Source organism: Micropterus salmoides, unplaced genomic scaffold (assembly GCF_014851395.1).
Source record: "Micropterus salmoides isolate LMB-PRFRI ecotype aquatic unplaced genomic scaffold, ASM1485139v1 Ms_hic_scaffold_2, whole genome shotgun sequence".
NCBI classification, from domain to species: Eukaryota; Metazoa; Chordata; class Actinopteri; order Centrarchiformes; family Centrarchidae; genus Micropterus; species Micropterus salmoides.
The window spans coordinates 50,135,971-50,208,059 of record NW_024041150.1 but is presented as its reverse complement, the minus strand read 5'-3'; the positions used below and the strand labels follow the sequence as shown (position 1 = coordinate 50,208,059).

The 72,089-nt window shown below is 43.4% G+C and overlaps 3 protein-coding genes across 3 annotated transcripts in view; all 3 read right to left on the bottom strand.

Moving 5' to 3' along the window:
• Positions 1-1,357, bottom strand: part of LOC119912723 (CD5 antigen-like) — a 5,485-nt gene extending 4,128 nt beyond the window's left edge. The window contains exon 1 of the mRNA XM_038732018.1: positions 1,121-1,357. Coding sequence (XP_038587946.1) covers positions 1,121-1,220 — 100 coding nt within the window. The 5' untranslated portion in view covers positions 1,221-1,357. The remainder of the gene's footprint in view (positions 1-1,120) is intronic.
• A 15,545-nt stretch (positions 1,358-16,902) lies between these two features.
• On the bottom strand, positions 16,903-42,264 carry LOC119912739 (zinc finger protein 721-like). Its single transcript, XM_038732034.1, has 3 exons — positions 41,938-42,264; positions 30,789-32,110; positions 16,903-18,166 (listed from the first exon to the last, which is right to left on the bottom strand). The coding sequence occupies exons 1-3, from the start codon at positions 42,004-42,006 to the stop codon at positions 17,437-17,439; spliced, it is 2,121 nt and encodes a 706-aa protein (XP_038587962.1). The 5' UTR covers positions 42,007-42,264; the 3' UTR covers positions 16,903-17,436.
• Positions 42,265-56,057: 13,793 nt separating this feature from the next.
• Positions 56,058-63,275, bottom strand: LOC119912676 (zinc finger protein 239-like). The gene is made up of 2 exons (XM_038731965.1): positions 63,043-63,275; positions 56,058-58,071 (listed from the first exon to the last, which is right to left on the bottom strand). The coding sequence occupies exons 1-2, from the start codon at positions 63,109-63,111 to the stop codon at positions 57,202-57,204; spliced, it is 939 nt and encodes a 312-aa protein (XP_038587893.1). The 5' UTR covers positions 63,112-63,275; the 3' UTR covers positions 56,058-57,201.
• Positions 63,276-72,089: the final 8,814 nt, after the last annotated feature.

Here is a 72,089-nt window from a genome sequence, read left to right as displayed (position 1 = left end):
ATATTGGGGTCCAGCCCTACTGAACACCTGACACTTCATCAGCATGATACAAAACCTGCGTGAGATTGGAAATGTGTTTTCTTCTGACTGGAACATCAAAATGAGCGCACTAGTGTCAGAAGGTATTTGATATACCTGAAACCTGGATAAAGTACATGTTGCTGCTAATACTGCAGTCCTTGATATTAGTGCATGCAGCCACGTTACTTCTGAATTACAGGTACAACTTTACTTATTCCCAATAAAAGTGGCCACGATTATTTTAGTAATATAGAGAAATTATTAAATATTGATAACATTAAAGTTCAATAATCCATTTGTTAAAGAAACTCTCCTCAGCTGAAAGAGTGGGGACAGACAGACTGAACTCTAAACTGGACTGGTAACCAGTGAAGTGATGGTGAAACAGCTGTGATGTGCGCTCTTTTGTTCATGTGAGTTAGAAGCCTTGCAGCAGAGTTCTGAACAGCCTTAAGAGACGGTGAAGCTCCTTCTTATTCAAACAAGTGAAAAGACAGTTACAGTGATCTAAAGGAGACCAAATAAAAGCATGAATGATCCTCTCAAATTCAACCTCTGACACCAGAGCTCTTAGTTTGGATGTACAGTGTTTCTCAGTTGGAAGAAGCAGTTTCTAATTAGAGAGTCCAAAAAACTCTTTTTGTGAGCAGTTTGTTCTGTGAGAGGCCGTTTAGGGGGAAAATACTGAAAATGTTCACACTTCATAAACTGGGTCAGATAAGGTCTTAGTGCCTTAAATGTAGCTGTACGTCAGCTCTTTGACAGGAAGAAACATTTTTAATCAGTGAGTTTATCATCAGCAACGATCTAATATCCTGTTTTTAGCTGAGACTTGGTTAGACCCAGATACTTCAGCTTTATGAGTGAAGCTAGCGAGCATCAGAAAGGACGGGGAGCTGCCATTTAGTTTCCTGTTCTTTTGAATATGTGGCTCTTCAGCTGAATTCCTCTCCTCCAGCTAGATCTCTAAATATCTCCAGGCCACCTAAATACTGTGCAGGTCTTTCAGTGTTTTCACCCTGAACAGCCTTTCATACTGGTTTTCTCCCTGATCCAGTAAAGAGATCTGAATTCTAACACGTGCTGTTTAAAGTCCTACCTGAGCTCCACAGCAGCAGCAGCAGCAGCAGCAGCAACAGGTGATCCATGTCCAGGTAGACCGTCTCTCTGGCCGTCCGCCTGCTCTCTGCTCTGATCATCACGTGCTGTCCTCAGTGTAGATCTGTGTACAGGAAGAGGTGGAGCTTTACTGGAACACAGCTCATTCAGCTGGCTTTAGTTTCACAGGGAGGAGAGTCCTCGTCTGACTGAGTCTCTGTCACAGGAGACAGTGAGACCAGAACACCAGGGCAGACCAGAACACAGACAATGAGACCAGACCAGAACACCAGGGCAGACCACCCGTCTTGGCTCCTCCCATAAATGACTTTGCAAATGAGCATAAACACGCCAGCGTCACCTGCTGAGGTCCAAATGACAACAGGTGAAAATAAGGGAACTTCACTGAGTGTGAGATCGAGGTGCTGATCACTGAAGTGGAGGAGAGGAGAAATGTTTCATTTGATGGTTTGAACGCAAAACGACGGAGTGGCGTTAGTGTTACAATAAGAGTCAGTGCAGCTCAGAGACTCATACTGGCTGAAATAAAGAAAACACGGTCTGACATAAAGTGGAGGACAAAAAAGAGGAAGAGAGTTTTTCTGATTCAGAAATCGAGGCGCTTGTGAGGTGGAAGTTAGAAAGTAGCCTACAGATTGTTTGATGCAGCTGGTTCAGAAACAAAAGAAAATCCAGAGTTTTATATATTATTCTAAACAAAGAGTGTAGGTAGAAAGGTAAACATTATATATTGTTGATCCCATCAGACACACACCTGTCGGCTCCCGCTGCCAACAGCTGGCTGCCACAAACACTATTTGTATTTGTACGGGATGGCACGGTTCCGCCAGGTTGGTCTCTCTAATGCTGGACCCAGTTCAGCACACAGGTCCAAGAGCACGACTCTTGGGGATCTAAATCGAAGTATTAGCCAGTCATCATCACGGGCCAGGAAGTCTTCACGGACACTCTCTAATCCTTCCACTGGCGTTTTCCTCTGCAGAGCCAGAGCAGCCGTGCAGCACTACGCACGAGTGTCACGCAGTGTTTACAGCGGTCATACGGACTATGCTTCACACCTCACCAGAATGGTGGCTTCAGTCAGCGGTGAGAATGCAGATCTGCGTCTCAGTGCGCTCTGTGCGCCTGACAGTCTGTTCACTGCAGCGTGTTTACACACCAAAGCTAAATATGCACAGAGGATGTTATTAGAAACTACTGACGCTCTCTGCTGCAACTCTTTAATGCTGTTTGATGTTATCTCAGATTTTTATGATGATGACAATTCCATCAGTTAGCCGAGTCTGAAGAGGACTCAGGTGCTAAATTCACGTCTAACATCGGGGAAAGGCAGCCGGGATCCTGCCGCCTGACATCATCCTGGCTTTAGGCTGGCAGGTCCATAACTGACCATGAGTGTCCGTGACCACACTCAGGTCCTCTCTGCTGCGCTCCGGGGGCTGATGGAATATTTAGCGGACATTGATTTAAGATTCGCCACTAATTTGGCTTATTTTATTTCTTTTACACTTGAAAGGTGCAGTATGGAATAGTTCTGGCTCACTAGCAGCAGCACAAATAACACCGCTGGTTTGAATGTTTAGATGATAAAGTGATAACAGTTTTGTCACTTTGGAGTTCACTGACAGAGCCAGACAAAAGTTGGTGGAGGGTCCGCACATATTTTTATACATCCCACGTGTGCGTGAAAACCAGCGTATGTAACCTTTTTGTGCGTAGGAAGCGTTTATACATGAGGCCCCAGAAGTCCAGGTCAGAGCAGAAGTTTTGAGGCGAGAAATCAAATATGTAGATGGAAGGAAGCTAAAGAGGCGGCCTGCCGATCACGCTCACAGAGGTCCTACGGTAAGACAGCTGCAGCCTGTCTGTTATTCTGTCATTACATTTTGAGTTATTTAAATCAAATCAAAGAACATTCTTGCTTGTGAAACTTTAAAAAAATAAGTCTGTCGTTACTTTATTTTATTATTATTCTATCAGACATTACATTGTTAGTGTACAGTTGTGGTTGCAGTTCTTGCTTTCTATTGCTTTTATTTTATAGAATTCATATTTATGCACCAATAGACCAAAGCAAATTACTTGGAAGTTAAAACTTCTCAGTAAACCAGATTCTGATCTTTTCAGTTTGGGTGATAAAGCCTGGCTGTTTTTGGAGCTCTGCTCCCTCTGTGCTGGGGGGATTGTGCAATATTGCAACAGTCATTTCCTGTTAGAGCCCAACCGCAGTCTTTGATCTGAGATAACACTAACCTGTCAAAAATAATGCACTAAGCAAGTAAGTACACAGTGTACGCAGTGTACTGCATGTTAGTGTACTCAGACCAGAACACGTCCAATGATGTGTTGCAGTAATCCAGTCTGGAGGAGACAAAGGCCTGGACCAGCTTTTCAGCAGTACAATGATGATTACTGTGATTATTGATTATTGGTTACTGTGATTTTCACAATAACTCTTTCATTACTGTAATTATATGTTATATACACAATGTGTTACTGTGTATTAGTATTTTATTAAACCCCAAACAGAAAATCCTCCCCCACAACCAGTGTTGGGAAAGTTACTCAGAAATTGTACATAATAAATTACTCCTTAAAAAAGTAATATTATTACTTTACTTCTTACTGGGTGATAAAAGAGGGGGGGTGTTCAAAAAAATTTCAAAATCAACGTGTGGTCAGCATTAATTATAAATATAAGTATCCAAATAGGCTAATTTTGGAAGATGATAAGATTAACAAAATTAACAAAGTTTAAGATTTTATGTTTACTTAGAATGTAACAGTGATGGAATCGAATGGGCTTTTTATCTAACATTTTTAGGGCACGGTTATAAAGCCTAAAAATGTTCAAACAGTGGGACGACAGGTGGGACAGGATCATAGTGTTCAGAAAGACAGAGCACATTCAAATGTCAGACAGCTTCTGATCATTCTGAAACAGTTCATACTGGCCTTCATTTTTCTTGAGATGTTTTTGATATGACTTTTAAAGTTTAGCTGAGAATCTAAAATCACTCCTAAATATTTTTCTTGTTCTACCTGATCAATAAGTTCGCCATTCATTTTGATGTTAAGGTCATTTGTTGTCCGAGTTCTTTTTATAGAAAAACACACAGATTTAGTTTTCTTCAGATTAATTGTTAAACAGGATTTGTTTAGCCAATTAAACACTTTCTTTTCACAAGACGTTTGGATAGTGTACTGCCGATAACAGCAAGGCCAGACACATAAACCACAGTGTCATCGGCATACATCTGAAGGCCAGATGTATTCAGGACACACTTCAGGCAGCTCGTTCACATACAGGCTGAAGAGAATAGGCCCCAGTATTGTTCCCTGAGGGATTCCGGTCTTAATTTTACATGGGGCAGATTTTACATGATCAATAACTACACATTGTTCTCGGCCCTGTAAGTATGACTCGAATCATGATAATGCCTGGTGTGACATGTTAAAGGATGATAGTTTTGAGATAAGACGGCTATGGTTTACTGTGTCGAATGCCCTCTTTAAGTCCAGGAATACTGCACCCACGATGTTTCTAAATATTGAGTTGAGCTGTTCTGAAACTACTAACTAACTAGACTTATTGGTCTATAGTTACTGAGATCTGTGGTATTCCCGGACTTAAAGATGGGTTTAACCAGTGCCTTTTTCCAAGCAGTAGTAGTAATAGAGACATTTATAATGTGGGTCAAAGTTTGGATGATAATTTGAGCATATTTTATATTTTTATTCATTTAGCTGACGCTTTTATCCAAAGCGACTTATAATTGCTATACATGTCAGAGGTCGCATGCCTCTGGAGCATCTATCTATGCACCACCACCCCCAGGAATGCTATGTTATTGTTGCCTTTGGATAAATTGGTATTCAGGTCTGAAATAGCTTTCAATACCACTGCCTGATCCATTCTCATTTGCTGATGACAATATGTTGGGGGGCTCTTTATCTGAAAATTTAGAAGCAAGATCTTGTACGGATTTAATAAAAAATTGATTAAATGCATTAGCAACTTGGACAGGGTCTGAAATGTTTTTTCCTTCACATTTTAGTTCAATTGAATTATTTGTATTTACATTAGGTTCACTTAAACTGTTTATTTGTTTCCACATTGCTTTATAATTTCCTTTAGCTTCAGTTAGAATTTTCATATAATAGTTTGCTTTTGAGCTTTTACTACTTGATTTCATAACCTTTAAATATACATCAGGTCTGTGTCATATCTGGTTTTAAGATTTTTAGAGCAAAATCTCTTTTTTTAATAAGCTGTCGCACTGCATCATTTACCCATGGAAGCTGTACTTTTCTTTGTGGCCTTTTGCATTGTTTTAAGAATGTATTTAAAATGTTACTCATTGTAGAAGTAAATACGTGGCAACACTTGTGAGACTTCATCCCAATTAGTGTTAGTTAACTCATTCTCAAATTTATTAAGATCCTTGTGGGGAATTATTAACTTTGTTGCCTTTTGGTCATTTTTATATACAGTTAGCCGCTTCTTTGAGAGTTTCTGGAAATTAATATCATGTTATGATCTGATAAGCCACACACTAGATTGTATGTTTTTAAGACTCTTTCATGCTTATTTGAGAAAACTAAATCTATAGCTGTCTGTGATGTTTTTGTCAGGCGAGTGGGTCCATTTATAAATTGATGAAAGTCATATTTTGATGTTAGTTCTTTCAATTGTTTCCTGCTGGATTTATTTAACCAATTAACATTAGTATCTCCATAAATAAGGACCTCACTGTTACTCACTGTCACTGTTACACCACAAGGATGTTAAACATGCGTGGGGACAAAGCAACATTTACACACAGACTTTCAATTGATAGATATTCATCTAATTGGACTTCCTTGGTCTTAAAGGAGTCTTTAATGTAAACCAGAACTTCTCCTCCTCTACCAGTAACCCTGTCCTCTCTATAGCACTTGTATCCAGGCACATCTATCATTGAGGTGGGGATTTTATCATACAGCCATGTTTCACCTATGCACAAATCAAGACTGGAACCAAGAAGCAGAATTCTAATTTCATCACATTTTGGATACAGGCTTCTAATATTTAAATGCCCTCCCAAAATACCCGTAGGCTTTACTGTAGGATTATTTTCGCATGATTTACTGTCTGAAAAAAAAAATGTCTCTGCTTTATTATTGCTTGTGACTGCAAAGTGTTTATATTGTCAGTAGTGTCCGTGTCTGTTCGCTTAAACTTGGCTTTATGAGTTGTATTGACTTTACTCTTAATGTAGTCAGTCTTAGGGTTAGGAGCTCCTCTGGATCCTTGCGCCAGGCCATCTGTGGGTGCAGTACACGCTGCAGCCTGGTCGACGAGGGCACACGGAGATACTCCCTCTGGGTCCTCCGGTGCCGGTGTCCGAACACTCGTCCGCACAGAGCGCCCACAGCTATTTCTTGCTGGAAATCCGCCAACCATCCCCTGGTCCGCCAGCTGTTGCAGATGACGCACCAGCTCCGCCCAGGCTCCTGCCTGCTCACCAATCCAGCCCACTGTTCCCCACTCACCTGCGACGTACATACGTTTACATTTACATTTATTCATTTAGCTGACGCTTTTATCCAAAGCGACTTACAATTGCTATACATCTCAGAGGTCGCACACCTTTGGAGCAACTAGGGGTTAAGTGTCTTGCTCAGGGACACAATGGTGGATGTCTCACAGTGGGAATTGAACCCAGGTCTCCCACACCAAAGGCAAGCATCTTATCTATGCTACGCCACCACCACCCCCCCTTACGTACAGTTAAAACGTACAGTCAGTGTTTGGGCCGTGATTAAGCTGGATGTCTCCCGCTAACAGGACCAGGAAGGAGAGATATAGCATCTTTTTTCCTGCTACCCAGCTCCAATTTTGTGCGTAATAAACCTACTACGCGTGCGTTTCCAAACTTCAGGATTGAATAGCAGATGGTAAAACGGCCATATCCAAAGTTGTTCAAGTATGGCGTGTGACACAGAGGACTGTCAGGCTCGTTTTGTGGAATCCTTAGGAGTAATCCAAATGTTAGCAGCAAAAGAAGCCACACCAAACAGGTGAGTAGCAGGACTGCATGCTGATGCTGTTTGTCTGCTCCACGCCGGAGCTCAGAGGTCAGTGCTGTAGATACAGGTCACAGGTCAGAGCTGTAGATACAGGTCAGAGGTCAGTGCTGTAGATACAGGTCAGAGGTCAGTGCTGTAGATACAGGTCAGAGGTCAGTGCTGTAGATACAGGTCAGAGGTCAGTGCTGTAGATACAGGTCACAGGTCAGTGCTGTAGATACAGGTCACAGGTCAGTGCTGTAGATACAGGTCAGAGGTCAGTGCTGTAGATACAGGTCAAAGGTCAGAGCTGTAGATACAGGTCAGAGGTCAGAGCTGTAGATACAGGTCAGAGGTCAGTGCTGTAGATACAGGTCAAAGGTCAGAGCTGTAGATACAGATCAGAGGTCAGTGCTGTAGATACAGGTCAGAGGTCAGAGCTGTAGATACAGGTCAGACGTCAGAGCTGTAGATACAGGTCAGAGGTCAGTGCTGTAGATACAGGTCAGAGGTCAGTGCTGTAGATACAGGTCAGAGGTCAGAGCTGTAGATACAGGTCAGAGGTCAGTGCTGTAGATACAGGTCAGAGGTCAGTGCTGTAGATACAGGTCAAAGGTCAGAGCTGTAGATACAGATCAGAGGTCAGTGCTGTAGATAGAGGTCAGAGGTCAGTGCTGTAGATACAGGTCACAGGTCAGAGCTGTAGATACAGGTCACAGGTCAGTGCTGTAGATACAGGTCAAAGGTCAGAGCTGTAGATACAGGTCAGAGGTCAGAGCTGTAGATACAGGTCAGAGGTCAGTGCTGTAGATACAGGTCAGAGGTCAGTGCTGTAGATACAGGTCAAAGGTCAGAGCTGTAGATACAGATCAGAGGTCAGTGCTGTAGATAGAGGTCAGAGGTCAGTGCTGTAGATACAGGTCACAGGTCAGAGCTGTAGATACAGGTCACAGGTCAGTGCTGTAGATACAGGTCAAAGGTCAGAGCTGTAGATACAGATCAGAGGTCAGTGCTGTAGATACAGGTCAAAGGTCAGAGCTGTAGATACAGGTCACAGGTCAGTGCTGTAGATACAGGTCACAGGTTAGAGTTGTAGATACAGGTCAAAGGTCAGAGTTGTAGATATAGGTCAGAGGTCAGAGCTGTAGATACAGACCAAAGGTTAGAGTTGTAGATACAGGTCAAAGGTCAGAGTTGTAGATACAGGTCAGAGGTCAGTGCTGTAGATACAGATCAAAGGTCAGAGCTGTAGATACAGGTCAGTGGTCAGTGCTATAGATATAGGTCAAAGGTCAGTGCTGTAGATACAGGTCAGAGCTGTAGATACAGGTCAAAGGTCAGAGCTGTAGATACAGGTCAGAGGTCAGTGCTATAGATATAGGTCAAAGGTCAGTGCTGTAGATACAGGTCAGAGCTGTAGATACAGGTCAGAGGTCAGAGCTGTAGATACAGGTCAGAGGTCAGTGCTGTAGATACAGGTCAGAGGTCAGTGCTGAAGATACAGATCAAAGGTCAGAGCTGTGGATACAGGTCAGAGGTCAGTGCTGAAGATACAGATCAAAGGTCAGAGCTGTGGATACAGGTCAGAGGTCAGTGCTGTAGATACAGGTCAAAGGTCAGAGCTGTAGATACAGGTCAAATGTCAGAACTGTAGATACAGATCAGAGGTCAGTGCTATAGATACAGGTCAGAGGTCAGTGCTGTAGATACAGGTCAGAGGTCGGTGCTGTAGATACAGGTCAAAGGTCAGAGCTGTAGATACAGGTCAGAGGTCAGTGCTGTAGATACAGGTCAAAGGTCAGTGCTGTAGATACAGGTCAGAGCTGTAGATACAGGTCAGAGGTCAGTGCTATAGATACAGGTCAAAGGTCAGTGCTGTAGATACAGGTCAGAGGTCGGTGCTGTAGATACAGGTCAAAGGTCAGAGCTGTAGATACAGGTCAGAGGTCAGTGCTGTAGATACAGGTCAGAGGTCAGAGCTGTAGATACAGGTCAAAGGTCAGAGCTGTAGATACAGGTCAGAGGTCAGTGCTGTAGATACAGGTCAAAGGTCAGAGCTGTAGATACAGATCAGAGGTCAGTGCTGTAGATACAGGTCAAAGGTCAGTGCTGTAGATACAGGTCAGAGGTCAGTGCTGTAGATACAGGTCAGAGGTCAGTGCTGTAGATACAGGTCAAAGGTCAGAGCTGTAGATACAGGTCAAAGGTCAGTGCTGTAGATACAGGTCAGAGGTCAGTGCTGTAGATACAGGTCAAAGGTCAGAGCTGTAGATACAGATCAAAGGTCAGAGCTGTAGATACAGGTCAGAGGTCAGTGCTGTAGATACAGGTCAGAGGTCAGTGCTGTAGATACAGGTCAAAGGTCAGAGCTGTAGATACAGGTCAAAGGTCCGAGCTGTAGATACAGGTCAGAGGTCAGAGCTGTAGATACAGGTCAAAGGTCAGAGCTGTAGATACAGGTCAAAGGTCAGTGCTGTAGATACAGGTCAAAGGTCAGAGCTGTAGATACAGGTCAAAGGTCAGAGCTGTAGATACAGATCAGAGGTCAGTGCTGTAGATACAGGTCAAAGGTCAGAGCTGTAGATACAGGTCAAAGGTCAGTGCTGTAGATACAGGTCAAAGGTCAGTGCTGTAGATACAGGTCAAAGGTCAGTGCTGTAGATACAGGTCAAAGGTCAGAGCTGTAGATACAGGTCAAAGGTCAGTGCTGTAGATACAGGTCAGAGGTCAGTGCTGTAGATACAGGTCAGAGGTCAGTGCTGTAGATACAGGTCAGAGGTCAGAGTTGTAGATACAGGTCAGAGGTCAGTGCTGTAGATACAGGTCAAAGGTCAGAGCTGTAGATACAGGTCAAAGGTCAGAGTTGTAGATACAGGTCAGAGGTCAGTGCTGTAGATACAGGTCAAAGGTCAGAGCTGTAGATACAGGTCAGAGGTCAGTGCTGTAGATACAGGTCAAAGGTCAGTGCTGTAGATACAGGTCAGAGGTCAGTGCTGTAGATACAGGTTAGAGGTCAGTGCTGTAGATACAGGTCAAAGGTCAGTGCTGTAGATACAGGTCAGAGGTCAGAGTTGTAGATACAGGTCAGAGGTCAGTGCTGTAGATACAGGTCAAAGGTCAGAGCTGTAGATACAGGTCAGAGGTCAGAGCTGTAGATACAGGTCAGAGGTCAGTGCTGTAGATACAGGTCAGAGGTCAGAGCTGTAGATACAGGTCAGAGGTCAGTGCTGTAGATACAGGTCAGAGGTCAGAGCTGTAGATACAGGTCAGAGGTCAGTGCTGTAGATACAGGTCAGTGCTGTAGATACAGATCAAAGGTCAGAGCTGTAGATACAGGTCAGAGGTCAGTGCTGTAGATACAGGTCAGAGGTCAGTGCTGTAGATACAGGTCAAAGGTCAGTGCTGTAGATACAGGTCAGAGGTCAGTGCTGTAGATACAGGTCAAAGGTCAGTGCTGTAGATACAGGTCAGAGGTCAGAGCTGTAGATACAGGTCAGTGCTGTAGATACAGGTCAGAGGTCAGAGCTGTAGATACAGGTCAGAGGTCAGTGCTGTAGATACAGGTCAGAGGTCAGTGCTGTAGATACAGGTCAGAGGTCAGAGCTGTAGATACAGGTCAAAGGTCAGAGCTGTAGATACAGGTCAAAGGTCAGAGCTGCAGATAAAGGTCAAAGGTCAGAGCTGCAGATACAGGTCAGTGCTGTAGATACAGATCAGAGGTCAGTGCTGTAGATACAGATCAGAGGTCAGTGCTGTAGATACAGGTCAGAGGTCAGAGTTGTAGATACAGGTCAGAGGTCAGTGCTGTAGATACAGGTCAAAGGTCAGAGCTGTAGATACAGGTCAGAGGTCAGAGCTGTAGATACAGGTCAGAGGTCAGTGCTGTAGATACAGGTCAGAGGTCAGAGCTGTAGATACAGGTCAGAGGTCAGTGCTGTAGATACAGGTCAGAGGTCAGAGCTGTAGATACAGGTCAGAGGTCAGTGCTGTAGATACAGGTCAGTGCTGTAGATACAGATCAAAGGTCAGAGCTGTAGATACAGGTCAGAGGTCAGTGCTGTAGATACAGGTCAGAGGTCAGTGCTGTAGATACAGGTCAAAGGTCAGTGCTGTAGATACAGGTCAGAGGTCAGTGCTGTAGATACAGGTCAAAGGTCAGTGCTGTAGATACAGGTCAGAGGTCAGAGCTGTAGATACAGGTCAGTGCTGTAGATACAGGTCAGAGGTCAGAGCTGTAGATACAGGTCAGAGGTCAGTGCTGTAGATACAGGTCAGAGGTCAGTGCTGTAGATACAGGTCAGAGGTCAGAGCTGTAGATACAGGTCAAAGGTCAGAGCTGTAGATACAGGTCAGAGGTCAGTGCTGTAGATACAGGTCAGAGGTCAGTGCTGTAGATACAGGTCAAAGGTCAGAGCTGTAGATACAGGTCAGAGGTCAGAGCTGTAGATACAGATCAAAGGTCAGAGCTGTAGCTACAGGTCAGAGGTCAGAGCTGTAGATACAGGTCAGAGGTCAGTGCTGTAGATACAGATCAGAGGTCAGTGGTGTAGATACAGGTCAGAGGTCAGTGCTGTAGATACAGGTCAAAGGTCAGAGCTGTAGATACAGATCAGAGGTCAGTGGTGTAGATACAGATCAGAGGTCAGTGGTGTAGATACAGGTCAAAGGTCCGAGCTGTAGATACAGGTCAAAGGTCAGAGCTGTAGATACAGATCAGAGGTCAGTGGTGTAGATACAGGTCAGAGGTCAGTGCTGTAGATACAGGTCAAAGGTCAGTGCTGTAGATACAGATCAGAGGTCAGTGCTGTAGATACAGGTCAAAGGTCAGAGCTGTAGATACAGATCAGAGGTCAGAGCTGTAGATACAGGTCAGAGGTCAGTGCTGTAGATACAGGTCAAAGGTCAGAGCTGTAGATACAGGTCAAAGGTCAGTGCTGTAGATACAGGTCAAAGGTCAGAGCTGTAGATACAGGTCAGAGGTCAGTGCTGTAGATACAGGTCAAAGGTCAGAGCTGTAGATACAGATCAGAGGTCAGTGCTGTAGATACAGGTCAGAGGTCAGTGCTGTAGATACAGGTCAAAGGTCAGAGCTGTAGATACAGATCAGAGGTCAGTGCTGTAGATACAGGTCAGAGGTCAGTGCTGTAGATACAGATCAGAGGTCCGAGCTGTAGATACAGGTCAGAGGTCAGAGCTGTAGATACAGATCAGAGGTCAGTGCTGTAGATACAGGTCAGAGGTCAGTGCTGTAGATACAGGTCAGAGGTCAGTGCTGTAGATACAGGTCAAAGGTCAGAGCTGTAGATACAGGTCAGAGGTCAGAGCTGTAGATACAGATCAGAGGTCAGTGCTGTAGATACAGGTCAGAGGTCAGTGCTGTAGATACAGGTCAGAGGTCAGTGCTGTAGATACAGGTCAGAGGTCAGAGCTGTAGATACAGATCAGAGGTCAGTGCTGTAGATACAGATCAGAGGTCAGTGCTGTAGATACAGGTTAGAGGTCAGTGCTGTAGATACAGGTCAGAGGTCAGTGCTGTAGATACAGGTCAAAGGTCAGAGCTGCAGATAAAGGTCAGAGGTCAGTGCTGTAGATACAGATCAGAGGTCAGGTGGAGGTGGAGGAGGGGGTGGAGTCTGTCCTGCTGCCCTTCAAGACCACAGCTCCCCTGTCTGGAGACTCTAAAATGGAGTGGAACCGCTATGAACCCAAACCCTCAAAGACAGTCTGCGTGTGTCAGAAGAACGGCTCTGACCAGCCTGACCAACAGGACCAGTTTTACAGAGACCGAACAAAAACTAAGGAAGACCTGCTGAGAACTGGAGACCTCAGTCTGACCCTGAAATCACCCACAGACAAAGACGTAGGACAATACTGGGTCTACGTCTCCAACAGTAACATCTGGAGAGTGAAAACAGTTGTTCTCAGGGTCAAAGGTCAGTATGCAGACTGAGGTCAGAGTTTGTTTGTCTCCTCTGCAGAGAGAAGCAGGAACAGAAGCAGCTCCACTGATCCAACTCCTCTGATGGTGGAGAACCGGGGTAGATATACTGGTGGAGATGGAGCTGATTGCAGGCAGGTGTGGCAGGCAGAGGAGGCGGCTGATGAGGTGAAGGTGTGGGCGGTCAGCTGGGCTCAGGAGCAGAGAGAGAGGGAGAGCACACACAGGGAGGCAGGCAAGGTACAGGGAAACAGAACGGTGGAAGAAACAAAATGAGCAAAAAAACTCACCGTCAGCCGGGCGTCAGATATTTGATTAAAGCAGACTCACAAGAACAAAGGTTTGTTCAGACTGAACACAAATTTCATCTGTAGTGTTTTTGTAGTCCCAGCGCCTCTTCCTCCTCACTATACACTGGATCAAACCAAGGCAGTTAAACCCAGAGGCCTCCAGTGGACCTGGTTCAGGCCTTTTAAACATTTGGACTGAGTGATTTTTGCCCTGTCTTCCAGTGTTGCCATTTACAGCAGGTATAAACAGATTTGCATGATCTAGTTTGTTTGAAGCATACAGAGTCCTTCAGATGTTGATCACCTCTTTAGTCTCTTACCTCCAGTTTCTGTTTTTTTCTTGTCTGTTCATTTGTCAAAGATAGAGAAGGATTTTTCATTTAAGCTGAAACATTTCAGTAAGTATGCCAGATTTAGCCAGAGGGCTGTTTTTCATCCGTCAGCAGTGTCGGGCAATAACGCGTTACTGTAATAATATTACTTTTCCCAGGAACTGGTAGTGTAACTAATTACTTTACCAAAACAGTAATATTATTACTAGTTACTAAGACTTAAAGTAACGCTGCCGGACTTTGTTGTTTATGTCTGCTCTTAGCCAAAAACTAAAGGAAGAATGGAGAATGAGGGAGAGAGTCGTTCTGTCCACAGTTGTAAGTAGCTACTGCCATTATTGTGTCACAGTCTAAGATGTCGTCTATTGTAAACTACCAGCAAAAGGCTTTCAACCACGAGCAGTCCTAGATCTGATTTATTGAAGCGTCTGCTGAAGCAGCAACGTGAAACTTACAGAAAGCTGGCAGTGAAAGCAGTGTTTCCCATAATTAACTAGTAATTGGATAATTATCAATGCTGACTGCCACATATTGATTTTCAATATTTTTACTAGGCATATTTAAAATAATTTTTGATTAAAGGAACTGTATTGAGGAGCATAAATTCGAGCAGCACCTCCTCTCTCGCTCCCTCTTTCTCTCTCTCGTGAACACCGCGGCACAAAGCGCCCCCCCCATTGCTGTCATTCTGTGGGAAACACTGGAAAGTTATATAGTAACGTAACTATTTATTTTTATTACCCAGTAATAAGTGAAGCAATAATATTACTTTTTAAATTAGTAATTACTAGTTAGTTACTAGTAATATATTACAATTTCTGAGTAACTTGCCCAACACTGGTAGTCAGTACAAGTCAACACAAAACAGACAACGTAGTAAAAACAATCAAGGGACAGTCATTTTGTTAAAGTATACAGTTCATGAACTGTTACCAAAGTAAATCATAAGGTTACAGTAATCTGTTGTAGAGTTAAATATGTTATGCTTATGTTATGTTATTAAAGTGCTGTTGAATCTAATTTAATAATCTGGTTCACTACAGCGGTTTGAACCCCAAATAAACATTTTGCTGTGCATTGCAATGAACTGAACAAAAGAGAAATCATCATTTTAATCATGCATTCTTCAGATAAATAAACTTGTTAAAGCAACTGACGATTTAACACATACAGGAAGGCATGCAGGTTTCACTCTGGGCTGAGGGTGAATAATGAAGATGATAACTAGGCTGCAAATAAGACTTTAAGAATTTAAATTGATCTCATTTAAATCCTGCCACCTGCTGGTAGAAAGGGTGAACAGCTTGGTTCATTATGGTGGAAACCACATTAAATATTTATTTAATATTAAAAACATAGCACTGACAGTAACAACTCTGCACACACAATCATTTCTTAGGTTAACCTGTTCTAACCTGGTTCTAACACTGCTGTCTGCTTCTAGCAGCTCGGACAACAAACTCACATTAGAAATGTCCTAATGTAGGCCATCTGGCCAAAAGAATGATTTACTAGTGTGCTATATACTGTGTGAATCTTTCTACTCCATACACATTTCAGTGTGTATATACATACAATACTCACAATTGCATCATGCAAATGAAAAGAATCCATCCAAGTCTTTCCACACAACATTTATCCAACATATATAGCACATACATACTTTCAAAAGCATTCAATGTACAATCTATGGCTGCAGAACATTGACTGTGAAGCCATAATGTAAGAACATTTTACGAGGTCCTCAAAAGAAAGTCCAAAAACTTCATTACATTACTAAAAACAGGCAGTCAATGCTGAGTACGTCAGCAATGACTGCAGCAAAACGTTTCTTGAAACTTTTGAACAGTCCTGTTCATTGACTTGGAGACTTTTACATTCTCAGCGTTTGGCAGCCTTTTATTTTATAATTTAATCATGTTGTTGGACTTTCGACTGGCTTCCTGTCTCACTCAGGATTGAGTACAAGATGTCCCTCCTTACCCACTGGTGCATCCATGGTGAAGCCCCCCTCAATACCCCAAGGAACTCCTCACCCCACAAACCTCCACTCGTACCCTCCGATCTGCCTCAGCATTATGTGCACCTACATTAATGATGCTTGGTGCTCAACCACAGCCAAAGGGATGGACAATGTTTATTAGATGTGGATTTTTTTATTTTTAATGTTGAGATGTTGGCCATCTGCCCAGAGAATTCACAAGTGTTTTTGTCGTTGCTGTTTACATTCCTTCAGATGCAAATTCAAAAAGTCTTCAAGTCAATCAAGTCTGTGTATTGAACCTCCCAGGAAACACACCTGCACAGGTGAGTGTGAATGTCTCCTGATTACGTCAGGTTTTGGTTGTGAGCAGACAGTCAGGTGGTACCGTCCTTTTCACATCCAATAACAATCCGCTGGACCCGACTTCAAGAAATCTGAAAGTCTTTCTCCACATCTCTCTGTGCAACAGTGAGTATTTCATTCACAAAATGTCCTCATATCATCTTTAACTTGTTAACAGATGTCCTAAAGTGACGACCTCTCCACGTAGAACAATTACTTTTACTCATTTCTTCATCTTTATGATCTCTGAAGGCTCCTGCTACACACGTCTTCATATTTCTATTGAAGTTATTATGTTAGTTGAGGATATTTCGCAGCAAAATGTGTAAACAAAATACTTAAAAGGAAAGTGAAATTCTTATAAAATAAGCAACTTACTAAATGATTCAACATGATTATGAAATCAGTTAAAACCTTAATTTAAAAAAATTCAGTAAATTCCTAAGTTACAAAATTATTATGAAATACACAAAATGTTTTACAAAAACGTATTCTTACTCCCATTTCTGTAATTCTGATGATTTTTAGTCAGATCTGAGCTAAATGTGCTCCTGCTGCCAAACCATCGAGGGAACAAATGTTTTCAGAGCAAAGAACATAAGGTAATGACATATAGAGGATTATTAAAAGTACATGCAGGTAAAATCTATTTGTTTCTATTACAGCTCCACTTTTGGCCATGGTCACATTAAGTTTATAACAAACTGTCAGTTCATCAATGAATGCTCTCATCTTACTGTTTAAGCAGACACATCATTAGGAGACAGAAGAAATGAGCTTTAGCTGTTTTGTAGAACAGAGACATTCTTGAGTAGTGAGAAAGCTGGGGATCAAAACATATTTAATTTAAGCAGTTTGGTCGAAATCATTAATGTTGTCATTGTCACAATCAGGTGGATTATTCAACATTTTCTCAGGAAGGAGGCAGAACAGGACTGGGTCGGCGACAATATATTTACACTGAACAATATTATAAATGCAACACTGAGTTCAGCTTATGATGAACGGAGGCAAAAACACAGGCCTATTTCTCTGAAATATTGTTCACAAATCTGTGTTAGTGAGCACTTTTCCTTTGCCCAGATAATCCATCCACCTCACAGGTGTCGCATATCAAGATGCTGATCAGACAGCATGGGGATTGCACAGGTGTGCCTTATACTGGCCACAATAAAAGGCCACTTGAAAAGCACTTGCTATTGGCTGATACAACCTCCGGACTGACGCTTTCCAGCTCTTTCCAAATAATCTTTCTCAGCTGTCAACACATGGCGTTAATCCAGCACAGTCACATGATAACAGGTGGGTGTATTCAGGGCAGGAGAAACAGCTAGCTCGGCTCTGGAAAGACTGTCACACTCATGTTTTGTGAGTGCATTTGTGTTCTCTAAGGTTTCTTCTGCTGGTATAAGATTTCCCACACTGTTCACACCCATACGGTTTCTTTCCAGTGTGAACATGTTGGTGAATTTTTAGTTGACCTGGTCGAGTGAAAGTTTTCCCACACTGCTCACACCTGTACGGTTTCTCTCCAGTGTGAACACGTTTGTGCATTTTTAGTTGGGCTGAATGAGCAAAAGTTTTTCCACACTGTTCACACCAGTGAGGTTTCTCTCCAGTGTGAACACGTTGGTGCTGCTTTAGGTTATCTGATCGAGTGAAGGTTTTCCCACACTGTTCACACCCGTACGGTTTCTCTCCAGTGTGAACACGTTTGTGGGATTTTAGGAGAGCTGAATGCGCAAAAGTTTTTCCACACTGTTCACACCAATGAGGTTTCTCTCCAGTGTGAACACGTAGGTGGATTTTTAGGTGAGCTGACTGAGTGAATGTTTTTCCACACTGGTCACAGCAGTGAGGTTTCTCTCCAGTGTGAACCCGTTGGTGGATTTCTAGGTGAACTGAATTAGTGAAAGCTTTTCCACACTGTTCACACCAGTACGGTTTCTCTCCAGTGTGAACACGTTGGTGGATTTTTAGGGCACTTGATGTAATACAAGTTTTCCCACATTGGTCACACCAGTATGGTTTCTCTCCAGTGTGAACTCTCTGATGAATCTTCAAATATCCAGATGTTGTGAAGGATTTGTCACAGTGCTGACAGCGATGACGTTTGAGTCCATCTCCTCCTCTCTTTCTCTATATCAAAAGAAAGAAACAGTAAGTGAGATGTCATGGTGGAGTGAGCCATCTAAAAGCATGAATGACAGTATTTGAAACATTGATTTTAGTGATTACAGATCATAAACTTTGTTGGAAGAATATCTCAAATGGATATTATCTAAATCTATAGATGTTATTTACAAAAGAAGGGATCACTTATAATACATTTGTCATTATGTTGAGGTGTGGGGAAATGCATATAAAACAAATAGACCCTATAATTAAACTACAAAAAAAGACCTATTAGAATAATAAATAAAGTGTTTCTGTGAATCTACTAACCATTTATAGAAGTGTGCACATTGAAATTTGTAGACATTGTGTATTGAAAAACATTCGAAGTACTTTTTCGAGCTTCCTGTTTGTATTCAAAAACGTTTTAAATTAAGAAAAAGGAAAGCATAACATAAGCGGATTGTGTATATTTGAAACATGTAAAGTGAAAACTAATAAATACAGATGTGTTTCAGTTTTGGGAGTTAAATTGTGGAATGGACTTAAAAAGCAAAATAATTAAAGCTTAAAGTTTAGATTTATTTCATTTTGTTTCCTTTCTTTCTTTCCTTCTTTTTGCTGGTATTCTGTATTTTAGTGCATAGGATAGGCAAATATAAGCCTTGGTCTTCAGCCTGTCCTTTTGCGGTTGTAAATGTTGCACGTTATTTTGAGTGAATGGATTGGTGTAACCATATGTAAGATTTCTGTAAAATGCATATTCACACAAATTGTCATTCTTTGTATTTTGTAAACAGAAATAAACCATTCATTCAGTAATGGTTTAACATTTGGGTCCAGACCCAAGTTATGAGGAAAATATTCAATGTGCGATGACATTGTTATATATTGAGATGATATATAACTGTATAAACTAAGAAAGAAAAAGAAGTTCAGTCTGTACGAGACCTTCCCTCCTCTCTGCTGTTATTCAGTGCCTGCAGGTAACGTTACCAGGTAGAAGGAGGAGCGGCTGGTTTGTCTCAGCCAGCAACTGACTTTTTAAGACTACAGAGCAGTCTATGCTCCAGACAGACAGCTTTCTATTTAGCTTGTTTTTAACATTTGGCTAATTGCCAAGCTAACGTTAGCTGTGCTTGTATAAAACTGAGACTGAGGATAGAGATGATTAAATAAACCCTTTCTACAGGTTTGCCCTACATGCAGGTGTATTTATGCAGTATTGTCTTTGGTCTTCTTGGTGTGAGGTCTCAGGGTTGATGTTGTGTTAGTATTGCACTAGGTGTTTGCTAACTCAGTGACTTCTAGGGAGTAGCCTACGCTGTTTTGTCCTCCCTATTTTTCCATGGCATCGATACCGGTGTTCATTCTGAAGAGTAAACCTTACTTAAACCACTTAATGGTTAGTTAGGCTGTGTGTTAATTCACTTACATTTATTCATTTAGCTGAAACTTTTATCCAAAGCCACTTACAGCTGCTATACATGTCAGAGGTCACACATCTCTGGAGCAACAAGGGTCTTGCTCAGGGACACAGTGGTGTCTCACAGTGGATTCAAACCAGGGTCTCTCACACCAAAGGCATGTGTCTTATACACTGCGCCATCACAAGATCTAATTCACTTAAAAGACATTTAATAAGTTTAATTAGGGCACATGTGACAAACTCAAGGCCCGTCATTTTATGTGGCCCACGAAAGCTTAAAAGATTCATGATTGTCCTAAAATACAAGTTTATGCTGCTTTAAAGTGTTCATGAACACAATGGCCACAATGCATGGCAATTTTGTGATTTTGTAAATTGATAGCATCCCGCCACTAGATTGCGGTCTTTCCACACACGCATTTTTTTAACGACAAGTGGAGATGAGAAATGTATACAAACGATCCCAAAATGTCCAATAAAAAATTATGCAGAAGGAAGCCATTTCATGGGAAAGTCAACACGTTTGTGTTTCAAGGAGATAAAGCGATAGCTGCCAGTCCTGTGTTAAGGAAGATTTTATGCAGTAAAGTATGTTTATACAGTCTTACAGTTCCAACTGGCCCTTTGAGGGTAACCATAATGCTTATGTGGCCGGTGGTGAAAATGAGTTTGACACCCCTGGGTTACTTGGTAACAAATGATTGTGACTAGTCAACTAATCGAATAAACCATTAACAGATTGGTCAACTACCGTAATATTTTGCGAGGGGACAGCGCTTTCCACCACCAGTAGGCGTCTCATGCACAATAATGGCGCAGCTGCATAATAGCGTCACAACTTGTTGATTATTATATCATGCCAGTCAGAGTTACCTTTACAGTTGCAGATTTTAACCTTCACACCTCAGTGGGGGTGTGACGAGATCTTGCGCCGCAACATTAAACTGTGACAAGAATTCTTGTCAGGTAAAAAGCTCAGATTATGATTCTGTGGGAGAGATTCTGAATGCGCACAAAAGCTTTGACCTTAAGCAGACAATCTGCTGAAGCACAGGAGCTATTAAAGTCCAGGAGTTTAAAACTCAATTAAAAATAAGCAATATCATAATGGTGAGACGGTGCTACAGTCATTTAAAGAGGTTACCCAGGGCGTTAAAAAGTGACGCCAAAGGGCCTTGACCAAGCGTCAATATGTTCAGAGTTTGAAGACAGAATGTGATGACTGCTGAAATTTTCATCAGAATAAGGAAACAATCTGTGTTAGTGAGCACTTCTCCTTTGCCAAGATAATCCATCCACCTCACAGGTGCGGCATCTCAACATGCTGAGCAGACACCAACAGTCGTATCTAGAATGATTCTGAGGTCATATTAACAGGGTTTTAGGGCTGATGCCCAAAACATGTTGTGTCCTCACTAAAATCACTGTGGAGCAACAGAATCAACCAAATGACTTTCTCCAGATCTAAAGCTTGTAGTTCCTCCAGCAGGCTGATCTTTGGCTGTTGGTTATTTATTATCTGCTCCAGCTTTTCCAACTATTTGTTCAGAGATGTGGTGAAAATAATAATGTGAAATGTAAAATTGTCTTGCCTGAAACACTGAATACTATTGAATACTACAAATATAATTTGTATTTACTGGCTTAAAATAATCCACATAATGTTGTCAGTGAAAACCAAATGTCAGAGGGCCTTTCTGAAACTAGACCCTCGCCACTTGACACAGAGTGAACTCTGGTCGTAGTCACCCTCACAGCCAAATCGAGCTCCGCAACCCACGTAGGGTTTAAATACAGCAGACAGCTTTCGGACGAACTCTCCCCCCAGCGTAAACGGGATCTGACGTTATCGCTGCACTCGCTGCTATAATATGTGTATTAAATAAACAACCGTTGTGTTAAGATTCAGGACTGATGTTGAGGGAAAGTTTGTTTTTTGCAATAACGAAACTGAAAGCATTTGTCATTCATTTTGTGTTTGTGTCAAATATTTCTTTAAGAACGTGACGTCATAGATATTTACGAAAAACAAATATTATATTCTTATACTCTTATTATGAAAAGATTGCTATTCATTGTAAAGAAAAGCCTATATTACATTCCCAAATACAACATTTCTAAATAAATCAAACATTGAGGCATTATATAGTCTAACAGTAACAGTTAAAATGTATAAAGACTTAACTGTTTTTCTTTAATGCCTTTGTTGCTTGTTACATGATCCCCCTGTGTATCTAGAGGCGCTTTTCGACCAACAGTACCCGGGACTTTTAAGTCCCCAGATCTCTTTTCAAGGAACTAAAAGGTTCGTTCAGCCCTGTGTTGTGTGCGTTTCCACCACGGTCTAAAGACCTACGAAGGCAAATGAACCAGCTGTCGTAGGCTGTAGGCCTGCACGCGGTACACAGCGATGCACAGGAATCATTATTTGTAACCACTATCCACGAGCAACATTTATAAAAAAAACCATAAGATTTGACTGGAATATAATGAAAAACTACAGGCTGTGTTTGACCATTAAAGCAGTTTCTTGTGTGGGAGTATAATGAAGAGACAGGCGATGAAGTTTGTTACACATTTAATACCAAACTGTTAAAAATAACTGCAGCACAAAAATAAAATGGCGACAGTTTGGAAGGTTAAAACATTTCCAGCAACAAGAGCTGCAGATCAGCTGCAGCATCATGTCGAGCTTTGTTACCTGCTGTGATCAGCTGGTTTTGAAGAAGAGGAGACCGACACCTTCAACAAGCCAGCATAGGGGCTCACTCAGCATTTGAGGGTTTAACAAGCCACCAGCCCTCATTGGTTGCAGATGGCGCTCGATGTGGCGGACCCTCTGCATGAACGCGCAAGTGGAGTGGAAGTAGCCAGGGAGTAGGGCTGAACGATTAAAGGCATGTGCGATGTAATAAAACGAGATTTTCTAATAGCAAAGGCTGCGATTACACTCTGGTCACATGACACCTGAGACTAAAGCAGTCTGACCAAGTTGATGCTTCGTCTGCACGTTACGCTGCACACCTTGCCTTCTTGTTGTACAACGGCCCCGACAAATGCACAACAGACACGTGTAGTAAGGTAAGCGTATTGTAGCGATCGCCGCCAGCATCACACACACAGCCACCAGGAGGAGGAGGAACCCGGTGTCGTCGGGGAATTACTAAGCTTGTCTATTAAAACGGAGTATTTTCTGTTTGCTTACTGGGACACAAAAAGATGGACTCCTAGGAGGTTTGAACTGGGATAAGGACATTAATTGGTGGTTGAACTGTGTGTTTTGTATCACTGGGGCCAGCCAAGCAATCTATTCACCATACTACAAATTGACTCCGCAACCATCACTCCAACCAAGGTGGTGAGAAACTTGGGTGTCATGACTGATGACCAGCTGTCCTTTTCAGACCATGTTGCTGCTGTCGCTCGGTCGTGCTGCTTTGCTCTATACAACATAAGGAAAATCAGGCCCTACCTCACTCAGTACGCCACCCAGCTTCTGGTACAGGCCATGGTTATCTCTCGCATCGACTATTGCAACGCCCTCCTAGCAGCTCTTCCAGCTTGTGCGGTGAAACCCGTACAAATGGTTCAGAACGCAGCAGCGCGTCTGGTTTTTGATCAGCCCAAAAGGACTCATGTCACTCCATTACTCAGTGACCTCCACTGGCTCCCCGGGGCCTCCAGAATCAAATTCAAGTCACTAATGCTGCATACAGTGACTACTGGGTCACACTTTGTTTTCTTCTAACATCAGACATTTGTTGGCAGGTAGCCAAAGCCTAAACTAAATCATTTCATGAAATGTATTATATTTGCTATATTCTCCATTTATTTGGTGTAATAAATTAAATATGTAGATATTGCCTAGATGGCTAGGCTAGCATATACCCACACACAGGAAAATATAATAAAAGCAATCAGACATACTACATGTATCCATACATATAGTAATCATTACTCCAAATCTTTTAATCCTGCCACCATCAGCAATTCAGACAGTAGCCACTTTAAATAGGATCCTAATCAACAGCGTGTTGATATGCAAGCCAAGCTACAGCGCAAAATCACACTCTGACTGAACCAATCTACAGTGCAGTAACTTCTTTGGACCTGCAACTTATCTAATAGAGAGAGGAATTACATACGCTATTACTTTATCACACATTTACACGAGCAGCTGGGGAGCATTTAAGTCACAGCGGCGTTGTGTCTAAAAGCTAAAGCGTTATGCCTGCTGCACTGCCGCGACACAACGAGGTAAACAAAGCTGGGACTAAAAGGGCACTTTTAAGTGAATGTTCATCATTTGTTTACATGATGCTTTTAAAGGCATCATGTAGTCTGTGTTGCAGCACTGAATTACAGTTACGCAATCTGAACTTTTTGCTAGGCTAGCTAGCTACAGTAATGTTAACATTAATTAACCAGAGTCAGCAGCTCCTGGTCATTGAGAGAAGCTACCTGTGGTACCAGTGCCAAATCTGACCCCCAACATTACCATTACAGTAACTTTTGTTCAACAGACGAGAAATGGAAGAACACAGTGTGTTTTACTTATTTGTTATCATCTTTGATAATTTACTGGTTGGTGACATAAGTGTGGTTCTAATACAGTAACAAAGAAACAAGTGCAAGTTACGCATAGCCTGGGGGCTAAGCCCCCCTGTCCTTCAATCCTAGTGACGGCCCTGACAGACAGTGAACGCTAACATCAGAAGAGGAAAACTAAACTCCAGACTGACTCTGATCTCTACAAAGAGTCTCCACAGATACTATTTAGAGCTGAAACCTGCACGACGATCATTCAGAGAACAATAATGCAGGCAGACTGTTTGTCACTGAGAGAAACTCACCAACACACGAGCAAATATAATGACTCTGCTTCATTTTCACCATCATTGTTTGTTCTGCGCGCTCCCGACACAACACGGGCCGCACCGCGCATGCGCCGCGCGGGAAAACCCACAGAACAAAGAAAAGAGAAACGCCATCTTGAAGATGAAAACAGGAACCACGGAGACACTTTGGAAATCAAACCACGTCAACACAAACCCTGGAGCGGGTTTTCAGGCTCTGATCTCTAACAACAGAATGAACGGATGATACACGGACCCTCGAGACTCTTCCTCGTGTCTTTAGTCTCGTGATGAAGTCATGAACACTGACCTGAACATCGCTGCTATCAGAGCACGAGGCTGCTGTTTGGCTCCTGCGGTCCGGGTTCTGGTTCTCCATCGTCCTGCAGGTCTCCGCTGTGACTGGTGGACCGTGTTGTCCTGGACTGAGTCTGGATTCTGGTCTCGGAGCTCTTCAGGCTGAGATACAGGAACGCTGCGGGATCCCGTGGAGTGTTCTCGCGATGTCACGGCGTCTCGCCCCGCCCCTTAGTTACTGTCGCTAAGGCCGTTTAGAAACATGGCTCCTTGATTTCAGGCAGAAGATGAAGTTTAGTTAGTTGGTTTCCTGAAACCAGCTGATCATATTTGATGTGTATGAGGGAGTGTGCTTCACACAGAGCAGAGTTTTAATGAAGCGCTTGTTATTATCACATCAGAGGCTCATGAAAATATCCTGCTGAAGCTTTTTGTACAACAAAGACAGAAATAACTTCATGTGTTACATTTAATGATGAATTTACAAGAAGGCAGAATCATTAAGAATTAAAAACTGGCTGCCTCTGCCTCTGCAAAGGAAGTGGTTTGGTTGGCTACATGTCCATAATAAAAGAGACCAGCAACAATAGTGTCTAGGCAGCAAGCTGATATTTTAAAGTGATCTTATCAAAACCTTCATGGAGATTTAAAAAGGAAAATAATTTTATTAAACAGAAATAGGTAAAGATAATCAACCAGCAAAGCAAATACCATGCCCTAGAAATAACCTGATGCACAGCAGATGAAATACATATTTAAATATATAGTAGATAGAGAAGACTAATTGTACTTTTTCTTGAGTAAAGATTTTGAGTTCTCTACCCGCCACTGACCAGCAGCACCAGTACTAGTGCTACATGGTGAACATGAGACAGACAGCAGAGACGATGGCGAGCAGAACAGAGTCAAAGCAGCAGTTTATGGTAAGATTGATGATGACATGGCTTATTTAGTTATCTAGTCAAGGGCTCAGCTGAAGTGATTTCTTTACTTTAGGAGATTTAGAGGGATGTTTCTGGTTTTAGTATTTTAATGGCTCATTTATTGATGTACTCAACTTGCATAAAATTCTCAAGAATGCAGGAATAAAGGTCTCTAAAGACCCAGAGCCAACAAATGCTTTGTCCGGAGAGTGGGCTGACCAGGGACAAACTCCTGGGCCACTTTTTAAGAAACTTGTGTCCTGAGGTGTGCATGTGTCAATGTTCACACAGAGAGACGAGCATCCTGCAGTATTTTAAGAGGAAGAGGACGGATGTCGCAGGAGCAGGAGTAGAACAAAGTGAGGAGGACGAGCTTGTAAGTTGTATGGATAGCTAGTAGACGTAGTAAATTCTAAAACTCACATAGTAAAAGACTTTGTTAGACCAACAGCATGTCATCAGAGTTTGCAGCGAAGACAGTTCTGTGTTCACAAACAGGTGCTGCAGGGAGAGTCAGGGCCAAGTGAGACACAGCAAACATCACAGACAGCTCACAACTCTAACATTAGGATAACTAAATACATTTGTACTGTGGCAGCTACATGACTAGCAGCTGTTCCACGGTTTTTGTTCTAGTTATATTATACTCTGTCTCTCTGACCCTCTCCCTCTCTAGTCTATTCTCCTTCTTCTGTCTCTGCAAAGACCCTCTTTCAGCCACACTTAAAAGTACAGTCTGTTTTCAAAAGTCATTAGAAATGAGCATTTATGAGCTTTATTAAAAAGTGGCCATGCCATTCAAAGTCGCTCCTACACCCCTCATTTGCTAATATTTGGGGAGGATCTCTTCTCTGTGGCAGCGGCAGGTATTAAAAGCACAGAGGACAAACACACAAACAGAGCAACACAAACCTGATAGGCCTATAAATGTTGACATGTTTTCCCCTCATCTAGAAAAAAGAGTCAGCCATCATGTTGGTTTAATTTGACCTGACAGTCACATGTCTGTGATCATATTCAGGCCACAGACAGTCTGATCTTATAGCAGCCACAGACCTTCTGCTGCTTCCAGACTTTATTCTGGGGAAGTTTGTCTGAATAATATTTCCATTTGATGGAACGTAGCAGCCAGAAAAACATGGAGGATCTGGTTTAAATATCTCACTCAGTGACAACACCATATAGCCGAACTTCACTGAAGAGCTGGAACAAGTTGAACACAATAAATATGAGACGCTGTCAGACGAGTGTTTGTTTCTTCAGCTTCAAAGTCATTAAGGTGAAATGTAAAATCAGTGTTACTGCTGTTGAAATCTGTGAATTACTGAAGCTCCAGCAGCTGCTGGGAGTCTGGGAAACCAAACCATGGCCTAAGCCAAGGGCCTCACTTTGTGCTGAAAAGTGGTGGGGACATAAGAACAAGATGAGAAGACTGTTAACACTATTTAGCAGAAATATGAAATGCTGACATATTGGCCCTCATTTATGAAAAGTGCGTACACCAAATTTCCAGCATACACCCAAAACCACGGTGACTTTGAGATTTATCAATATGGACGTTGGCGTATGGCACGCTCAAATCCTACGCCAGCTCAGGAGGTGGTGTACATGTACGCAAGTTTTGAGTTAGTGCGGAAATGCGCAAGAAAACAATTCCTAACACCACAAAACGCACTGACAAACTAAAAGATACATTTGAAACATTAATTTTGGTGTTTATATTTGAGCAACACAGACGTTATACAGCCTACATAATATTTGAGCAGTCAAAACATGCTTTGATTTGTATTTGGACTAGGATAAGTAGCTTTAGGTGCCTTTTATTTGGGTTTGCTTTTAATAAAATGTCTACCTTCAAATGAAAAGGCTATAAGCAAAAAATGTTGTAAGGTAAATAAATACTGCATACAAACAACGAAGAGCATGAGCGGATGGCTTGAAGCACTGAGACTGGCTGCCCAAATGGACACAGCCCCACGCCCTTTAGGTGAGGCTGGCACAGACATGTCGCGCACAAAGCCCTGCATTTATTATAAGACAAACTTTATATTATGACAGCAACAGCGAGCACCGACACCCCCGCTAAAGGCCCCGCGTCCCCGGACTCTGGTGCACGCTGATCCCGGTTCATGTGAGAGTCCTGGGTCAGTGCGTAAAGCCCAGTCCCGGACGTGATGGAGCAGCTTTTTATCAGAGCAACATGCTTTCATTTGGAGCATATTAGGGACTTAACTTTGATGGGCGTTTTAGCAGTGCTAAATCCATCTCTTGGAGCACCACAAGTAGCCAATTTATAATTAATATATAAAATATATTCTAGTTTGCACGGAACGCGCTCCACAAACGGGTGGTACAGACGTGGTGCAGTTCATCATTGTGTTTGGACAATGTTTCACTCTGAACATAAAAGAAAAGTTACAGTGAGCAAGTCCGTGCTCGTCCAGACCCGTGTCCGTGCATAATAGTCCCAGGACAGCACAGAGCATTGTTTCCCAAAGCCACAAAACATTATGAAGGCTTGCTTTGCACGCTGGGGGTCCACCGCGCCCTATCTGTCCATATGTCCTCCGTTCATCAAAGTTATTGAACTTTTATGAACCTTTCTTCTCTCTTCAATACTTGCGCAAGGGGAAGTCATTCCATCAATTGAGGATAACCCTATCAAATGACTTGAAAAGTGGTACAACAAGTCCCTATCAGGCTGGAATAACATGAAAAACAAGCAGAGGACTGGTTGAGGAGATGACTTTTAATGACTAAGAGACAGCAGCTGAGGTTGTTGCCTGTTTAAGACCTGGTGGCCTGACTGACCAGTTACACAGAAGCCATTGCCATGGATACCTCGCGGAGCGCCTGTCTGTTGATCAGGAGTGCAGAGCGCCCCCGCAGATCCAAGCCATCTGAAAAGGCCTTATATGAACCCCGTCACAACTATTTACAAGAAATTAATTTATAACGTTCCAAAAACCTTTAACATAATGACGCCTTAAAAAGCGACCAACCATTCACACAGTAAAGTGTATACAGGCTATATGAGTGATCAATCGACAACAAAGTCAAAGTAAACATTAGACACAGCCTGTAACAAGCAACAATATGACGCACGTGGGTCAGATTTTCAGGTTGGGAAATCCGGAATTCCGGATTAATCCGGGAAAATCCCATCCCTGATTATTTGGTGACTGGTAACCTTTAGGGTTTTTTGCTACCTTAGTTATGGAGTAATAGCCTGTTTTCCATCATATTGTCCACCTTTAGATGGCCTGCATTAAAACACAGGGCGCATTGTCACAGATGCGCTTTTTGTAGTCCATCTTCAGAACATTGTAGTTTCATAACGTTGGGCCACATCAGTAACAGTTAAGTCGCCTAGAAAAGAGCAGCCGGATTCTCTCAGACGCACGGTTGTCTTTTCCTAAGTCCTTATGGATTCTCCTTCAGGAGATCTTTTTGACTTTTCAGATGCAGCCCAGGTCTCAACCCAGTTCACACCTGTGGAAGATTTTGGAGCAACGTGTGAGACAAAGCTCTGCGCCACCATCTCTATAAGACCAGATGATGGAACAGAAACTCATCTTCAGATCCAACGAAGGTTAAAGTCAAGGGCAACTGCACTTGGTTGAAGATACTAGATCTCTGTAGTGACTCTGATGCTGTATGTCCTTTTGTTCTGTCTGCCTGCGTTTGTGTTTCTTTGTCTTTGCTGTTCTCAGGTCTCCCTAAATATACTGTATACAAATACACATACCAAAATTAGAGAAACAGAGAAGACATTTAATGTTAAGTCCAACAGAAAAGCCTTTCTCAGCCTTGAGCCACAGTGGAAACTCCTTTCTCACAGGAAAGCATGACACAAAACAATCTCACAGAAGGTCATTATATCAAAACACTGGTACACTTAGTGGAAATTATAACACCACATAAGATGAGCAAAGAACAAAGTAATGACATATAGAGGATTATTAAAAGTACATACAGGTAAAATCTATTAGTTTCTATTACAGTTTCCCCTTTGGCCGTCACGTGGTCACATTAAGTTTATAACTGTCAGTTCATCAATGAATGCTCTCATCTCACTGTGTAAGCAGACACATCATTAGCAGACAAAGAAATTAGCGTTAGCTGTTTTTGTGGAACTGTTTTGTCAAACACTTTAGTTTTTGCCCCCATTCATCAGGAGCTGAACTCAAAGATCTAAGACTTTCTCTTTGTACACAAAAGGCCTATTTCCCTCAAATATTGCTCACAAATCTGTTTTAATTACAAGGACACATTAACTGTTGCAAACAGTACAAACATCCCACAGAGGAGATGGTGCAGGAGCAACGTTGAGAGCTTCAGTCTTCTTCAAAGAAGACCAACTGAGTGAATCTGCGTCTCTTTACATCGACTAGATTTGGATTTGGTTTCAGTCTGAACAAAACCACATTCAGTAATAGAAAATAAATCAATGAATATAGATGTAAAAGTAAATAATAGATGTAGAATACAGATTATTTAATGTAAACACGTTTAACCTACAGCTCAACAACAATAATATATGTATGAAGCACACAGGAACAATATTTCATCAAGTGCGGAGGTTCATTCTTGACCTTGGAGAACTCATCTGTAATCAATGAGTCTGAACTCAAGCCTCACACACCACTTATTTGTGGGAGCTTTTGACCACATCCCATGGCCTTCTTAAAGAGTCACTAAACCCCCACACCTCTTGTTTCAGCTGATTACCTATGTGTATGGGTATTAAGTAGTGTTGGTGATGGATTCAGGTCCAAATCTGGACACTGTCTCAAACTAATTGAATTCTACATATAGTGGTATAAAAATTGCAGAGACTGCCCACTACTGGGTGAAACCTGACTAATGCAGTTAATTTTGCTAATGGCTAGAAACGTCCGGACTGATGCTTTCCAGCTGTTTCCAAATCAAATTTCCTCAGCTGTCATCACATGACGTTAGTCCAGCACAGTCACACGATGACAGGTAGTTGTATTCAGGGCAGAAGGAAACAGCTCGCTCGGCTCTGTGAAAACCGTCATACTGAGGCATTTGTGTCGTCTAAGGGTTCTCCTGTCGGCATACGATTTGCCACATTGGTCACACCAGTACGGTTTCTCTCCAGTGTGAACACGTTGGTGGATTTTTAGTGAATCTGATGCAGTGAAGGTTTTTCCACACTGTTCACACCTGTATGGTTTCTCTCCAGTGTGAACACGTTGGTGTTTTTTTAGGTCACCTGACCGAGTGAAAAATTTCCCACACTGTTCACACCAGTACGGTTTCTCTCCAGTGTGAACACGTTTGTGGATTTTTAGCTCACCTGATGTAGTGAAAGTTTTTCCACACTGTTCACACCAGTACGGTTTCTCTCCAGTGTGAACACGTTGGTGGATTTTTAGGTCACTTGATGTAGTGAAAGATTTTCCACACTCTTCACACCAGTACGGTTTCTCTCCAGTGTGAACACGTTGGTGAATTTTTAGAGTACCTGATCTACTGAAAGTTTTCCCACACTCTTCACACCAGTACGGTTTCTCTCCAGTGTGAACACGTTTGTGAATTTTTAGATTACATGATTTAGCAAAAGTTTTCCCACACAGTTCACACCCGTGAGTTTTTTCTCCAGTGTGAACACGTTCGTGGATTTTTAGGGAATCTGATTTAGTGAAAGTTTTTCCACACTGTTCACACCAGTAAGGTTCATCTCCCCTGTGAACACGTTCGTGGATTTTTAGGGAATCTGATTTAGCGAAAGATTTCCCACACTGTTCACACCTGTGAGGTTTTTCCCCAGTGTGAACACGTTTGTGAATTTTTAGATTAGATGATTTAGCAAAAGTTTTCCCACACAGTTCACACCCGTGAGGTTTCTCTCCAGTGTGAACACGTTCGTGGATTTTTAGGGAATCTGATTTAGTGAAAGTTTTTCCACACTGTTCACACCAGTAAGGTTTATCTCCCCTGTGAACACGTTGGTGAATTTCTAGAGTACCCGATTTAGCGAAAGATTTCCCACACTGTTCACACCTGTACGGTTTCTCTCCAGTGTGAACACGTTGGTGAATTTTTAGATTACCTGATTTAGCAAAGGTTTTTCCACACTGTTCACACCTGTACGGTTTCTCTCCAGTGTGAACACGTTGGTGGAATTTTAGGGAATCTGATCTACTGAAAGTTGTTCCACACTGTTCACACCTGTGAGGTTTCACTCCAGTGTGAAATATCTGATGAACACGTTGGTGGATTTTTAGTTTATCTGATCTACTGAAAGTTTTCCCACACTGGTCACAGCTGTACGGTTTCTCTCCAGTGTGAACTCTCTGATGATTCTTCAAATATCCAGATGTTGTGAAGGATTTGTCACAGTGTTGACAGCGGTGATGTTTGGGTCCATCTCTTCCTCTCTTTCTCTATATCAACAGAGAGAAACACAGTAAGTGAGATGTCATCACCACATAATGAGTATGTACTGTCTATTACATAGTCATCTAATTTAAAGACTGACCACTGAATTTGTGACCACTTTGACTTCAAGTGCAGGAGAAGAGCGTTATGGTGTAAGTGTAAGCTGTGAAAAATGCTGGATTAAGTTACTGCTGATGCAAACTTATTTCCTGCTGCTGCAGCTTAAAAGCTTTTAACTGGCAAAACACCATTCAATTCAAGTTTACTTATCTAGCGCCGATTCAAAGCACTTTTCATAAAAGAGCAGGTCTAGACCATAGGCAAGGGAAAACTTCCTTTAAGAGGCAGAAACCTCGATTAGAACCATGGCTCAGGGTGGGCGGCCATCTGCCTCGACTGCTTGGGGGTGAGAGAGAGATGGCCATAAAAGAGGGAGAGAGGGTTGGGGGCGTGGGGGGGTGTAGCCTTCACACAATATCCACACAGAAGTACAGACTGTAATGTTGGTACAGACTGAATGAATTATGGTACAGATATTTATGGTAATGTTAAGGATACCATTGTTTGATAATAATCATAATAATCATAATAATAATAATAAGAGGACTAGTAACATCACGCATTGACATGAGAACCGTTTTCTCTTCTTTAGAAAGTATGAAATTGTCCGGTGTTGTCTTCCGCACTCGGCAGCATCACGTTCTCCATCTGGGAACGTCGCCATGAGCGATTCATCGTTTGATTGTAAAGTCAGGGCACATCTGGAATGTGAACGTGGCTGTTGTGCATCGTAAATGTGCTAGTCACAGCGCCATTAAAAATGAAATTGTCCAAAGCAAACTGTATAGAAGACGTTAACGCTCATAGTGTTAAGTTTAATGGGAAGCTAGCTTGCAAAGTAGCTTACCGAGACAAGTCTTCATCATCCACAGAGCAACAACGTTAGGCGCATCCTCTTCAGATCCTCCGGTGTTTCCAGGAAAGCTCAGCTTTGCAGATGCTGCAGTTAACCTTTTTGGCTGAGTGAATAGTGAAGTGCTCCCACACTGAAGGTTTTAGGTGGTAAAGTTACTGCAGCACTGATTTTGTTTTAGTAACTTTACTGTTCACATCACTTTAGTCCGTTAAGCTGCCTGTGTCGTTACGGCCCGATGACGTCATGAAACGATTTTTGTTGACTGTGTCGATTAGTTGTTTCACCCCTAATAGCTAGGCTCCTTACATGCTTGCTAATAACTTTTAAGCTTGGTCTCCAACATTGACTGCGCTGTGTTGACAGATTTGTGCAGCGGTGATCATGAGGGAGAGTGAGAGAGTGTTTTTTTTTTTTTAGATCTAATAAAACCAGTACAGAGACGAGTCCTTTGTCTGATGCAGTTAGGAGGTCATTAGTAATTTTCACCAGTGCCTTTATAAACTATTGCTCTGTAGAAAGTCACAGTTTGGCAACTGCTTTAGATATAGGTCTATAGTTGGCTAAAACATCCTCAACTCATGTCATGGGTGTTACATAGGGCGATCAGGTGCAGATCCACTGATAAAAAACAAACAAACAGAAGAACACAATGAGCTAACTGGAGTTTACCGGAGCCAAAGGGCTCCGCCCGCAGCTTACTGCAGCATGTAGAAACTAAACACGCAGAGGGCTGTGTTAGTGGTGAGTCGGTCTTTTGTCACATTAATTACATGACTTAAAAGGGTAATTATGTAGTTTCCAGCAGCCACTAGCGGGGCGGTTCTAAGATTGCAACCAGGCGTGTGCTCGTACACGTGCTCGCTTTAACTCATGAGCGAGCATTATCCAAAACACAACCTTTTTCATACAGAAATCCTGCAATAAACATAGAAAGACCTGCATGCAGGCCGTGGCTTTTCACTCCGTCATGTTCAGACTCCGTTACTTCAACGTTCCCGTCTCAGAGGCAGATCAACTCCGGCTCCGTACCTTTCATTATGCGCAGCAAGCCGCATATCGACAGACAGGGAGAACAGACAGAGCTGGAAACTGCAAAGTTACATTAATAGTTTTATCAGCTGCTCGTTACATGATCACGGTACATTTACTGCATGGCGTGCTACATCGTTAGCTCGCCTGCTGCTTTCACTAACTATCTTTACTATCAGTGTATCTTTTGCTGGAGGCACAGCAATGTGAGCACAGCTACATGTACTGGATGATAACGAAACGGGCAGTGAGCTGGAATGAATATTATAACAAGATTTATAACAGTTAGACCGCAGTAAGTAACTTTACTGTAAGTTAGTGCACGGTTCTTCCTCTGGGTTGTTGTCGCAGTTTTGCTGCGTCCATGAGCAATAAATCTAAATTGAACATTACGAAGCAAACAGCGGCAGGTCCGAGCTACTGTAGCGTTAGCTGGCTGCTCCTGCCAGAATCATTATAGGCCAACTTAGTAAACAAATCGCTCCACATTTGCTTTTCTCAGTTACATCCTTTCTTGCAGGCTAAATCAACACTTATACATAATACCGGTGTTATGCAGGAAAGTAACATGGATCGCGTTTTTGGTGAAGTTAAATGGAGAGCGATACAACTTTGCACCAGATAACATTAGCAACTGCTCGGCGAGCTAACGTGACTTTCTCCGTTTCTCTCCAGCTTTTCTGACGTTCACTGTGTTCTTACTTGACATCATCTGAACCTGTTTGGTCTGATGGGCATCAGCACGTAAACCTTTGTTGTTGTTTTGGATCCTTACGTGGAGCCTGTGTTTTGCTGCGAGCTGGTTGTCTGATGCAAGCAACGGAGAAAACAGGCGTGTGCTTCATTAGGGCCCGAGCACAAACCATGCGAGGTCCCTATTGAAACTGCAAGGATTTTTCCCCCCTGCAAACTAAGCTCAATTTAGGGGCCTAAACAAGCTCAAAACCAAAATTCGCACAGACGTAAGAAGTGGTGAAAAATGACGATTAAAAGTTGTGCTATCTGAGTTTTTGTCAATTCGCCATGAAACAGGAAGTTATTATAACTTCAGTGTACATGCTCACATCTGCACCAAACTGTACATGTAGGATGAGAGTCCCGCCCTGATCACATGTACATGCCGACATTCACCCACAGTCATAGCGCCACCTGCTGGCAACAGGAAGTGACCTTTAATGAACGTTAATGCGTTTGACCTACATGTATGAAATTTCTGTGGCACATGTCTTATATCCAGACATACCAAAAAGCCTCTTGGAGCGATGCCCTAAACCCAACAGGAAGTTGGCCGTTTTGAATTATTTACCGAATTGACAGGCTCCGTACTTTAACGAACTCCTCCTAGAGTTTTAACCCGATCGATTTCAAATGTGGGTAGCACCATCTTACGAACCTTGTGATGTCAAATTGCGAAGCTTTGATTGCTCAAACGGCATGGCCATGGCGTGGCGTAGAATTTTGATGCTTAGCCATGAAAAAGGAAGCAACATGTAAATGGGCTAGACATGATCAGTTCTGTTCCAAATTTCACATTTCAACCCTTTAGAGTCTTAAATGTCAATATCCAGTCATAGTGACAGCGACACCTTCTGGCACCAGGAAAGGACATGTTTCAAACTTTACCCCTTATTTTTATAACACATAGCTTTAGGGACAAAATTGTCCATTTGTGAGACTTTTAGCCTTCACATGGCTTGGGATGCTAAAAACCTCACAAAACTTGGCAGGCATATCAGAAACGGCGTTCTTTGTTGTCTAATATGGTTGTGCAGGGTGGTTGTGGTAAAATGGCTCCACAACGCCCCCTACAAAATTTCAAAGAAGCAGCCCCCGCCGTACGTTTTACTTAACTGTACAAAATGTGAGGGTCTGATGTAACATCTCTACACTTAAAATTAACCCTCTTGGAGCCATACCCTAAACCCAACAGAAAGTCTGCCATTTGGAATTATTTACAAAATTTCAACCGGTTTACACTCTCCATACTTTAGCAAACTCCTCCTAGAGCTTTAACCCGATCACCCTCAAATGTGGGTAGTGCCATCTTAAGGGCCATGCGATGTGTTTGATTGATCCAACGGTGTGTCCATGGCGTGCCATTTAATTGATGTCTCGCCATGAAAAAGTTGCATGTAAATGGACTAAACATGGTCAGATTTGTCCCAAAATTCACAAGTAAACCTCTTCGAGACCTATGTGTCAATATCCAGTCATAGTGATAGCGCCACTTACTGGCATCTGGAAAGGACACATTTTAAAATGTATTTCTTATGCCTAATTCATATTTTTATCTAGCACCTTAGCGGACAAAAATGCCCACAGTGAGGCATTAATGCTCCTCATAACAGGTTGAGTCCACATTTAATTTTCTGATTCTTTTGCACTTTTTAATTTTTATGACGTTTTTATGCACAGCTCCTCTTCTGTTTAGCTTTGATTTAAATAATTTCAATGGTCGGGGGACAGACACCGTCACTGTAGGGTTTTCACTAAGTAACTCCTGAAATGGAGGAACAGAGAAGTGTGTTAGACTGCGACTCTGCCTCCTGGTCTCAACTCTGGGTTGTCATGGATTTGGTCCACTAATAAACTTGGCCAGATTTCTAGAAATGAGAGCTGCTCCTTCCCAAGTGGGATGGATGCCGTCTCTCCGGATCAGACTAGGTCTTCCCCAGAAAGTTTGCCAATGATCTACAAAGCCCACATCGTTTTCTGGACACCACCTATACATGTTATCACTGGTCAGATTTGGCAGGGGTCCAGAGAAAACTACGGTGTCCGACATTGTTTTTGCATATGTACACACCGACTCAACATTAATCTTAGTGACCTCCGATTGGCGTAACCGGGAGTCATTACCGCCAACGTGAATAACAATCTTACTGTATTTGCATTTATCCTTAGCTTTCTGGCTTGATTTGTGGTTCTTAACATTAACATATTTTATTGTTTTTCATAATCTGAGCCAGTGGAAGCATGTAAATGTTAAACAAAAGAGGTCCCAGAATGGAGCCTTGGGGAACTCCACATGTCATTTTTGTTAGCTCAGATGTGTGATTACCTATAGACACAAAGTAGTCCCTTCCTTTAAGTAGGATTCAAACCAGTATAGTACTGTGCCAGAAAGTCCAACCCAGTTTTCAAGTCTGTCTAGTAATATGTTGTGGTCGACCGTGTCGAATGCAGCACTGAGATAATACTAGGAATGAAATTCTTCCACTGTCAGTGTTTAAATGGATGTCATTGAAGACCTTAACAAGAGCCGTCTCAGTGCTATGGTGTGGTCGAAAACCTGACTGGAAGACATCAAAACAGTTATTTAGTGCCAAGAAAGTGCACGCAGACAGCACTCTCAAAGAAAACACAGGAATGATCAGAGAGAGCAACATCAGTCACCACAACCTTGGAAATGTCCAGACCCTTGGAGATGACCGAGTCCAAAATGTGCCCCTTATTGTGTTTGGGCCTCGTCACATGTTGAGTCAGTCCATAATTATCAAGAACACAACACAGTTCTTTAGTCCCTCTGTCCTGGGGGTTGTCAACATGGATGTTAAAATCACCAACAGTAACCACACAGTCAAAGTCAATACAGATTATAGACAGCAGTTCACCAAAGTCATCAAAAAAGTTTGCACTGTATTTAGGGGACCTGTAGATATTTAGAAAAATAGCTCGAGAAGAAGAATTCAGCTGAAGAGCCACATATTCAAAAGAAGCAAAATTCCCATAAGACATCTTTTTGCATTGGAGGGAGTCATTAAACAAAATGGCAGCTCCACCTCCTCTCTTATGCACTCTAGCTTCACTCAAACTGAAGCTGGGAGGGGTAGACTCGATAAGGACAGCTGCACTGTTATCTTGGTCCAACCAAGTTTCAGTTAAACATGAAATTAAGATTGTGAGTGATTATAAAATCATTGATTAAAAATGTTTTTTTCCTGCCAAAGACCTAACGTTTAACAAAGCTAATTTTAGTGTGTTAAAAACATTATCTGGCCCACCTTCTTCGACAGGCTGCGGCTTCACACAGAGCTCAGGAAATATATGCATTTGCACAGTATGTCACGCAAACAATACATGTTTATGAAGGCATTGTCCGGTGAGGATCAAGGCCTTTTAATTTTTTTTAAATACAACAGAAACACAAAGTAGTACAGACGGGCATAATTTCAGCTTGTGGCAAAACGGTGCGATGTTTTGAATGGGAATTTAGCGTGTGAAAGTACAAATTTGTGTGCACAGTGGCATATATCACCATTAGCAGTAAAAAGAAATGCATGTTTTCCACCAGGGCAGTAAAATGTTCAGCTGCTGATCTGAGCTTCCCTGCTGTTACCATTTCATTACTAATAATATTCACCATCCGTTTAGCTGGCTGATCTGAGATTCATCACTGGAAGCTGCCGTTTTATTGCTAATTAGTCTTAGCTTCATCAGCTTATTGTTTCACAAATGTAACCGACAAAACCAAAACAGAGTGCTGAGAGAAACTACATAAGTTTACACCACAAGCCAAAGCACAGTGCTGGAGAACAACGATATTGTAACGTTAGTTTCCAACAGCACCAATTGACAGCACCTGTCACCTTTTTAGGTTCAATCTTTTCTTCACCCCTGGCTGAGAGCCCGGGATTAATAGGGTAAGTTTAAGTATTTTTTTCCGGCTTTGATTTGATCTTGGCTATAGTTAGCATAACTTTATAAAGTTATGATAGGTAAGTTAAGTGTTTAAAAAATCAAAGCCATCTAAAGAAGTTGGAATTTTCATCTGACATTAATCAAAACGTAAATTCATTATGACAAATAAGGTCTATGGGCGGGAAATCTCCTCTCTCCGTGTCTTTTCATTGACTTTGTATGAAATCACACTGTGGTATTATGGTTGAGGAGCAGTTCCTGATTCATTCTGGATATTTATTTGGGGCGTTTTCCGAGGGATATAGTGTGCTATGTTAAGCTTACCAAGTGTTTACCCTCAGATTTCTGTCAGGAGCTGTAAGAAATGTTATTTGTTTTGTCTAGAGGCTGATTGTTCCCAGTAATTCATCAAATTTTACAGTTAAAAATTACAATGAGGTTCATGATATCAGTACACTGAGATGGCTGGCAGTGGTACAATCAGCATTTCTCATTCTTTTTAATTTGCCTCACATTTTTTTGTTGCATGTTTTGTACATAACGTTACTACCACTGGGGTTTGTTCCAATATCACAATGCAGTGCAAACCTGTAACATTAGCAGAGCTGAGCTCCTGGGGTCATTTGTCATGCAGGGTAACGTTACCCACTGGGTCTTTCATCCTTATTTTAGCAACTTTCACAGATAACATTCTGTTAATAGTATTTACTGTTCAATCTTGGAATATACTTTCAATGGTTTTCTCAAACACAGTGGCCAAACAGATTAATTGGAAAGGAGTAAAGGGAAAAGAAATATTTTAAAGAAATGCTGACAAGAACTCTGTTGATAAGTAAGTATTTTTGTATACGTTTTATATGTGGAGGTAACTAGTAGATGAACTAGGAGGGCAAAAAAATCTAAATAATCATTCATTAGTTGTAATCGCAGTAAAATGTTCACTTAATCTGGATTTTGATTTTAGGTCAAATCTTCCAGCCCTAGTCTAGTCCAGCCCCCTTTAAAATAACTAATCTCTGTGGATTTTATGTAATTTGTGATTGCCATTATCAGTTGAGTAATCAGCCATTCTTTTATCTTTTGCAGAATGAACACATCGGCCATCCCCCACTCTTCCACTACTGATGATTTGTTGGGTGTCATGTGAGGGTTATGGCATTCCCACTTCTCCACTTGCCTCATCAGTGTTTCCCGTAAAGCCACCAAAACAATGTGCATTTACAGTTTTTTCTGGGTTTCATGTGACTAGTTGGAGTTGGATATTGTATTTTGGCTATAAAATCTTTGTTATTTATACCATGGTCATGGAAAATGGTTAAAATCTAAATGGCTGGCAGTAATCATCTATCAAGACAAACTTATCGCTTGTGTGTCTCCTGGCTTTAGCTTTATATGTAGAGTATGGTATCTATCTTCTCATCTCTCTCAGGGAGAAATCAAATCTTACTTTCTTACTATCATCATTACTAATGGTACACTACACTATGCAAGACTGATAGCAATGTCAATGTATTGAGCTTTTTAACTAAGCCACACTGTTGCTATTATTAGAGTTTAATACTAATGCATTCATTTAAAAACACCTGTGTCATAGGTGTGTGGTTACTGTACGGTTACTAGAAACTAATCACCTGCACCTGCAAGTCAACTGGAGTGAAGTTTCTTGTTCCTACAGTTGTTAAAGACAGTTAAAGACAGAATGTTAGTTTAGCAATTATCTACTTTGTTTTAAGTTTCTGTCCTCTCTTTTTATCTCAAACTTTTCAAATAAGATTTAAAATGTGTCACTCATCTGTTCTATCACTTTCTTTGTTGAAATTCTGTGTAGGACAAATAGAAACAGTCTTTGTAACAGAGTTTAACAGTAGTTTTGACTGTCCATGCTTTTTAAATTCAAAAGAAAAAAGTAATCGAGTTTAAAATGCAAGGAAAAAGAAAACATAAGTAAAACAAGAAATCTTAGTGATATACAAGTCACTATTTGTTATACATTATATAGATCAGCTCCTGCCATAAGTTCTGTGGTTGAAACTATCCCAGTAACCCTTTGGCTTCTCAGACAGAAAGGTTATACCTTCACTGTTATCTAGTAGTAGGATCCATAGCACTTGGTGAGTCATGCACAACATCTGATGGTAGAAATTTTAACTATCCCTTTAACAAAAAAAATCATATTTTTGTATATGTTTTGTGGGTATAGATTAAGGTTATGAAAGAGGCCAGAGGTGGTGTGAATCCAGGCCAGAACTAATAAATGGAGCTGGCCCAGTGCCAGTCCAGATGTGAAAACCGGATCCTCAACAGTATCTTAGAGACTCTGGGCCAGATCCAGTATGGAACTGGTCCAGATCTGGCCCACATTTGGGCCAAATGACTACATAATAATTGTCATCCGTCCTGGAGCTGGACCAGTGCCGGCCCAGATGTGAAAACCGGATCCGAACCGGCATTGGCCCGTTGTGCTAAAGGACACCGGCCCGGGTCCGTTTTACCGATCTGGCCCAGAACTTATTAAATATAAGTATTTAATTGATTAAATATTTTTCATGTTTATTTACAAACTTACAAACCTTTTCAGGGTGGTGCCTAGTTATATTATCAGTGGTTTGACATTTTTATGTTGAAAAACAAAAAAGTTAATAGATGTGTTGCCATTTGCAGACGGTCCCTAAGCCCCAGACATTCAGTGCATTGCTCTCGACTGCATTGTTGTCTTCAGTGATTCTGAGGTGATCACAACTGTGAAACTTCTGCCTGAGTTGGCTCTCCAGTATATCCCAGAACTGGGAGAAATGAAGATTGACACAGAGCTATTGAAGGTAACGAATGTTGAATAATAAACTAACTTCACCACGAGTCACAGATACTATTTAGAGCTGAAACCTGCACGACGATCATTCAGAAACTCACCAACACACGAGCAAATATAATGACTCTGCTTCATTTTCACCATCATTGTTTGTTCTGCGCGCCTCCGACACAACACGGGCCGCACCGCGCATGCGCCGCGCGGGAAAATGGCGACAGTTACACAACAAAGAAAAGAGAAATGTTTTCTTTCAGCTTCCTCTCTTCAAGATGAAAACAGGAACCACGGAGACACTTTGGAAATCAAACCACGTCAACACAAACCCTGGAGCGGGTTTTCAGGCTCTGATCTCTAACAACAGAATGAACGGATGATACACGGACCCTCGAGACTCTTCCTCGTGTCTTTAGTCTCGTGATGAAGTCATGAACACTGACCTGAACATCGGCGCTATCAGAGCACGAGGCTGCTGTTTGGCTCCTGCGGTCCGGGTTCTGGTTCTCCATCGTCCTGCAGGTCTCCGCTGTGACTGGTGGACCGTGTTGTCCTGGACTGAGTCTGGATTCTGGTCTCGGAGCTCTTCAGGCTCAGATACAGGAGCGCTGCGGGATCCCGCGGAGTGTTCTCGCGATGTCACGGCGTCTCGCCCCGCCCCTTAGTTACTGTCGCTAAGGCCGTTTAGAAACATGGCTCCTTGATTTCAGGCAGAAGATGAAGTTTAGTTAGTTGGTTTCCTGAAACCAGCTGATCATATTTGATGTGTATGAGGGAGTGTGCTTCACACAGAGCAGAGTTTTAATGAAGCGCTTGTTATTATCACATCAGAGGCTCATGAAAATATCCTGCTGAAGCTTTTTGTACAACAAAGACAGAAATAACTTCATGTGTCACATTTAATGTTGAATTTACAGGAAGGCAGAATCATTAAGAATTAGTCGTAGACAGCGTTTCACAAAGTTTCTAAAGTGTCCTCTGAAACTGCACGATTGTTGAAGGGAGTCTGGGACTTTCTCCCCGGGCCACAAAGGAGTAGCTATATTACGGTTACTGTTTAAATGGTGAAATCAGATGAAACATCTGCTGCTTCTCTCGGCAGCTAAGAGAGTCCAAACACATCATTAACATCACAGTGAAGCTGTTTGTTCACTTAACGGGCCATCGTGTGTTTGTCCAGGTCGGCTCTCTATTCAAATGGGGATCAGCTGCTTGAAAAGGCGACTGATGCGCATTTTCACCTCTCTTCAGGTGATCAGCTTGAATAGGAGGCAGAGAGCTGAACATGTGGACATCAGCTGGCTATTCAGCTGCATTAATGAGCAGCCCAAACAGATGCAAACACAAAGCCACTGAAGGAAAACTGTGTGTTGTGAATGTAGCCTGTAGTAGTACAAAGACACAAACAGAGCAACACAAACCTGATGGGCCTATAAATGTTTCCCCCACATCTAGAAAAAAGAGTCAGCCATCATGTTGGTTGTGTGACAGTAACATGTCTGTGATCATATTCAGGCCACAGACCTGCTGGTTCCAGACTTTATTCTGGGGATGTAGTTTAACCTTATTTAGAAGAAACCAAACCATGGCCTAAACCAAGGGCTTAGAAAAGTGGAAAGGTCTTTATTTATATAAAAGGAAACAAAACATTCAGCTGGCAGGTGACAATTCAAAACAGAATATAATGCAGAAATCAGCAGCTTGTCTTTTAAGATTAAGTTACTTTCTTGGACAATGCACATTTGTTTCTTCTGTATTTAAAATGCATTGCAAGTTTTCTTATTGTGCAAATAATCCTTTCTCAAAGCATTTTCATTTGTTAGTTAACATTTGTTAGAACATTTTTAACAAATGTTAAGGAGCTCTTTGGACTTTTCCATTGTGATATTTGTGGCTCATTCTAATGTGTGCAGTCAAACAAACTTTATTCATACAGACACAGAAAAGTCAGCAGCTGTAGGAAAAGGCCCACAGCTGTTAGAAGTTTTCATTTTCGTACCGTTGTTATTCTGTCATGACGTTCTGATTAATGTTGTAACGGTTCAACTTATATCAAGAGACATCTGGTTTGAGACGTACAGAAGATTCTTGGCTTGTGAAAGCTAGAAGCACTTCAGAAAAAACACAGAAGTAGTATGAAAAGGGTCTGTGTTCATCGTGTGAAGAAATCAGCTGGATATGGGTCTGATAAAGGCCTTTGGTGACAGATGAATCAGACTTTGAAACTCTGCAAATATCACATTCTGTTTTGGAGACTTTTCAATGTCGTAATAAACATCAGAGAATAATCCGTCCACCTTTGAGTGGAGTGATCTCATGAGGGCCTTGGAAGCTTTGGAAACCATTCGTCTCCACTTCTTCAGAGATCCACCGAGCTCCTCCATCATCCAGGATGTTCCCCTCACTTTCACAGGTGGAGCAGAGAGGAGTCCCGGCTGGATCCTATGAGGACGTCTGTTACCGGGCAGAAACAGGCTGCTTGTTGATTGGTCGGCCGATCTGACGGACAGTAAAAGTGGAAATTCTAATATTATTAATAATAATATTATTATAGCAGCAGAGGCTCTGAACGTCTTCATGATGATTCAGCAAATGAAAATGATTCCATGTGTGTGGAATCCAAATCAGAAATGTCTTAATGCAATAAATCTTTATTGCTCCCTCATATCTGGGGCCGACTGGGACAACAATTCAGCCCTGGCACTGTAGCCACACATTCACAACTTCGGCTACATTTGTGTACATATGGTGAAATAATATAAGCAGTAGGCCAAATTTAATGTATGTGACTGACAATGTACTCACCAGAAAAAGTGAACAGCCGACTCCTAATAAGCTATTTCAGCAGCGCTGGTTAAATTTACACAGTTTCGAGGGTACAAGTCGGCTCTAGCCTGATTGACAGGTCGCCATGGTCACGACTTGTCAATCATAGATAATCCCGCTCTGAAACATAGTCTGCTTTATGGTCTGTTTTAAAATAAATGGGACCATAATTTAATAAATGAACATCATTTTATATTGAAGAAGACTTGAAACTAGCGACTGAGACTATAAACTCATCAGGAAAGTGTTTACTGGGGTAATTATTCAGCTGAGAAGTAGGGTCATTTTCCCATTATTTCTATTGGAGCCAGACTTCTTTTTGCAACCAGAAGAGTCTATAAAATTTTCAATAGAAGAATGCAGGTTTCAGGGACTCCTGTATCGGCTTCATATTGTAGACCGGAAGCTTCCCGCTTGGCCTGAAGACACCATTCTAGTCTACAACCAGGCTAACACATAATATCAGGTAACATTTAAGGTTAAGGTTAGGTTTCCTCAGAGAAGAAAGTCTTTTGGGTTTGTGCTGTGATTTCCTGTTTTATTTTGATAAATCCTTCCTCATGTTTCTCTGTGAACTTCATTCATTCTGTTTCCTGTTTGTTACTCACCTCTCCTCTCATTTCAGACCACTTCACTTCCTATGGAGGATGGACCCTGACACAATCGAAAACGAATACAGAAATTAAAAAATGCTCAATAGATAAACATAAAAAGTAAATGTACGCATTAATTAAATTATTCAATGAGACATACGTTTAAATATTTTAGGTTGCTTCTTTATATATTCACCTTCGTAACCAATGGGGATGAAGCCACAAGCTCCCGGCAAGAAAGTCCAGCCCCCAACTGTGTGATTGGATTGTGAACTGATGTTCCTGATTAGATAGTCAAATAACATGTTAATCCGAGCATCCCCATTGGTCAATCAGTAGAATTTGTAGGACAGAACTTCTTGTAACTGTAGGTTTATTTTGTACTTGTAGAATCAATCCGTACCTGTAAACTTGGGGTCTATTTCATTCTTCCTGACCGACAGAGGCACTGCTTAATACTGGATGTTATCCGTCTCGCGCAAGCGCAGGTCGAGTATTTAAGTCACCTGTGACCTGGGATGATGCGGGGCATAGCTTAAAAAGCCCACGTCATCAGGAAAAATGTCCCTTGACTCTTCTTGCAGATCCACGAATGCAGGTTGAATTGAAGGAAGGAAGGAAGGAAGAGAGAATAACCGTCAACCACCCTGCAGCTACGGTTTCGTCCTCCAAGGGCTGCGATTAATTAGTGCAGCTGCACTCCTAAACCTGCTGTTAGATCGGTGTTTTTGCCAGCAATCAGCATGGGTTGAGGACAAGCTAGTGCGTGTCTCGCCAGCTTTGGAGTTAGGCCGGCGAGGTAAGTGTTTCCTTAGTTAAAAATAAGTTGTTGTTTTTTGAGTGAGGAGCCTGTTTTCGGATCTCCTTGACTCTTTTGTTACAAATTTTTTTACGCTTAGCAGTAATTCTTGATTGTAGGCTCTCTGCCGAGTGTTTTCGCTCGTTAAAGCACGTCAAGTAAACTTTAATTTATCCTTTGGTAAAGAGCGTTGGCTCCCCGGTAGACTTAACAGCTACATATACAGTATAGGTGAATTTTTTGGTTATTAAGTGAAGGAGAGTTATTTAATTAGAGTTAAACTTAAACTGTTACTCTAAGTGATTTCACTTATGGGTACAGTTTACTTTTATTGTTAAAAGGAGGAGTTATTTTAATTTGTTTTCAATAACAAGGCAAGGACAAAAGAGCTCACTAATCTGTTATTTTGGGTGTTTTCGCTTCTAGGTAACAGTTATCGTTGTGAAAAATTTATATATTAAAGCTGCATAAATATGCAGGGTCCCACCATGTTAGGGACACATGTTTGTCGCTCCACTGCTGGCTGCAGATGGCCATGATGAATGCCCCACGTGCCTCGGTGTTATTCACTTGAGAGAGTGCATGAATTGCAGTTTTATGCCGCGGGAACTGAAGCTAGCTCGGCTAGCAGAAGTGGAAGGACTGCAGCTTGAAGGCCAGCTGCCTTCATCCGGAGTAGACATAGTCGCCCTTCATTTTCAGGTGCCCCCCCTAGAAAGAAAGCCAAGAAGGTGGATGGTTTGGCAGCCATGGTAGACACACTAGCCTCAGAGTTTGCTGAGATTAAGAGGTTGCTCCTTAACCTTCAGCCAGGCAGGGGGGCTGCAACCAGTGTGGACTGGCCGCCGGGAGCCCCACCCCTCAAGGATGGGATGACGATGCCCTTTCTATGAGGGCTTCCTGCAGCCAGTTCTGCGAGGACAGACCTGGGCAGGGAGAAGTGGAGGCTTCCACCCGTGCTTCTGACACTGGTTCCCAGCAGACGGGGAGCGGGTCCAGAGCAGGCTCAGAGGCTGCCCATGCTACAATTAAGCCAGTGGTCCGTATGACACTGGCACACTTGGGCTTGGATGAAGCACCAACTGCAGGGACCACAGCTGCACTAGCTGTGGTCCCTGCAGGTCTGCTGGTCTTTAGGCATCTCCCACCTGAGATGGGTTTTTCTGTGCCATCTTCCCAGCCATACATTGAGGAGCTCCAGGAATGCTGGCCAAGGCTTTTTCTCACCACACAACTGACCATGCAGAATGCCAGCAGTTACGGGCTGGGCCAGATGCTGGCTGTGGAGCTAGTTATCGCGTCCCTCGGTGTATCACCCACTGAAGTGTTGAGACCGGTTGCTCGCTGTCCTAGGCTGCAGTGTCGCATTACGGATGACTTTCTGGTGAAAGGTTATGATACAGCGGCGCGCATGGGCCATACTGGAAACTCTTTTTCCCCACTTGATATTAGTTCTGTCCAAGTCTGTCCCATTCTCTGCAATCCTCTGCCGTGGATGCTTCCGTCCTCAGTGATGCAGCTTTGCAGGCGTTTGCCCTTATGACTAGAGAGCTTGATAGGCTAATGGCAACACTTACCTTGGCTCGTCGCCAGGTCTGGCTGGCCCAATCCCAGCTTTTGGAGCCATGTAGGAGGGCCCTGCGCACTCTACCTGTAGTACCATGGGAGCTGTTCGTCCCAGCAGCGCAGCAAGTTTGGAGCGGGGAATCCAGGCTAATCAAACTCGGCAGCAGTTTGCTGCCCTTCAGGGGCCTACACCCCCAAGAAATATCAACCCTCCTGGAAAAGGAGGCCATCCAAAGAATAGATCCTCAGATACAGCAAGGGTTTTACTTAGTTTATTTTCTAATTCCGAAAAAAAGAGGGTGGGTTTCGCCCTATGCTGGACTTAAGGGGGCTAAACAAATTTCTGAAAGTTACCTTTCCACATGCTGCGTACAACAGGTGTGCTTGACGCAGTGGCAGCGCAAAGTCAGTTCACGTCCATTGATCTGAAGGACGCATATTTTCACGTCCCGATAGTGATACATCACAGGCAATATATGTGCTTTGCATTCGAAGGTGCTCCCATTTGGGCTTTCCCTAGCCCCAAGGGTCTTCATGAGGTGCATGCGGGAAGCACTGGCCCTGATGCAAGCCCGTGGTATGCAGATCCTCCCATATTTGGACGACTGGCTTATCTGTGCTCCGATACAGGAACAGGTGGAGCACGACTATGCCTCCCTTCTATGTCATGTGACAAGGTTGGGCCTTACTGTCTGCCTGATCCCCAGCCCGCTAGTGCTGCTAGCCGTCTGCCTGATCCCCGGCCCGCTAGCGCTGCTAGCGTTGTTGGCTGATCGATCGCCCCCCCCGCCCACCTGAATTCCCTGGTTCCCCTTCTCCGCCTTTGGGCTGCCCGCCTGTATTCTCTGGTTCCCCTGCTCCACCCTTGGGCCGCCCGTCGGAACTCCCTGGCTCCCCTGGTCCGCCCTCTGGACCTCCGCCCGAACCCTCTGGTCCCTCTGCTTTGCCCTCGGGACGTCCGCCCGAACCCTATGGTCCCTCTGCTTTGCCCTCGGGACGTCCGCCCAAACCCTCTGGTCCCTTTGCTATTGCCCTCGGGACACCTGCCTGTACCCTCTGGAACCCTCTTTTTCCCCAATAAAACCTGTCTATCTGAGCGCTGCATTTGGGTCCTCTCTGTCCCCACACCACACCATAGTAACATCCACAGTGGGTAGAGGCCATACTCCAGCCTGTCATTCATTTCCAGAGGGACAGGAGGTTGAGGTACAGCCTTTTTCTCAGGTTGATGGGTATGTTGACCTCTGTCACATCAGTGGGGCCGCTGGGCCTCCTGTATTTACAATCCTTCCAAATGTGGATCAATTGCCTCCATTTCCGCAGTTACACAGATCCAAGAGAGTCAGGGTATCCACCCAATGCCTACTAGTGTTACGGCCATACGAGGTAGTGGTAACTGACGCGTCGCGCACAGGGTGGGGGGCAGTGTGGCAGCACAGGGTTGAGAGTGGCCTCTGGATGAGCCAGGAAGGGATGGAGCACATAAATGGGCTCGAGCTCCATGCTATCAGTTTGGCGCTGCACGAGTTCCTGCCGTATTTGAGACGCAGGCATGTTGTGGTTCGATCCGACAACACGTCGGCTGTCTACCATGTAAATTGGCAAGGGGGCACCAGGTCGGCTAAGTCGCTGCAGGTGGCACGGCGATTCCTGGTATGGGCTTTCCCCCGCTTGGCCAGCCTCAAGGCTATGTACTTGCCGGGGCCACAGAACATGGTGGCAGACTACCTCTCCCGCCAGATGCCTCCCGCTGTGGAGTGGAGACTCCACCCGGGGGACCTGTTTGCCTCAGAGTCCACAACCCACTGCTCCCTTTGGTTTTCACTGGGGGAGGAAAAGAGTTCGTTGGGACAGGATGCCCTGGCACACCCGTGGCCAGATCGTCTCCTCTATGCCTTTCTGCTATTCCCACTGATAACGGTTATGTTGCACAGGGTGCAGCAGAGCAACCACAGGTTCCTGTTGGTGGCCTCAAACTGACCAGGGAGACTCTGGTTTCCAGTGATGCACAAGCTTTTAGACGGGGTCCCATGGTGCCTTCCCAGGATGCAAGACCTGCTGTCACAGGTGGGGGGTGTTAGATCCCGAGTCACCCCTGTTCAGGAGGTACTGGACCAGCTCTCCGTCTTAAAGGGTCCGATCCTCTAGGCCTATGGGTATTACCCTAGTAGGTATGACTGAGGACTGTTTAAGCTGGTGTCGAAGAGATTCGCCTGGCTTCTAACTGTCTTCTTCCGAACGCCTACCCTGCTTACTCTGAGATAGCACCTGACTGAATAGCCCTAGAGCCAGATACCACCCCAGCCACGCCCGTTAACGACAGCTCTCTTCTCATTGATCAGTGCACTTGGTATGGTTGCCAGGTTGGTATTTAGTGGCCAGGAAAATAGGCCCCAAGGATAAGTTAATTTCAGTGGCTAGATTAACCTATAAGAACCTCAAAGATGTTAAACACACTTTACCTAATTGATTACTACCTTAGTGAGGAAATAACTTCAATGTCGACTATCATTCTTTAAATGCAGTGATTATATATTTTATTGCATAAAGTTAGCAAGGGCAAGCATACAACTAAAATTGGTTAAAATTGAGTAAAAATGATAAAACTGTTAAAATTCAAAACCTGATACGAATAGCTGAGCTTGAGTGTTTTTGGTTATCTTCTTTTTGGAGAGTAAGGGAGGGGTAGGAGCTGTCCCGGCTGGTGAAATCCTTCCTCCGCTGCTGGGCTGATGACCCTGGTGGAACCTTGAGGCTTTGTCCAAAGCCCTCAAATTGTCTTCAAAAGTCTTCAGTCTTCATTGCATCATGAGTGAGAGAAAATCTTCAGAGTCCGATAATTCTTCAGTTGGTTTGGTCATTGTGGTTACCCTCTGTGGCTCGATCTCTTGAAGTCCCCTGAAGAATCTCTGAAGTGTTCCCTAGTTGTTTGCTGTTCAAATCCCCATCTATTGTCTTGGGCTCTTGGTCCGGTGCGGTGATGGTCTTGCTCCAAGTCCGATGCCTCTTGAGATCTGCCGAGGAATAACCCCGATCTCTTTCTGGCTTCTCTTTATATATACTATTCCGTGGCTGATTTCTTTGTCATATCAGCCACCACCCTTATCCTGTCCATGTGACTACTGTCACATAGCTTGTTCATCCTTAAATTCAGTTGGGCCAGAGATGTCCTTATTTGGCCATTTCATTTCCCCTTGCTGACCCTTCTCTCCCAATGACTCATAGTCATGATGTCTTCACCCAAACTTAGTGACCTTTTGCACAGTTATTTAACCTTTACCCTAATTCTCCGTACTTTAACCATATTATGTATTTTACAATCGGAAGATCAATTCAATTTATTAACCATCATATCATGTTTAATACCAAATATCTTTCTTTTAATTATTATTCAATATATTGCTTATAGTATTGTTAAGCTCTGTGTTTTGCAGATGGAAGTATGTTGCACTTCCCTTTTCTCACTCATTGTTTTCTTCTTTGCGACCTGATAGCAAGAGCATTGGGATCTCAACTTATTTGACAGGGGCCACATCTGTCATCCGAGCCCGAAATGCCTGCAGCTATGGGGGGGGTGCCTCTGAGTGAGATTTGCACTGCAGCCACCTGGGCTACACCATGCACCTTTGCCTGTTTTTATTGGGTCAATGTCGCTGCTCCCCATGCAGTAGCAGCAGCTGCCTTGCGGGAACTTTCTGACCGCTCACGGTAAGGTGGGATTCCTCGTGATGACGTTGGTAGCAGTCATCCAGTGTTAAGCGCTGCCTCTGGCGGTCAGGAAGAATGAAATAGAACAAGAGTTACATATGTAACTACGGTTCTATGAATTCTGGATGACTGCCAGAGTTCTCTGTCACTCAGAATCTTGGCGAGAAAGATTTTGTAGGGACATTTTTCCTGATGATGTGGGCTTATATAAGCCACGCCCCGCATCATCCCAGGTCACAGGTGGCTTTGTTGATATTAAATACTCGACCTGCGCGTGCGCAAGACGGATAACATCCATTTGGGACTATGTTTATTCCACAGTCCTGCAGCCAGATCAGCATGTTAACTCAAAACCTCACCTTCTTTTGTGGTTAAGCTCATATATCGATTAGTGTACCTTTCAATTCTGCATTGCAAAGTCAGTCTCTCCGTCCTTTGTCTTCTGAGTCCTGAGTTTCACTTGATGGACACCAGAGCTCATGATGTTGATTTTTAAGATGGTGGTATCAGGTTCTCCTAGCCACGGTCAGGTCAGGCAATTTATGAGTCACTAAAGTGTCTCAGGTTGTCAGAGTTGCTCTTGACCTTTCTTGCTGGTCTGTCATAAATCAAGAAACTGTCATCCAACGTTTCCATTACTGACCTCCTGAGTTCTGCTAAGGTCACGAGATAGCCGAGGATCCTTTGGAAGTTCACTGGACAGATTTAAAATTCTTCATTGTTCATTATTTGTTGAATAAACGAGTGGAGAAACATGAAATGCAGATGCTTCGTGCTCCAGGGCTCACTGAACGGTCAGGATGAAAATGATGTGAATAAAATGCTGCAGCCTTTACAGTCACCAGATCTCAAACTAGTTTCACACATGTGGAAGATTTTGGAGCAACATGTTCTGCACCACCATCGCTATAACACTTTTAATGAAGGTCATCGCTATAATGACTTGCGCATATATTTATAACACAATATAATGCTTCCAATTAGAGATTATAACAATTGTTATAATCACTTACAAACATGCATTAGGCGCTATAGCAAAGTTCATAACCTTTTAATTTAATGTTTTATAACTAATAGTAATCCCAGTTTATACCACTGTGCGCCAAGAATCTCCGACCATGTTTCATAGTTAATTACACTATCGACTCTGCCTCGTTATAAATACACTTCAGTCACAATTTAGAATTACTGATATAAAGTGGACTGTCGACCTGTCCAGGGTGTTCCCCGTCTTTCGCCTGATGCCATCTGGGATTGGCTCCAGCCAACCCTGTATGCAGGATAAGCAGTTGACGATGGATAGATGGATATAAAATGGAGTAATAGCTTATAGAAATGTGTAATGTTATATAGCATGTCTTTGTTTGTTTTAAGTGAAGTGTAATAATAATAATGTAATATATTACAGGTGGACATAATACCATATGAACTAAATATCTATGAAGATTCTCAGTCATCCAGGTCATAGTTATCCAACGAAGGTTAAAATGAAGGGCAACTGGACTTGGTTGAAGCTACTGGAAGACGTTTCGTCCCTTATCCAAAGGACTTCTTCAGTTCTGACTGACTGGCAGGGAAACTCAGCTATTAACCTCAGTGGGGTCGTTATCTCGGGTCATCGATACCGCTGGTTCGTTAGTGTTCCTTGTTGCTGTGACGACAGTCGTTACAGTCGTTGAGACTACCTGTGGCCAAGACTGAACGACCATCGTTGGTATCTTCACCTGAGGCCAAGACTGAACGACCATCGTTGGTATCTTCACCTGAGGCCAATAGGTTACGTTTGTTGAGTTTCCTGGGAAGTGATGAAAGGACAGCATTGTAAGTGGGGGATAAGTGGTGGCGTAGACCCCCTCCCCTGTTCAATGACGGCTTCTCAACCCTGGTGTAGATGGCTTCCTTGACACCTCTTTCAAACCATCCATCTTCTCTGTCTAAAATGTGCACCTGGTGGTCCTCAAACGAGTGTCCTCTGTCCTTCAGATGTAAGTAGACAGCAGAGTCTTGACCTGAGGAGTTGGCCCTTCTGTGTTGAGCCATGCGTTTGTGTAGTGGTTGTTTAGTCTCCCCAATATACAGGTCTGTGCATTCCTCACTGCATTGGACCGCATACACTAGATTGCTTTTCTTGTGTTTGGGTGTGCGGTCTTTGGGGTGTACCAGTATCTGTCTTAGTGTGTTCTTGGGTTTAAAAAACACAGGGATGTTATGTTTGTTAAAAATCCTCCTGAGTTTCTCTGATACTCCAGACACATATGGAATCACAATGTTGTTGCGTTTGACCTTCTTTTCCTCCTCCCCTGTAGTTTTGTTCTTCTTGGATTTTGTGGCTGTCTTCACAAAGGTCCATTTAGGGTATCCACAGGCTGTAAGTGCCCCCTTCAGGTGGTTCTGTTCCTTCTCTCTGGCTTGGGCGCTTGTTGGTATGTTTTCTGCTCTGTGGTGCAGTGTTCTCATGACCCCTAGCTTGTGCTCCAGTGGGTGGTGGGAATCGAACAGTAGGTATTGGTCTGTGTGTGTGGGTTTTCTGTAAACACCAATCTGCAGGCTCCTGTCCTCTTCAATGTGTACAGCACAGTCCAGGAAGGCCAAACTGTTGTTGTGAACATCTTCTCGTGTGAACCTGATGTTACTGTCCACAGAGTTGATGTGTTCTGTGAAGGCTTGCACTTCCTGGCTTTTGATTTTGACCCAGGTGTCGTCCACATATCTGTACCAGTGGCTCGGTGCTATTCCTCTGAAGGAGTTGAGGGCTTTATTCTCCACTTCTTCCATGTAGATGTTGGCCACAATCGGGGATACCGGTGAGCCCATGGCACAGCCATGCTTCTGTCTGTAGAATCCACCGTTGTACTGGAAATAGGTGGTGTTTAGACAGAGGTCGAGTAATTTGCAGATTTGGTCAGGGCTGAGTCTGGTTCTGTTGTCCAGGGTGTTGTCTTGTGTTAGCCGTTTCCTAACGGTTTCTACTAACACTATGGTGGGGATGCAGGTGAACAAAGAAGTCACGTCATAGGATACCATGGTTTCATCTGGATCCAGTTTTAGTCCTCGAACTTTGTTTACAAAGTCAATAGAGTTTTGGATGTGGTGAGGAGTGTTTCCCACCAATGGAGCTAAGATGGTGGAAATGTGTTTGGCAATGTTGTAAGTGACCGAGTTAATGCTGCTGATAATCGGCCTGAGTGGGGCTCCTTCTTTGTGTATCTTGGGTAGTCCATAAATGCATGGAATGGCTTCTCCAGGATACAAACGGTAATATTGTTCACGGGTGATGGTGTTGTCCTTCTGTAACTGTTGTAGACATTCTATGGCCTTTTTCTTGTATCCGCTGGTTGGGTCTCGTCTCAGTGTCTCATACATGTTTGTGTCCATTAGTAGTGTGTTGACTTTGTTCTGGTAGTCAACTGTGTTAAGTACTACCGTGCATCTTCCTTTGTCAGCAGGTAGGATAGTGATGTTTTGATCCTTGCTCAGAGATGTCACAGCCTTCCTTTCTTGGATGGTGAGGTTGGAAGGGGGAGCCTTCGCATTAGAAAGGGCTGCAGATACCTTTAGTCTGAGCTGTTCCGCTTCTGTTTCTGTTAATTTGTTTTTCCTAATGGCCGATTCTGTGACTGTGATGAGGTCTACTATCGGTAGTTGCTGTGGTGTAATGGCGAAGATTCTACAGACAGAAGCATGGCTGTGCCATGGGCTCACCGGTATCCCCGATTGTGGCCAACATCTACATGGAAGAAGTGGAGAATAAAGCCCTCAACTCCTTCAGAGGAATAGCACCGAGCCACTGGTACAGATATGTGGACGACACCTGGGTCAAAATCAAAAGCCAGGAAGTGCAAGCCTTCACAGAACACATCAACTCTGTGGACAGTAACATCAGGTTCACACGAGAAGATGTTCACAACAACAGTTTGGCCTTCCTGGACTGTGCTGTACACATTGAAGAGGACAGGAGCCTGCAGATTGGTGTTTACAGAAAACCCACACACACAGACCAATACCTACTGTTCGATTCCCACCACCCACTGGAGCACAAGCTAGGGGTCATGAGAACACTGCACCACAGAGCAGAAAACATACCAACAAGCGCCCAAGCCAGAGAGAAGGAACAGAACCACCTGAAGGGGGCACTTACAGCCTGTGGATACCCTAAATGGACCTTTGTGAAGACAGCCACAAAATCCAAGAAGAACAAAACTACAGGGGAGGAGGAAAAGAAGGTCAAACGCAACAACATTGTGATTCCATATGTGTCTGGAGTATCAGAGAAACTCAGGAGGATTTTTAACAAACATAACATCCCTGTGTTTTTTAAACCCAAGAACACACTAAGACAGATACTGGTACACCCCAAAGACCGCACACCCAAACACAAGAAAAGCAATCTAGTGTATGCGGTCCAATGCAGTGAGGAATGCACAGACCTGTATATTGGGGAGACTAAACAACCACTACACAAACGCATGGCTCAACACAGAAGGGCCAACTCCTCAGGTCAAGACTCTGCTGTCTACTTACATCTGAAGGACAGAGGACACTCGTTTGAGGACCACCAGGTGCACATTTTAGACAGAGAAGATGGATGGTTTGAAAGAGGTGTCAAGGAAGCCATCTACACCAGGGTTGAGAAGCCGTCATTGAACAGGGGAGGGGGTCTACGCCACCACTTATCCCCCACTTACAATGCTGTCCTTTCATCACTTCCCAGGAAACTCAACAAACGTAACCTATTGGCCTCAGGTGAAGATACCAACGATGGTCGTTCAGTCTTGGCCACAGGTAGTCTCAACGACTGTAACGACTGTCGTCACAGCAACAAGGAACACTAACGAACCAGCGGTATCGATGACCCGAGATAACGACCCCACTGAGGTTAATAGCTGAGTTTCCCTGCCAGTCAGTCAGAACTGAAGAAGTCCTTTGGATAAGGGACGAAACGTCTTCCAGTAGCTTCAACCAAGTTCAGCTGCCCTTCATTTTAACCTTCGTTGGATGAACTAAATATGAACTAATAAGTACTTAACAAGGAATTGTTTGCTGTAAGTAAAGTGACACATTTTGCGTTTGAAAACAACTTTTATTTACGTTTCTTCACTTTATGAACAATTTGTATGCATTTTGAACATTTTGGAGTTTAGCTCAAAAGCACAACATAATTACATCAAGGAAACTCATTCTCAGGGTGGCGAGAGATTGCTCAAGAGAAGACCTGTTGCCAACCATATAACATCATGTAAGAAGAGGCTCAGATGTTGTCACAGGTGCAGTGGACAATTGGAGACATCGTGGCAACTGCTCTACAAAACATTTTAAAGTAATTGAATGGGTAAACTGATTGGGCAGTAGGGATGAGAATCTCTTGGCACCTCACGGTTTGATTTGATTACAATTCAGAGGGCAACGATCCATCTTGATGCATCTTTTTTTCTAATTTCCTAATTAATTTGCACATTCAATCCAATCCTCAATTGCTTAAAAGGACTAGTTCACATCACTGATTTACTTTACTAGCCTCAGCTCCTCCTGGTCACCAGCGTCCTTCCTTTAACAACCAGTTGTCACTCCTCTGGACACTGAAATATAATTTAACTATCAAGATGTACAGTATGTGAACAGGACACCAGTTTAATGCAGCAGTTCTACGTCGCTTTGGATAAAAATAGCAGCTAAAAAAAAGAAAAGAAAATGAATGAATTCCTACAACTAATTTAACCTTCACTTTTCCAGCGGTTGCAGAAACAACAGACTCAACGGACAGACTGTGACCTACACTGCACATTTACTGCCAGACTACCAACTTCCTAAGTAACTTAAATATTTTGCTGCGCTACCTTTACCACCTCTCTCCATACCACCTGTTTGTTGGAGCTTTTGACCACATCACATTGCCTTCTTAAAGGGTCAGTACACTCTTATTTCAGCTGATAACTAATCTGTATAGGTATTTAGTAGTGTTGTTGATGGATTCCAAATCTGATTCTGAATTCTACATATAGCGCTATAAAAAAGCAGTGACTGCCCTCTACTGTATGGGACTACTGCAAATTAGTTTTGCTATTGGCTGATAAAACCTCTGGACTGACGCTTTCCAGCTCTATCCAAATCACACTTCCTCAGCTGTCATCACATGACGTTAATCCAGCACAGTCACATGATAACAGGTGGTTGTATTCAGGGCAGGAGAAACAGCTAGCTCGGCTCTGTGAAAACTGTCACTCTGATGCTTTGTGGATGCATTTGTGTCTTCTAAAGGTTCTCCTGTTGGTATAAGATTTGCCACATTGGTCACAGTTGTACGGTTTCTCTCCAGTGTGAACACGTTGGTGGATTTTTAGGTTACCTGATATAGTGAAAGCTTTTCCACACTGGTCACAGCTGTATGGTTTCTCTCCAGTGTGAACACGTTGGTGGCTTTTTAGGTTACCTGATATAGTGAAAGCTTTTCCACACTGGTCACACCAGTATGGTTTCTCTCCAGTGTGAACACGTTGGTGGCTTTTTAGGTTACCTGATGTAGTGAAAGTTTTCCCACACTTGTCACACCAGTACGGTTTCTCTCCAGCATGAACACGTTGGTGGCTTTTTAGGGACTCTGATCTACTGAAAGTTGTTCCACACTGGCCACAGCTGTACGGTTTCTCTCCAGTGTGAACATGTTGGTGGTGTTTTAGGTTACCTGATGTAGTGAAACTTTTTCCACACTGGTCACAGCTGTACGGTTTCTCTCCAGTGTGAACACGTTGGTGGCTTTTTAGGTTACCTGATGTAGTGAAACTTTTTCCACACTGGTCACACCAGTATGGTTTCTCTCCAGTGTGAACACGTTGGTGGACTTTTAGGTCACCTGATTGAGGAAACCTTTTTCCACACTGCTCACACTTGTACGGTTTCTCTCCAGTGTGAGCACGTTGGTGGTTTATTAGATGGACTAGTCTAGTGAATGCTTTCCCACACTGGTCACAGCTGTACGGTTTCTCTCCAGTGTGAAAACTCTGATGAATCTTCAAATATCCTGATGTTGTGAAGGATTTGTCACAGTGCTGAAAGCGATGATGTTTGAGTCCATCTTCTCCTGTCTTTCTCTATATCAACAGAGAAAAACAGGAAGTGAGATGTCATGGTGGAGCCATAAATGACAGAGCACATCTTTGTAATCACACAACATACTGTACCACATAATGAGCACATACACACTCAGTACTGAATACTAAATAAGTAACAGAGGTGGAAAGTAACAAATTACAATTAGTTACTGCAATTGAGAAGTTTTTGTAATTTTTTTAATCTGTACTTTTAAAGGTTCAGTGTGTAATATTACTGAGGATCTATCAACAGAAATGCAATATAAGATCCATAACTATGTTTTCAGTAGTGTATCAAGATCTTACATAATGAACTGTTTTGTTTTCATTACTTTAGAATGAGACATTTATATCTACATAACCACAAGCACCCCCTTCTTTGGAGGTCGCTGTATTTTGTCAGCATGTTTCTACAATAGCTGACAACGAACAAACAAACAGCGTTACAGCGTGCGTTTCGTCATCACGGCGTTCTTCTTCTGCTTGTGTAATTCTGGACGTGTAGATGTCTGTCACTACGTTGAATAGTCCAAAGAAGAAGAGGGAATAATAACAGTAATATACAGTCTATGAGTAGTCTTCTGGTTTATTAAAAGAAGAGCAGTGACATTTGAACAAATGAACGAGCACAGATGTTACATAACAGGAGAGCCGACAGCCTGTGGATCTTTATACCATGAAGCCAGACGGAGTCGGGACAGATACAGACAGCTGACGGCAGAAATCACGGATGTTGGATTTTCCCAGATGGAAGGCTATAATGTGGGTCAGATATTTTCAAATCAGTGCTGAAGTGGTCTGTTTTCTGCTGGACAGGTAATTAACTTAAGTTTGTCAGACTTTAGAGATGCAAATGAAAGCTGTTTGATAGTTTTAGCTAAGCTGGCCATAATCACAGAGACGTGTTCCCCCTGTCAGTGGTGTGAAATATGGATTAATTTCATGTCGCCTACTTATTCTCAAGCCTGTGGTTTGGCTTTGCCGGTCATGTTAGCAAGACAATCAGTTGATCAGTAACGTTAATTGGCGGCATGGAAGCATCAGCCAGCTAAACCTTTCCTGCCCTGGTAGAAAAAAATCATCTACAGTTAGTTGGATTGGTTTATTGTCCAGGGCTGTGCTTTGACTTGTGGTGTTAACTTCATGTAGTTACTCTCTCTCCAGCGCTCTGTTTTGGCTTTGTCCGTTACGTTCGTGAGACAATCAGCTGATCACTAATTAGCAAGAAAACAGCAGCTTCCAGTGACGAAGTTCAGATCAGCCAATTAAACTTTGTAGCTTAAATATGTAGCTGGTTTGTAATTTCATGCAATTTGCAACCCTCACCACTTACATACGTAACCTTTAAAGGCAGGTTAGGTAAGTTTGAGAAATTAGCAAGAAACTGCTGGATTTTGAAAGTATCCAAGAGAGAAACTCCCACCCCCTTCTTTCTGGGCTCCTTCCAAAGCGATGCCCCCAAAACATGTGAATGGGCATTGCCGACACCGCTGGAGGACGAGCACAGTGTGACGAGAGTAGAGGAGCGCAATGCAGCGTCTCACATGAGGGGTAAGAAAACATCTAAATGTATCATCTTGAAAATAAACAACTAACCCAGTTAAAGAAGTAAGCAGGTTTAAAAAGATTGAGTTTCAATAAGTAACGAGCTGGCTAGCTAACTGTTAGTAACAGGTAGCTGTGCTAACAGATGCGGTAACATTGGGCTAAGCTAAAAAACAGGCCGATACCCATTTTCCTGTTTCCATCAGTTACACTACACGAACGTGAAAGTCCTGTCTCCTAACATGTTTGTTGTTTTGCATGTCAGAGCTTCCACGATGTCAGCATTATTGTCTCTGATGAGGACTGCGCTTAGAGCCAAGCAGAGACCGGGACAGAACCAGGACCTGCCTGGGGTCGAGGCGAAGCAGAGGGGGCATTGTTATTATATACTACTAAAACTTAAAATACTGTTCACCAATCAGTCAAACACAGTCATCTGTGTTAGTGAGCACTTCTCCTTTGCCGAGATAATCCATCCACCTCACAAACTATGAATGTGATGGTAATTATTTTTATCACTTCAAGTTCTTCATCTAGTGAGGAAAGTGAAGATATTACAGGAGATGAAGTTGGTACCAATGATTAAAAGGCTGTAAAGGCACGTGCTGCTTATTGGGACAGTAATCTATTTATTAACATAATCCATTTAGGAAAAGGTTTTATAGCCCACATACACACCAGCTTTCAATATCCACCTGTTCTAAGTGGAGTTTATACAGGAAAGAGGTCTATTATCCAAATAGACCTCTACAGAAAATTGCAGTGCTGGAAACCAAGATCCACAGGTTAGAAGTGAATGTGGAAGTGAATGGATTATGTGGCAATGACACCACTTTACCGCGGACCCAAAACAGCGGACAAGAGCATGCTAACATACAGCTAATTAGCACCAACAAGACTACAAAGAAGCAGGAGGCCTGTGTACGGGGTAATAAATCTGAAAGTGTTAGTCCTCCCTGGAACGCTCTTGGTGCAAAGCCTAAGAGTAAATCATTTCCTTGGGAAATAGGAGGACGAGTAACAGGCAGGATTTGTGAATTCCTCTTCTCGAGCAATTTTTCTAAATATCTACAGGACTTTGACTGTGTTGTTATTGTTGGTGATTTTAACATCCATGTTGACAACCCCCAGGACAGAGGGACTAAAGAACTTTGTTGTGTTCTTGATAATTATGGACTGACTCAACATGTGACGAGGCCCACACACAATAAGGGGCACACTTTGGACTCGGTCATCTCCAAGGGTCTGGACATTTCCAAGGTTGTGGTGACGGATGTTGCTCTCTGTGATCATTCCTGTGTTTTCTTTGAGAGTGCTATCTGCGTGCACACAAATATTAAAGCAGAGGTGATCACAAAACGGCATATCACTGAAAACAGTAGGGAAAAATTTTTTGAGGCTTTCTCCTCAACACCCGCCCTCTCACGGGTCTCAGTCAATGAGCTTATAGATAATTTCAGTTCTAAAATTACAAATGTTATTGATGCCATTGCACCAGCCAAGGTGAAGGTGGTCTCTGGTAAGAGAAGATCTCCATGGAGAAATGCCACGCTGGGTAGAACTCAAAAAAGAGAGTGTCGAAAAGCTGAACGCAGGTGGAGGAAAACAAACCTCCAGGTTCATTATGACATCTATAAAGAGAGACTTCACATTTATAATTTAGAACTGAGAAATGCAAGGCGGTCCTTCTTCTCTGACATCATCACCAAAAACACTAATAATGCACGTGCCCTGTTTGCTACTGTCGACCGGCTAACCAACCCTCCTGTGTCTGTAGCCTCTGACCTTCTATCCACCAGGGCCTGCAATGAATCTGCCTCCTTCTTCACAGACAATATTCAAACAATTAGACAAGCAATCAGTGCCTCCATGTCAGTAACAGGATATGTCGACTGCACCTCAGAAGACCCATCTGTAAAACTTCTGAAGTTCACTGATGACACAACGGTCATCGGCCTCATCCGGGAGGTTGATCAGCTGGCTCTCTGGTGCGGTCAGAACAACCTGCAGCTTAACACGCTCAAAACTGTGGAGATGACTGTGGACTTCAGGAGGAGCCCCCCCCACTCTGCTCCCATCACCATAATCAACAGCCCTGTGTCTGCTGTGGAATCCTTCAGGTTTCTGGGAGCCCAACACCTCCATCACTGTCTGGTTTGGATCTGCCACCAAAAAGGACAGGAGCAGACTACAACGGACAGTCAGGACTGCAGAAAAGATCATCAGTGCCGACCTGCCCTCCATTCCGGACTTTTTACATTTCCAGAGTCAGGAAACATCACTGCAGATCCATCTCACCTTGGACACAACCTGTTCCAGCTCTTCCCCTCTGGTAGGCGCTACAGAGCACTGTACGCCAAAACCAACAGACACAGAAGCAGTTTCTTCCCACAAGCCATCACTCTGATGAACAGCTGATTTCTGACTCACAGTGTCAGGAACAATTCCTCAACTCAGAAACTCTCTAATCAGCACCTGTTTACTGGTTTCCATTATTTATTTACCATTCTCTATTTCAGTGCTGTTCATACTGTTATATTGTAGAAACTGTATACCATTCCACCTACCTCAAGTCATAACTCCTGCACACACACAAGGTCAGAGGCACACTGTGTACATGTGTGCATGTATATGTACCTGTACATCACATCCCCCTCCTGACATGTACATCCTTTTTTGTTCATAGTGTGTATATTTGTGCTCACAGTAGTCATTGTCTGATTTTATTTTAATTATTGTTTATTTTTGTATGAGTACGCACATTGTGAGCAATGTACAATCCAGAGTCAAATACCTCGTATGTGTTCACATACCTGGCAATAAAGCTGATTCTGATTACATAAAACATCGTAGAGCTACAAGAAAAAACTTTAATATAATGATAATAACGCAGATGACTCTGCCTACTGTTACAGTACCTCACATCACTTAACAGACAGTGAACGCTAACATCAGAAGAGGAAAACTAAACTCCAGACTGACTCTGATCTCTACAAAGAGTCTCCACAGATACTATTTAGAGCTGAAACCTGCACGACGATCATTCAGAGAACAATAATGCAGGCAGACTGTTTGTCACTGAGAGAAACTCACCAACACACGAGCAAATATAATGACTCTGCTTCATTTTCACCATCATTGTTTGTTCTGCGCGCTCCCGACACAACACGGGCCGCACCGCGCATGCGCCGCGCGGGAAAATGGCGACAGTTACACAACAAAGAAAAGAGAAATGTTTTCTTTCAGCTTCTCTTCAAGATGAAAACAGGAACCACGGAGACACTTTGGAAATCAAACCACGTCAACACAAACCCTGGAGCGGGTTTTCAGGCTCTGATCTCTAACAACAGAATGAACGGATGATACACGGACCCTCGAGACTCTTCCTCGTGTCTTTAGTCTCGTGATGAAGTCATGAACACTGACCTGAACATCGGCGCTATCAGAGCACGAGGCTGCTGTTTGGCTCCTGCGGTCCGGGTTCTGGTTCTCCATCGTCCTGCAGGTCTCCGCTGTGACTGGTGGACCGTGTTGTCCTGGACTGAGTCTGGATTCTGGTCTCGGAGCTCTTCAGGCTGAGATACAGGAGCGCTGCGGGATCCCGCGGAGTGTTCTCGCGATGTCACGGCGTCTCGCCCCGCCCCGCCCCTTAGTTACTGTCGCTAAGGCCGTTTAGAAACATGGCTCCTTGATTTCAGGCAGAAGATGAAGTTTAGTTAGTTGGTTTCCTGAAACCAGCTGATCATATTTGATGTGTATGAGGGAGTGTGCTTCACACAGAGCAGAGTTTTAATGAAGCGCTTGTTATTATCACATCAGAGGCTCATGAAAATATCCTGCTGAAGCTTTTTGTACAACAAAGACAGAAATAACTTCATGTGTTACATTTAATGTTGAATTTACAGGAAGGCAGAATCATTAAGAATTTGAAATCAGATGAAACATCTGCTGCTTCTCTCGGCAGCTAAGAGAGTCCAAACACATCATTAACATCACAGTGAAGCTGTTTGTTCACTTAACGGGCCATCGTGTGTTTGTCCAGGTCGGCTCTCTATTCAAATGGGGATCAGCTGCTTGAAAAGGCGACTGATGCGCATTTTCACCTCTCTTCAGGTGATCAGCTTGAATAGGAGGCAGAGAGCTGAACATGTGGACATCAGCTGGCTATTCAGCTGCATTAATGAGCAGCCCAAACAGATGCAAACACAAAGCCACTGAAGGAAAACTGTGTGTTGTGAATGTAGCCTGTAGTAGTACAAAGACACAAACAGAGCAACACAAACCTGATGGGCCTATAAATGTTTCCCCCACATCTAGAAAAAAGAGTCAGCCATCATGTTGGTTGTGTGACAGTAACATGTCTGTGATCATATTCAGGCCACAGACCTGCTGGTTCCAGACTTTATTCTGGGGATGTAGTTTAACCTTATTTAGAAGAAACCAAACCATGGCCTAAACCAAGGGCTTAGAAAAGTGGAAAGGTCTTTATTTATATAAAAGGAAACAAAACATTCAGCTGGCAGGTGACAATTCAAAACAGAATATAATGCAGAAATCAGCAGCTTGTCTTTTAAGATTAAGTTACTTTCTTGGACAATGCACATTTGTTTCTTCTGTATTTAAAATGCATTGCAAGTTTTCTTATTGTGCAAATAATCCTTTCTCAAAGCATTTTCATTTGTTAGTTAACATTTGTTAGAACATTTTTAACAAATGTTAAGGAGCTCTTTGGACTTTTCCATTGTGATATTTGTGGCTCATTCTAATGTGTGCAGTCAAACAAACTTTATTCATACAGACACAGAAAAGTCAGCAGCTGTAGGAAAAGGCCCACAGCTGTTAGAAGTTTTCATTTTCGTACCGTTGTTATTCTGTCATGACGTTCTGATTAATGTTGTAACGGTTCAACTTATATCAAGAGACATCTGGTTTGAGACGTACAGAAGATTCTTGGCTTGTGAAAGCTAGAAGCACTTCAGAAAAAACACAGAAGTAGTATGAAAAGGGTCTGTGTTCATCGTGTGAAGAAATCAGCTGGAAATGGGTCTGATAAAGGCCTTTGGTGACAGATGAATCAGACTTTGAAACTCTGCAAATATCACATTCTGTTTTGGAGACTTTTCAATGTCGTAATAAACATCAGAGAATAATCCGTCCACCTTTGAGTGGAGTGATCTCATGAGGGCCTTGGAAGCTTTGGAAACCATTCGTCTCCACTTCTTCAGAGATCCACCGAGCTCCTCCATCATCCAGGATGTTCCCCTCACTTTCACAGGTGGAGCAGAGAGGAGTCCCGGCTGGATCCTATGAGGACATCTGTTACAGGGCAGAAACAGGCTGCTTGTTGATTGGTCGGCCGATCTGACGGACAGTAAAAGTGGAAATTCTAATATTATTAATAATAATATTATTATAGCAGCAGAGGCTCTGAACGTCTTCATGATGATTCAGCAAATGAAAATGATTCCATGTGTGTGGAATCCAAATCAGAAATGTCTTAATGCAATAAATCTTTATTGCTCCCTCATATCTGGGGCCGACTGGGACAACAATTCAGCCCTGGCACTGTAGCCACACATTCACAACTTCGGCTACATTTGTGTACATATGGTGAAATAATATAAGCAGTAGGCCAAATTTAATGTATGTGACTGACAATGTACTCACCAGAAAAAGTGAACAGCCGACTCCTAATAAGCTATTTCAGCAGCGCTGGTTAAATTTACACAGTTTCGAGGGTACAAGTCGGCTCTAGCCTGATTGACAGGTCGCCATGGTCACGACTTGTCAATCATAGATAATCCCGCTCTGAAACATAGTCTGCTTTATGGTCTGTTTTAAAATAAATGGGACCATAATTTAATAAATGAACATCATTTTATATTGAAGAAGACTTGAAACTAGCGACTGAGACTATAAACTCATCAGGAAAGTGTTTACTGGGGTAATTATTCAGCTGAGAAGTAGGGTCATTTTCCCATTATTTCTATTGGAGCCAGACTTCTTTTTGCAACCAGAAGAGTCTATAAAATTTTCAATAGAAGAATGCAGGTTTCAGGGACTCCTGTATCGGCTTCATATTGTAGACCGGAAGCTTCCCGCTTGGCCTGAAGACACCATTCTAGTCTACAACCAGGCTAACACATAATATCAGGTAACATTTAAGGTTAAGGTTAGGTTTCCTCAGAGAAGAAAGTCTTTTGGGTTTGTGCTGTGATTTCCTGTTTTATTTTGATAAATCCTTCCTCATGTTTCTCTGTGAACTTCATTCATTCTGTTTCCTGTTTGTTACTCACCTCTCCTCTCATTTCAGACCACTTCACTTCCTATGGAGGATGGACCCTGACACAATCGAAAACGAATACAGAAATTAAAAAATGCTCAATAGATAAACATAAAAAGTAAATGTACGCATTAATTAAATTATTCAATGAGACATACGTTTAAATATTTTAGGTTGCTTCTTTATATATTCACCTTCGTAACCAATGGGGATGAAGCCACAAGCTCCCGGCAAGAAAGTCCAGCCCCCAACTGTGTGATTGGATTGTGAACTGATGTTCCTGATTAGATAGTCAAATAACATGTTAATCCGAGCATCCCCATTGGTCAATCAGTAGAATTTGTAGGACAGAACTTCTTGTAACTGTAGGTTTATTTTGTACTTGTAGAATCAATCCGTACCTGTAAACTTGGGGTCTATTTCATTCTTCCTGACCGACAGAGGCACTGCTTAATACTGGATGTTATCCGTCTCGCGCAAGCGCAGGTCGAGTATTTAAGTCACCTGTGACCTGGGATGATGCGGGGCATAGCTTAAAAAGCCCACGTCATCAGGAAAAATGTCCCTTGACTCTTCTTGCAGATCCACGAATGCAGGTTGAATTGAAGGAAGGAAGGAAGGAAGAGAGAATAACCGTCAACCACCCTGCAGCTACGGTTTCGTCCTCCAAGGGCTGCGATTAATTAGTGCAGCTGCACTCCTAAACCTGCTGTTAGATCGGTGTTTTTGCCAGCAATCAGCATGGGTTGAGGACAAGCTAGTGCGTGTCTCGCCAGCTTTGGAGTTAGGCCGGCGAGGTAAGTGTTTCCTTAGTTAAAAATAAGTTGTTGTTTTTTGAGTGAGGAGCCTGTTTTCGGATCTCCTTGACTCTTTTGTTACAAATTTTTTTACGCTTAGCAGTAATTCTTGATTGTAGGCTCTCTGCCGAGTGTTTTCGCTCGTTAAAGCACGTCAAGTAAACTTTAATTTATCCTTTGGTAAAGAGCGTTGGCTCCCCGGTAGACTTAACAGCTACATATACAGTATAGGTGAATTTTTTGGTTATTAAGTGAAGGAGAGTTATTTAATTAGAGTTAAACTTAAACTGTTACTCTAAGTGATTTCACTTATGGGTACAGTTTACTTTTATTGTTAAAAGGAGGAGTTATTTTAATTTGTTTTCAATAACAAGGCAAGGACAAAAGAGCTCACTAATCTGTTATTTTGGGTGTTTTCGCTTCTAGGTAACAGTTATCGTTGTGAAAAATTTATATATTAAAGCTGCATAAATATGCAGGGTCCCACCATGTTAGGGACACATGTTTGTCGCTCCACTGCTGGCTGCAGATGGCCATGATGAATGCCCCACGTGCCTCGGTGTTATTCACTTGAGAGAGTGCATGAATTGCAGTTTTATGCCGCGGGAACTGAAGCTAGCTCGGCTAGCAGAAGTGGAAGGACTGCAGCTTGAAGGCCAGCTGCCTTCATCCGGAGTAGACATAGTCGCCCTTCATTTTCAGGTGCCCCCCCTAGAAAGAAAGCCAAGAAGGTGGATGGTTTGGCAGCCATGGTAGACACACTAGCCTCAGAGTTTGCTGAGATTAAGAGGTTGCTCCTTAACCTTCAGCCAGGCAGGGGGGCTGCAACCAGTGTGGACTGGCCGCCGGGAGCCCCACCCCTCAAGGATGGGATGACGATGCCCTTTCTATGAGGGCTTCCTGCAGCCAGTTCTGCGAGGACAGACCTGGGCAGGGAGAAGTGGAGGCTTCCACCCGTGCTTCTGACACTGGTTCCCAGCAGACGGGGAGCGGGTCCAGAGCAGGCTCAGAGGCTGCCCATGCTACAATTAAGCCAGTGGTCCGTATGACACTGGCACACTTGGGCTTGGATGAAGCACCAACTGCAGGGACCACAGCTGCACTAGCTGTGGTCCCTGCAGGTCTGCTGGTCTTTAGGCATCTCCCACCTGAGATGGGTTTTTCTGTGCCATCTTCCCAGCCATACATTGAGGAGCTCCAGGAATGCTGGCCAAGGCTTTTTCTCACCACACAACTGACCATGCAGAATGCCAGCAGTTACGGGCTGGGCCAGATGCTGGCTGTGGAGCTAGTTATCGCGTCCCTCGGTGTATCACCCACTGAAGTGTTGAGACCGGTTGCTCGCTGTCCTAGGCTGCAGTGTCGCATTACGGATGACTTTCTGGTGAAAGGTTATGATACAGCGGCGCGCATGGGCCATACTGGAAACTCTTTTTCCCCACTTGATATTAGTTCTGTCCAAGTCTGTCCCATTCTCTGCAATCCTCTGCCGTGGATGCTTCCGTCCTCAGTGATGCAGCTTTGCAGGCGTTTGCCCTTATGACTAGAGAGCTTGATAGGCTAATGGCAACACTTACCTTGGCTCGTCGCCAGGTCTGGCTGGCCCAATCCCAGCTTTTGGAGCCATGTAGGAGGGCCCTGCGCACTCTACCTGTAGTACCATGGGAGCTGTTCGTCCCAGCAGCGCAGCAAGTTTGGAGCGGGGAATCCAGGCTAATCAAACTCGGCAGCAGTTTGCTGCCCTTCAGGGGCCTACACCCCCAAGAAATATCAACCCTCCTGGAAAAGGAGGCCATCCAAAGAATAGATCCTCAGATACAGCAAGGGTTTTACTTAGTTTATTTTCTAATTCCGAAAAAAAGAGGGTGGGTTTCGCCCTATGCTGGACTTAAGGGGGCTAAACAAATTTCTGAAAGTTACCTTTCCACATGCTGCGTACAACAGGTGTGCTTGACGCAGTGGCAGCGCAAAGTCAGTTCACGTCCATTGATCTGAAGGACGCATATTTTCACGTCCCGATAGTGATACATCACAGGCAATATATGTGCTTTGCATTCGAAGGTGCTCCCATTTGGGCTTTCCCTAGCCCCAAGGGTCTTCATGAGGTGCATGCGGGAAGCACTGGCCCTGATGCAAGCCCGTGGTATGCAGATCCTCCCATATTTGGACGACTGGCTTATCTGTGCTCCGATACAGGAACAGGTGGAGCACGACTATGCCTCCCTTCTATGTCATGTGACAAGGTTGGGCCTTACTGTCTGCCTGATCCCCAGCCCGCTAGTGCTGCTAGCCGTCTGCCTGATCCCCGGCCCGCTAGCGCTGCTAGCGTTGTTGGCTGATCGATCGCCCCCCCCGCCCACCTGAATTCCCTGGTTCCCCTTCTCCGCCTTTGGGCTGCCCGCCTGTATTCTCTGGTTCCCCTGCTCCACCCTTGGGCCGCCCGTCGGAACTCCCTGGCTCCCCTGGTCCGCCCTCTGGACCTCCGCCCGAACCCTCTGGTCCCTCTGCTTTGCCCTCGGGACGTCCGCCCGAACCCTATGGTCCCTCTGCTTTGCCCTCGGGACGTCCGCCCAAACCCTCTGGTCCCTTTGCTATTGCCCTCGGGACACCTGCCTGTACCCTCTGGAACCCTCTTTTTCCCCAATAAAACCTGTCTATCTGAGCGCTGCATTTGGGTCCTCTCTGTCCCCACACCACACCATAGTAACATCCACAGTGGGTAGAGGCCATACTCCAGCCTGTCATTCATTTCCAGAGGGACAGGAGGTTGAGGTACAGCCTTTTTCTCAGGTTGATGGGTATGTTGACCTCTGTCACATCAGTGGGGCCGCTGGGCCTCCTGTATTTACAATCCTTCCAAATGTGGATCAATTGCCTCCATTTCCGCAGTTACACAGATCCAAGAGAGTCAGGGTATCCACCCAATGCCTACTAGTGTTACGGCCATACGAGGTAGTGGTAACTGACGCGTCGCGCACAGGGTGGGGGGCAGTGTGGCAGCACAGGGTTGAGAGTGGCCTCTGGATGAGCCAGGAAGGGATGGAGCACATAAATGGGCTCGAGCTCCATGCTATCAGTTTGGCGCTGCACGAGTTCCTGCCGTATTTGAGACGCAGGCATGTTGTGGTTCGATCCGACAACACGTCGGCTGTCTACCATGTAAATTGGCAAGGGGGCACCAGGTCGGCTAAGTCGCTGCAGGTGGCACGGCGATTCCTGGTATGGGCTTTCCCCCGCTTGGCCAGCCTCAAGGCTATGTACTTGCCGGGGCCACAGAACATGGTGGCAGACTACCTCTCCCGCCAGATGCCTCCCGCTGTGGAGTGGAGACTCCACCCGGGGGACCTGTTTGCCTCAGAGTCCACAACCCACTGCTCCCTTTGGTTTTCACTGGGGGAGGAAAAGAGTTCGTTGGGACAGGATGCCCTGGCACACCCGTGGCCAGATCGTCTCCTCTATGCCTTTCTGCTATTCCCACTGATAACGGTTATGTTGCACAGGGTGCAGCAGAGCAACCACAGGTTCCTGTTGGTGGCCTCAAACTGACCAGGGAGACTCTGGTTTCCAGTGATGCACAAGCTTTTAGACGGGGTCCCATGGTGCCTTCCCAGGATGCAAGACCTGCTGTCACAGGTGGGGGGTGTTAGATCCCGAGTCACCCCTGTTCAGGAGGTACTGGACCAGCTCTCCGTCTTAAAGGGTCCGATCCTCTAGGCCTATGGGTATTACCCTAGTAGGTATGACTGAGGACTGTTTAAGCTGGTGTCGAAGAGATTCGCCTGGCTTCTAACTGTCTTCTTCCGAACGCCTACCCTGCTTACTCTGAGATAGCACCTGACTGAATAGCCCTAGAGCCAGATACCACCCCAGCCACGCCCGTTAACGACAGCTCTCTTCTCATTGATCAGTGCACTTGGTATGGTTGCCAGGTTGGTATTTAGTGGCCAGGAAAATAGGCCCCAAGGATAAGTTAATTTCAGTGGCTAGATTAACCTATAAGAACCTCAAAGATGTTAAACACACTTTACCTAATTGATTACTACCTTAGTGAGGAAATAACTTCAATGTCGACTATCATTCTTTAAATGCAGTGATTATATATTTTATTGCATAAAGTTAGCAAGGGCAAGCATACAACTAAAATTGGTTAAAATTGAGTAAAAATGATAAAACTGTTAAAATTCAAAACCTGATACGAATAGCTGAGCTTGAGTGTTTTTGGTTATCTTCTTTTTGGAGAGTAAGGGAGGGGTAGGAGCTGTCCCGGCTGGTGAAATCCTTCCTCCGCTGCTGGGCTGATGACCCTGGTGGAACCTTGAGGCTTTGTCCAAAGCCCTCAAATTGTCTTCAAAAGTCTTCAGTCTTCATTGCATCATGAGTGAGAGAAAATCTTCAGAGTCCGATAATTCTTCAGTTGGTTTGGTCATTGTGGTTACCCTCTGTGGCTCGATCTCTTGAAGTCCCCTGAAGAATCTCTGAAGTGTTCCCTAGTTGTTTGCTGTTCAAATCCCCATCTATTGTCTTGGGCTCTTGGTCCGGTGCGGTGATGGTCTTGCTCCAAGTCCGATGCCTCTTGAGATCTGCCGAGGAATAACCCCGATCTCTTTCTGGCTTCTCTTTATATATACTATTCCGTGGCTGATTTCTTTGTCATATCAGCCACCACCCTTATCCTGTCCATGTGACTACTGTCACATAGCTTGTTCATCCTTAAATTCAGTTGGGCCAGAGATGTCCTTATTTGGCCATTTCATTTCCCCTTGCTGACCCTTCTCTCCCAATGACTCATAGTCATGATGTCTTCACCCAAACTTAGTGACCTTTTGCACAGTTATTTAACCTTTACCCTAATTCTCCGTACTTTAACCATATTATGTATTTTACAATCGGAAGATCAATTCAATTTATTAACCATCATATCATGTTTAATACCAAATATCTTTCTTTTAATTATTATTCAATATATTGCTTATAGTATTGTTAAGCTCTGTGTTTTGCAGATGGAAGTATGTTGCACTTCCCTTTTCTCACTCATTGTTTTCTTCTTTGCGACCTGATAGCAAGAGCATTGGGATCTCAACTTATTTGACAGGGGCCACATCTGTCATCCGAGCCCGAAATGCCTGCAGCTATGGGGGGGTGCCTCTGAGTGAGATTTGCACTGCAGCCACCTGGGCTACACCATGCACCTTTGCCTGTTTTTATTGGGTCAATGTCGCTGCTCCCCATGCAGTAGCAGCAGCTGCCTTGCGGGAACTTTCTGACCGCTCACGGTAAGGTGGGATTCCTCGTGATGACGTTGGTAGCAGTCATCCAGTGTTAAGCGCTGCCTCTGGCGGTCAGGAAGAATGAAATAGAACAAGAGTTACATATGTAACTACGGTTCTATGAAT

Bases quoted from the DNA above. Each gene is read 5' to 3' on its own strand.
- LOC119912739 (XM_038732034.1), bottom strand. From the start codon at position 42,006: ATGGAGAACCAGAACCCGGACCGCAGGAGCCAAACAGCAGCCTCGTGC. The intron at 32,111-41,937 runs GTCAGTGTTCAT...CTGTTGATATAG, and splicing joins CTGATAGCGCCGATGTTCAG to AGAAAGAGAGGAAGAGATGG. The intron at 18,167-30,788 runs CAAATCGTATGC...TCAGCACTGTGA, and splicing joins TACTGGTGTGACCAATGTGG to CAAATCCTTCACAACATCTG.
- LOC119912676 (XM_038731965.1), bottom strand. From the start codon at position 63,111: ATGGAGAACCAGAACCCGGACCGCAGGAGCCAAACAGCAGCCTCGTGC. The intron at 58,072-63,042 runs GTCAGTGTTCAT...CTGTTGATATAG, and splicing joins CTGATAGCGCCGATGTTCAG to AGAAAGACAGGAGAAGATGG.